This window comes from Schistosoma mansoni, chromosome W (genome assembly GCF_000237925.1).
Source record: "Schistosoma mansoni strain Puerto Rico chromosome W, complete genome".
In the NCBI taxonomy this organism is placed as follows: domain Eukaryota; kingdom Metazoa; phylum Platyhelminthes; class Trematoda; order Strigeidida; family Schistosomatidae; genus Schistosoma; species Schistosoma mansoni.
Window position 1 is genome coordinate 23,049,071 of NC_031502.1, and position 63,035 is coordinate 23,112,105.

At 37.5% G+C, this 63,035-nt stretch overlaps 3 protein-coding genes across 9 annotated transcripts; 1 reads left to right on the forward strand and 2 right to left on the reverse strand.

Moving 5' to 3' along the window:
• Positions 1–9,614: 9,614 nt before the first annotated feature.
• Smp_056360.1 (putative p30 dbc protein) lies at positions 9,615–13,400 on the reverse strand (the record flags this gene model as incomplete). 7 transcript variants are annotated; one of them, XM_018789012.1, is made up of 12 exons in its annotated part: positions 9,784–9,849; positions 9,886–10,178; positions 10,214–10,323; positions 10,357–10,559; positions 10,871–11,105; positions 11,290–11,644; positions 11,792–11,939; positions 11,975–12,063; positions 12,103–12,332; positions 12,373–12,734; positions 12,775–13,262; positions 13,337–13,361. In XM_018789012.1, 12 exons carry the CDS (start codon positions 13,359–13,361, stop codon positions 9,784–9,786), a joined length of 2,604 nt encoding a protein of 867 aa, XP_018654501.1. The 7 variants fall into 7 exon arrangements, with proteins under 7 accessions (XP_018654500.1, XP_018654503.1, XP_018654498.1 ...); XM_018789013.1 differs by having other exon boundaries at positions 11,975–12,332; XM_018789014.1 differs by having other exon boundaries at positions 9,615–10,178; positions 11,975–12,332.
• Positions 13,401–31,778: 18,378 nt separating this feature from the next.
• Positions 31,779–33,759, forward strand: Smp_056350 (mitotic spindle assembly checkpoint protein mad2-related; the record flags this gene model as incomplete). The annotated part of the gene is made up of 5 exons (XM_018789019.1): positions 31,779–31,845; positions 31,886–32,032; positions 32,073–32,187; positions 32,237–32,343; positions 33,593–33,759. 5 exons carry the CDS (start codon positions 31,779–31,781, stop codon positions 33,757–33,759), a joined length of 603 nt encoding a protein of 200 aa, XP_018654504.1.
• A 6,825-nt stretch (positions 33,760–40,584) lies between these two features.
• Positions 40,585–46,170, reverse strand: Smp_152340 (hypothetical protein; the record flags this gene model as incomplete). Its single annotated transcript, XM_018789021.1, has 4 exons — positions 45,977–46,170; positions 45,466–45,934; positions 43,056–43,702; positions 40,585–40,777 (listed from the first exon to the last, which is right to left on the reverse strand). Exons 2-4 carry the CDS (start codon positions 45,466–45,468, stop codon positions 40,585–40,587), a joined length of 843 nt encoding a protein of 280 aa, XP_018654505.1. The 5' UTR covers positions 45,469–45,934; positions 45,977–46,170.
• Between the last annotated feature and the right edge of the window lie 16,865 nt (positions 46,171–63,035).

The following is a 63,035-nucleotide window of genomic DNA, read 5'->3' on the forward strand; positions in this document are numbered from 1 at the left end:
TACCTGTATCTCAGAGTTGATGTTCACTCGGGGACTCGAACCCAGTACCTTTCGCTTCAAACGCCATCGCGTTTTCTACTTAGCTACTGAGTCCTGATAGCCACTTACTTGTGCAATCGGGTGAAGTTTAAATTCACTTAGTATTGTTTGTTTGAATCTTTTCATTGATGTTTAGGACTGCAACTGGTTATTGCACAAGCAAGTGGCTATCAGGACTCAGTAGCTGAGTGGATAACGCGATAGCGTTTGAAGCAAAAGATACTGAGTTCGAGTCTCAGAGTGAACATCAATTCTGAGATGAAGGTACATCCAGATGACGAGTCCCAAATAGGACGAAACACGCATCAAACTGGATTCCACTGCTAGCCACTATCCATCTTTGATTACTAAACTACAAAAATTAACACTGTTACTATCATTATTTTAATAGTTTAGATGACCAAATTTAAAACAAATTAATGTTGATTTAAATATGGTTAGGAAGAATCTGTAAATCCACTTGAACTCTTATAGATCCTTTCTTTTCTATGCATTATACTTATTTAAATAAGAACAATAAATCTATGGAAAAAAAAACCTAAATCCAATTTAACAGAGTCTAATCAACTGGAAACAATTTAAACCTACAAAGTGTAAGAATGAACCTCTTGTTTAAAGAATTAAAACACTTCAACATTAAAAGTCCATTTTAACAAGTGATCAAAATACAACAATAGTGAAATCTATTTTATTCTTATTTACGAACTTATATATACATATATGAAAAGTTATATATAGTAATGAAGTTCAACTATGATTGGTCACTGAGTATGGTAAAACATGCACATAGCCTTACTTACTTACTTACGTCTGTTACCCCTCGTGGAGGAGCATAGACCTCTCATCAACACTCTCTATCTACTTAACCTACTGATTATTAAACATATAATTTCCTTATCTCTCATTGATTTATATTCTGAATTGAATGTGAATGTTTTGAACAAAGTATCACAATATTTCAACACTAGGTATACTTAGTGTTTATATGGTTCTCAACCGGGAGACTCACTTGTTGACTTAGAATATGTCGATGACATAGTTTTATTTGATGAAGACGCTGACAAAATGCAGAGTCTTCTGACCACTATAAGCAACTATGCAGGCATGTTTGGGATGCGATTCTCTCCCTCTAAGTGCAAAATGTTACTTCAAGATTGGGTTGCATCGGCACCTGAACTAATGATAGGGAGTGAAGTAGTTGAGCGTGTAGACCACTTCACTTATCTTGGGAGTCTCATCAGCCCTTGTGGTCTGGTGTGTGACGAAACCTCAGCACGGATACAGAAGGCTTGTCTAGCTTTCGCCAACTTGTGTCATTTAGGGTGTAGGCGAAATATCCGTCTAGCAACAAAAGGACGGGTTTACTGTGCAGCAGTTCGGTCCGTCCTACTTTATGGCAGTGAAACATGGCCGGTAAGAGTAGAGGATATTCGTAGGCTACTAGTTTTCGATCATAGGTGTCTTCGAAGCATTGTTCATATATCTTGGGACCACCGAGTAAGTAATGCAGTTGTTAGGAAAGGGGCACTAGGTAAGGATGGCAAATCCATTGATGAAGTAGTGAAACTTCATCAGTTGAGATGGCTGGTACACGTGTTACGTATGCCCAAACACCGACTTCCCCGACGTGCAAGGTTTTATGGTGTAGGAGTAAGTTGAAAGGAAGCTAGGGGCGGCCAGACCAAAACGTGGCACAAATCCATGAAGTCACTAACAAGTGGACTAAGCCATTTTGGTAGGTGTAGACTTCCTGTTTGGGATCCGCGAGATGATAGCAACCGATGGTTAGAGACCTTGAATGACATGGCTCAAAATCGTTTGCAATGGTGAAGGTGCATCCAAAACGTGGCATAAATCCATGAAGTCACTGACAATTGGACTGAGCCATGTTGGTAGGTGTAGACTACCTGGTTGGGATGGGCGAAATGATAGCAATCGATGGTTAGAGACCTTGAATGGCATGGCTCAAAATCGTTTGCAATGACGAAGGTGCATCCACTCCTTGTGTTCTACCAAATTCTAATCTTCTGAATTCTTCGTGTCTCTATCTTTTTTCTCTTTCCAAATTTATTTCACTGGATTGTACTCCTTCAATAACATCTTCAAACCCTAATCTTTCCGATTACTGCTTATACTCTTACTACTTCTACCACTACGGGATTTGAATCGACAACTGCATCTCTGTGTTAATGTGGTATGGTAACTCGAACTGATGTACGTACGTACGAAGTTCTACGTTGTGAATGACTGACTGGGTTTTGAATCCTGGATCTGATATAAAGTGACTGGTCTAATTATCGTGGTATACCTCAGAGAGAAAGAGATAGAGAAATATTTTAAACCATTCATTATATTAAAAAGAATAGTAAATATTTGTAAGATATGATTATAATAGTTGGTTATTTTGTATATTATGTTAATTTCATTCCTTTTTTTTCATTTACCTGTATAATAACGCGCGTCCTGGATTCCACTGCTAGCCACTATCCATCTTTGCTTACAATAACTATAGTTTGCGTAACTCTCATATCGTTTTCATTCTAAAGTTAAATTCCTTAGACAGATCAATATAGATTGTTTTCATACATAAGTTTTGTAATGATCATTATCATATTTTGTTCCATTGATTCACAACCTTTTCAATTTTTTATTGTAGTTTCTGAGAGATCATGAATAAGAATGAATTCATATTTGGTAGTTAAAAGTAATCTACATGAAGTTCAAGATCCTGATTTGTTACTGGTTGATACTTGTCATCAGTAATGTATATATATATATATATATATATATATATATATATATATATATATACCATCTAGAGATTTGATTTTAAGCAACGAAACTAAGCTAATGTCACCATTAAGGACTTTACAAGTGAGCTATTCACATCACAAATCGGTATATATTCTAGGATTTTCAAACTAACTTGATAGTTATTATCATGTTTAGCCCATCATACTGATTGAACTATATCAATAAAGTTTGGAGCCCAAATGAAGCATTGATTCCGTCAAGACTGAAGCCAGATAATAATTGCTGATAGCTGTCAATCAGTATAAAATACAGGTTTGGGGCTTTCTTCTGATCGTCTTCAAATAACGTAATAGCTTCAAAAGAAATCTATTGGTTGGTAGTTGAGTCATTACAAATCTGAAGCTTATAGGGTTTAAACGCTTGAATATAGATTAAAGAACTTTCATATTAAAACCCATTTTACTTAGACAAGCTTCTTTCACAATAATATAATGTTGAAGCTGTTCAAATAACTAGTTAAGCAGTATATGTTCTTAACAAGAACCATAAACCAAGATAAGAATTACGATATGACAGTATAATTTGATTTCTAGATATGACATAACAGGTTCCAAGCCTTACAAGATCTACTCAAAGAAGAAGAAACTGCTATGGCCAACAACTGGGAAGGGATCAAAGAAGCACTAACTGCAACGTGTCAGGAGGTTCTGGGCCGCAAGACGGATCATGGTTAGGATTGGATCTCCATCGAAACCTAGGGCAAGATTCAAGAAAGACACCAATTATCAACAGTCGAACAAGAGCAGAGAAATTCAAGGCGCAAACTGAATGCACAGAAACAAACAAGCAAGTGAAGAACGACATTAGAGCCGACAAGCAGAAATAACAGCAAGATCTAGCAATGACAGAAAAAAGCTAAAAGAGAAGGAAACATGAGACAACTATATGACACAACGAAGAAAATGACAGGGAAATATGGTAAACCAGAGGTACCCGTCAATAACAACAAAGATAAGCCAATCGCTGAGATCCAAAAACAGAGGATTAGATGGGTAGAACATTTTGAGGGACTCTTGAATGGATCAGCCTCACCGAACCCACTGGATATGGAAGCAGCACATACAGACCTTCATAAAGACGTCACTCTACCAACGACCGAAGAAATCAGAATGGTCATCGGACGAATCAAGAGTGAGGAAGCAGAAGGATCTAAAACATACCAGTCGAAGCACTGAAGTCAGACACAGAAGCAACTGCGAACAGGCTTCACGTCCTATTCAGAAAGATTTGGAAAGGAGGACAACTCATCAATATACCAAAGAAAGGAGATCTGAGCAAATGTGGAAACTACAGAGGCCTCATACAACAATCGGTACCAGAAAAAGTTTTCAACAGTGTTGTTGAACTAGGTAAAAGAGTGAGTAGAAACCCGAATTCGAGATCAACAGACTGGATTCCGTAAGGATCAGTTATGTACAGATCAAATCGCGACACTACGGGTCATCGTTGAACAATCAATTGAATGCGACTCGTCACCACACATCCAATTCCTTGATTATGAGATGGCGTTTGACAGCGTGAATAGGCGAACATTATGGAAACTTCATCAACACTATGGAGTGAGTACCCGATAAGATCGTCAACATCATCAGGAATTCATAAGATGGACTACACTGAAAACCGGTTCGGGGTGACAGTTGACAGATACATTCCGAGTGAGGACCAGAGTCAGACAAGGCTGCTTACTCTCCTCCTTTCTCTTTCTTCTCGTAGTTGACTGGATTATGAAGGCCTCCACATCTGATAGGAAGCACGGAATAAGATGGACAGCTCGGAATCTACTAGACGATCTGGACTTCACAGATGATCTGGCTCTTCCATTCCATACACATCAACAGATACAGATCAAGACAACTAGTATAGCAGCAGCATCTGCACCAGTAGACCTCAATATATCCAAGGCAAAAACCAAGATCCTCAAATATAATACGGAGAACACCAACCCAATCATACTTGATCGAGAAACTCTGGGACAGGTGGAATCTTCCACGTACCTGGACAGCACCATCGATGAACAGGGAGGATCCGATGCAGACGTGAAGGCAAGAAGTAGTAAAGCAAGGGTCGCATTCCTACAGCTGAACATATGGAACTCAAAACAACTCAGCCAATATCAAAGTCACAATCTTCAATACAAACAGCAAGACAGTTCTACTGTTTGGAGCTGAAACTTCGAGAACTACTGCAACCATCATAAAAAATTGCAAGTATTTATAAACAATTGTATACGAAAGATACTAAATGTCCGTTGACCGAATACCATCAGCAACAGCCTACTGCGGGAGAGAACAAACCAGCTTCCAGCTGAAGAGGAAATTAGGGAAGGACGCCGGAAGTGGATATGAAATAACTTGTGGAAATCACCAAACTGCATCATGAGGCAAGCGCTAACTTGAAATCCCGAAGGAAAACAGTAAGGAGTAAGACCAAAGAACACACTTCGTCGAGTATTGGAAGCAGACATGAAAATGATGAACAGGATTGCCCAGGCCAGAGTTCGGTGGAGAATGCTGGTGGGTGGCCTATGCTCCTCGACGAGGTGTGTTATAATTTCTCTTATTACGATCCAGCTGCTCCTATTGCTCAGTATATAGTGCCGTGCTTCGCTAATCGTTCACCTCGATAACCGTTACAATACCAGTCTTAACGGTGCATAATGTCAGAAGGCAAAGAGAAGCGGCAACTACAGTTTTATTAACAAATGAAGCAGGCCACAAAGCCACAAGCACATGAGCAAGTATCAGAGAGCGAGCGCAAGCAATTACATAGGCAATTTATAGTCAAATTGAATAAGGGCACAGCAAAAGCTGATAATTGGATTTGCGTGCGTACACATATATGGGGAGGAGGATGAGTCATCGAATAATACTTAAGCAATCAAAATTTTGGCTAGAGTGTCATGTGCTCTAGTGGTCATAACAATACAAAGAAATATGCAAATTGTTATTATCCAAATGACGATGTCTGTTAAGTAAATTAATAAAAAGGCTTAGCCAAAATTATCCATAATCGAAATTGATTGTACGATAGTTGCTATAATTGGTCTCGGACACTATTTCACTCGACAAGTCCCCAAATCAAAACACGGTTGAACAGGAACGTAATCACATTCCAAATAAAAAGGTTGGATGAAAGTAGGATATACAATAAGGAAAATGTTGGTATATCTATGGCTTTTGCATGAGAAGATTCTAGTCTTCTCCAAGTATCCACTAGCCCTGTTTTTTTAAGAAATACAGTCAGCGTACCCCAACATAATCCTGCACGGAACGTGCTTTAATACAATCTATATCCCGCTAACAAGGGGTAAAGGGCGTAAGTAAGTAATACCAATATCAGAACCTTAAGATACACAACAGTGCCGATGTAAACATTAAACCACTGACGAATATTTTTCAGTCTCTTAATAATGCCATATTTTAATGGTACTAAGACTATTCTGGAAACTAATAATTAGGTTTTTCAAGCATAAAAACTGTAATATAAAAGTAATTTGAATTTCCAAGAACTGTGCTGAATAGCATTCCTTTCACTTTTTTTTAGACATGTACATTCTTTGATCGTGGAAGAAAAAGCAATACGGCCATTATATCTGTATCGCCAATTTTAGGCAAACATCATCGATCCTCCAAACCCACAACCATTTCGTGTATTCTGCTGATTACATTTACCAATCCTTCAGTTCGATCGGCATTAATTCAGCAAACAGAGTTTTTGTATAAATATTAGGTGTCAGTTCTCTCTACACTATAATCTGAATTGTACTATAACTAATATGAGATTAAGTACAATTAAATGTAGATGAATAAATGCTCTTCTGATTGTTTACATCAACTGTTAACATTCCATACAACAACGAGAAATTGCTTACTTGTATTAGTTTAAATACTAATAGACAAGTATAAGCAAGTCAATTCAGAAAATCTAAATAATAATTAGGTCAATTGACTCACTAATCAGGTACTTGGATATGAGTCATATTCTCAGTGTGTAGATTTAATGATACAACCCAATTGCCTAAACCAAAGTAGGTGTGGAGCGGGGTTTAAACCTGGAACTTAGTGGCTTAAAGTCAAACACCTTAAACACTAATTTCACTGTTCCCCTTATAACAATTTAGCTGATAATAAGTGAAACAATATTTTAGAGGCTCAAAACTTGACTTTATCCACTGGTTACTTATCACTGAAGAAGTCGAGATTAAACTAAAGGTTCCTAATGCTTATTGATTGCTTCCCAATATTATTTGATTTGGACATTTACATGATAGTAACAGCACCGAATGACATAATATTATTGATGTTGTATTTCCCAGGGAAAATATGCCGAATCCAGGTACATTGATATAGTATGATCTCAAAATGAAAATACACAAGCTATTCAACGAATTGTCATTTCGTTTTGCACTATACGTTAGTTAAGCACTAATACGGAAACCTGCACTTAGTTCTCATTGAGGGTAACGGTCAAGACGTCCCGATATTTAAACAGCTGGTTTGGTGATAGTTGTTACTTCTCGCTTCTTATTAAAGAAGCCGGAAATAAAGACCCGTCTAAACTATCTTTGACGCTACATTCCACGTTAATCTTAGATGTAAATAGTGGTGTTTACAAGCATTCCAGTATTAGATTTTTAAGGGTAGATAGTTGGATAGTCCAAGTGCAAAATCAGTCTTGATCCTGAGGCTGAATCATTTACCGCCTGTTGTGTAAGCCGTAAAATAAAACTGACTGGGAAAAATTGGAACCCCTTTAAATTGACTGTATAAAGACCATTCCTGACCTTCACAAAATAACTCACCAATTATTTTATACAATACACTTATTCTGTCCATAGATTTTGAAAGAAAATACTGGTTAAGTGACAAGTGAATTTTCAAATGAATATTGTTTTCAGTAAGTAAATAACAGACAGTCACGTCCATTTGGATTTTACTTGTAATGGCTTTGTAAACAGCTCAGATGAGAACGTGTTTTATATGTACCACATAGTGGAAATATAAGTAAGTCCGTGTTGTGTAAAGAAATTGTAGAAATAAATAAAAAAAGTTCTTTTTCACGAAGAAACAAGAAAATATTCTAACTAGTCCACACTTCGTTACTGCAGATTGATGGGTAATGAATTAATCTCCCGTAGATTAAACTGTGACCTCCTTAATGTTTAGTCAGTCGTTCCCACTTTGTTTTAAAGACTGCTAATCTGGGTAAAATGTAGAAGTTCTAAAAAGCATGATTAAGTTGTTTTTCTTCTAATATGGTCTACATGAGCTAACGAAATCATCAGCGATCTTCACTGAGATCCTCAAAGTGAAATTTGATTTCCACGTCACTGCAAAAATTAACCATTAAGACGAATTAGTCTTTAACCATTATTATCGGAAGTTGACTATATAGCCAATACATCATTTTCATTTAAATTACAGGTGATTGTATCATAAAGAACGACCGAACTGTGACCATAAACTGCTTTAAACAAACTTCCATTAGGTACTGAGTTTGAAAATTACTAAATATTTTATATTCCACAAATTTACTCTACCTTCTTGAATCATATTGTTTGCTCTTAATGGTATCTAGTATTACTGATATTGTTTATTTTACTACTGTGGTATACTTCGAGAGATTAACCTCGCTGGGTTGAGTTACTGTGGCAATTGATCCACACATGACATTAACATCAAATGCGAATGTGGGTGGGACGTATCTATACTGACTAACAAATAATGGATACACTGATTACAAGTAACATGACCACACAAGACATTTAAACGAGATTGAAGCTACCTTACGGGGAATTTGGTCACTTTCTGGAAGCCCAGTAGTTACAGAGATGATAGCTGAATAATAAACTATGGGTTTCATCGTCCGCTACCCACAAATTTCAACGCAACTGTATCCCAAAGGCTGTATAAGCGGGCATTAAGTCACCTCACCATTGGCTGCTTAATAACGTAGTCCACTCATATGGGGATTCCTGGGTCCCTTCGTGTTTTAATCCCAATGTCCCGATAACCAGTCCCAACCTGAGCACACATGATATCTTTAAGTCATGTCTGCACTGGCAGTTAAGGAGCTGCCCTACTGAGGGACATACAACCAGTTAGCGGAACCCAAGGAGCAGCTAACAAACCATGCGAGCCTTTCCCTATGATCTGATATATTTACCCCTGCCGACTAAAGAAACAGTGCTCACCGGCATGGAAAACCTGAGTTTTCAGAAAGAATATATTTCCTAGGCGCCACATTAGCAGCCAGTTACAACTGAGCATACAAACCTTCGGAGTGAGTTGTAGATTTAACGCCACAGCTGGTCGGCTAGAAAAAATTGACATCGTACCGACATTGTTCATACCCTATTTTGAAGTACTATTAACGAGATGCACCCAGGATTTTACACCAGGAACCGACAATGCACAGCAAACATCATGCATGCTACATACACCAACAATAAGTGTTCCATAGCTTAACACTGCTAATAATTCAACTGACATCCGCACGTAACCGTACCCCATAAATGCGCAGCGCATACTATTGCAATTTGACTGGGATTTGAAGTTGCGCAAAGCGCCCACAAACAGGACCTCAATGTAAGTAACTTCCTCTGATTTCGTGTGATGTAACTCGATATTTGCACCGACACGTCCAACTTTGATCCACAGACCTTGCTATGTATAACTTATCTGAAGTTAAACTGCTACTACAACTACTATTCGGTAATGCCCACTTTTAAAACGCTAGATTATTCCGTCGAATTGCTACAGAATGATAAGACAGAAAACACATCTGTACACGCGCTTTTAAAATAACACAAAAAGCATTTGGGGAGCGTACGCAGTATATTTGGAGTGTATGGCAAAGTTAAGGTTAGTTAAAATGACGTACATATGAGAGGTAAGTAACAACGCTTCACAGTAAATGCAGTGTCATATATCAGACAGCGTCAACAACTTCCCACTCTTTTTCCTCGGACTTTTCACAATCTTCGACCTTATCATCCTGAAAAGATCTATTAAGAAAACAAACACAAGTTACTTTTTCCTTGAGTTTATTGGCCTCCTCTTCAGCTTTGGCTTTTTCTGCATCAGCAGCAGCCTTCTCAGCCTCCCGCTTTGCTTTTTCCTTGTCAAACTGTTTGTTAATGTCGAAAAGGGCTTTGTCCATTTGATCTCTTGCTGAACGCAATAAGTGGTTGTATGTGTTTGCCTGACTTTTGTACTCATGAAGTTGCTTTTGTTCGGACTTAAGACGTGATGCTAAATCACGATTTTCTGCTCTCAACTCGTCCTCAGTATCCTTAAACGAATTTACTTTGACCCGTGTTTTTTCTAGAAGACAAATAATACAAACATTGCTAACCTACCTAGCTCATCCTTTATCTGGAAGAACTGAAATTCAAGTTTTTGTTTGACTGCCTCAGCTAACTCTACTCGTTTCAACATTTGTTCCGTATTGCCGCCACCAAGAACAATCCTTAAACGAGGTCATAAAACATACAGAACTTACCTTGCAGGAGCTTGTGGAACTGTCATATCGAAAAGAGCTCGGTTACCGAGCGCAAGCATCCTTGTTACTTCGACGTCTTCCTTGACATTCAGGTTCATGGAAACAACGTCTTTTTCATCACCCTCGACAATATCGCTATCAGTCAAGTTATGATACGACACGTGGTCACGTCGAGTAGCTACCCTCGCCACAAGTTTACGCATCTGTAAATCAAGAAGATGAAGCTCTTGAGTAATTCTGACAATAATGTACTTAACACCTCACTGTAAACTTAAGCATTTTAATGTATTATTCCTTTAAAGGGAATGTGGTTTGGTGGACTTATTTACTTGGAAGTATACACTGCAGTGTCAACTGCCTAAAAATACTCATGATGGTCGACACTATAAGACTGATATCGGTAGGACCCATATGAAGCTGCATAACCTGTTACACGTCAAGCCGTACTTAACACACTAGTATTAATTTAAATGAACTTAGAAAAATTTTTTGTGATGAGGGACTGCTAACTAACCTGGGTGCGGGAGTATCGAAGACCAAGAAGGTGGAGTATTTCACACAAATCATGTTCTCGAATGTACCCAGCTCGGCTCATGTCAAAGTAAGTAAACGCAAATAACAGAGCTGGGTTCACAGTACGCCTGAGGCGACGAACTTTAATCTCGTCCTGTTCATCGCAATGACCATTTTGACTGTCGTTCCTGCGTCGCTTAGAATCGGGCTCGTCGGAATCAAAGCCGTTTTCAAGTCTGGAAAATAAAACTACGGATTATTTGTGGAAAGATATCGAAGAAAAACATGAAGTACATAAAATATCTATGCCTATCCAATCATGACGCGCCAGCTATTGGACAACGACAATCTGGAAGGGCAGATCAACTAATTAATAATTGTGACCTAAATACATCTACGTTACGCAGAATATCGTCGTACTTTCCATCTTGTTCGGGTTTAATTTCTTTCTCAGGTGCATCGTGAATAGCCTTGAATATTGTGAAGGCTGCATCTCGTTGGAGCATTTCATGGAACTGTTCAGCGAACAGGGACACTTCAAAATTGTGCTCTTTTTGATCTTCAGTATGATAGTCGAGTAGAGAGAACAAAGAAACACGATGACAATCGAAACGACCCCCCTTAGCTGACTTGTTCGGATGGATAACGATGGCTGGCTTATCACCAAGACGGTAGAGGCGTTCCAGACGCCGGCGATCTTTTTCAGATAGGTCCTTTGAATCATCCTTTGGCTGCGTCGCAGACGGCGAAGAGATCTTATTCGGAGTCTGTTCGGCTGAATACAAGCAGAAAGAAGGGCGATATGAGTTTCATAACCAATTGTTTGGTTAATTATCAGAATATAAAATATCCACAGCCGTTCTTGTGGTCCTATTAACTCTTAATTATTGAGAACGAAAGCAGAAAACAGACCCTCACTTACCTTTAATCTCCTCATCAATCTTAATGTCTTCTGGGGCGTCGGCTTTTTTCTCCTCGTCCAGAGCACTTTGTAAACGGGCCACTAAATTAACCTTAAGGCCTTTGGTATCTAACTTTCTGGCGGCCAATTCGTTTCGTAGGTCGCTAACCTAGGAGGATTAAGACGAAAGTAATAATATCTTACCTTGAGAGTATTTACATCTAGTTTAGAGTAGTGAGTTGGCTCTATGTCTGAGCGCGCGATCGACTCCTCGGGTTCTTCTACACTAACATCTGCAACGCTCATGTCACCATCTTGCTGCTCAACCATACTCTCGTCTTCTACCTTCTCTACAGTTAATTGTTTTTGCAGTATGGAGTTGTAATACTCCTTGGTCTTAGCCCACTGTTCTTCCGAAGGAATCAAATGAGCGGCATTAGGTATAAAGAACACCACGACTTCAGGGCGTTCTGATGTTATTTCTCTTTCTTCTTCAGCCTCTGTAAAAGCTGGAGCTTTTGTGTCAGGCATACGATAATATTTGAGCTCCATGAATCTGACCCTGTAAAGTAAGCATAAATGGGTTATTTAATTCGAGTAACCATTCAGTGCAAGAAGATAAGTCTAGTCCAGTCAAGCCTTTGAACGTCCGGATAGCTGTCTTGATGAGAGTCATTGGGTTCCCCTGGGGATCAGGTCCGTCTAAGCTTGGTGACCAAGGTCCACCAAGAGCCATAGTTTCACTCTTTGCACGACCGCCAACCAGAAAGTGTATACTCTTGTCAGGCAGGACTTTACCAGCTCCATTGGCATCGTCCGCCATACGACAAGTATTTTTATATAACTCACCAAGTTGTGGGCAAGCCATCAGCATAACACGGGCTGAGTAGGAATAATCTGCATCAGGTGGGTTCAGAAGAGCTGAGTCTAGGGGTGTGGGGGGATCGACGTCCCGGTGGAAAACCTGACAAGCACGTCACAACATAATAATAGGTGGAACTTACATGGTAATCTGTGCCACTTCCTAGTTGAAATGGTTCGTGCATAGGAAAAGATTCTACCCATAATGATGTGCACTCGTAAAAGTCTCCTGATATGTTGAGATGAGGGTATCGATGTCGAAGATCAGGTAAGGACGATGAAGACACATTGAACAACCCTTTGGGGATCTTCACTTCGTAACGTGAAAATGACGACTGGCGTTTCCCGAAAGCTCTGTGGTCTTTACGTTGGCTAGGTGGTGTATCATGGTAACGTTTCTCCGGACTTCGCCCTTTTGGCTGACCACGCTTACCACCACGGAAATCATCTCGTCGATCTGATCGTCTGTTGTAGTTATCTTCTCGGTATCCACCGTAAAACGGCTTAGCAACCGGGGCAGCGTTATAAGGTCTGCGATCATTTGGGGTAGGCCCACCCATATAGAAGCCTACACCAACAACCCCAGAACCCATGTAACCACTGCCGCCACCGCCTGCTCCACCATAAGGTGCTGAAAACATTTTACAAGTTAGTACGAATCAAAAAATACAGGAAAATAAGACAAAAACACAGAACAACAATTACCATTTCGGCCCCAACGATTCGCCATTTTTGCCACAACGGAACTGACGCGTCTGAAGTATGAAGGTTAAAACACAGACAATACAGGACTTCAATATCCAATCAGGATTTCGAAATTTTTGGATTGAGGGTAGAAGTCCAAGGAAATGTGTCAGAAAATTTCTGTTTTACCTTTTACACATCAATTTTTTTGCTGAATGAGTCGAATTTGGGATATAGAAAAACTGTATGCCATTGCTGTTTCAGAAAAATGGTTAACGTCAGAAGTGTTTGATAATGAAATTCATTTGATTGGTTTTTTATCCCTTAGGGTTAATATACTAAACCGCAGGGAAGGTGGGGTCATCCTGTACACAAAAAGTACCTTAACCATACAAACTGTTGAGACGGTGGCACATGATTCAGAGACATGTGAACTGGTGTGTTACCGGCTGAGATGTAGACAGCAAGATATTGAATTATTTGTAGTGTATCGCAGTCCAGAATGAGTAGTTGATGACTTCCTCCTAAGCAAACTTAAGTCCTAGTGTAATAGGGGGTAAGAGAATTATAGTAGGCGACTTTGATGAACCGTATATAAACTGGGTGAACTTAGACGTAGATTCATCAACGATATCATTTGACTGTGATTTGTTGGAAACCACAATCGCCCTAGCTTTATTCCAGCACATTAGAGATCTCGTCAGATATGACTTACAAAACTCCTTGTCTTTCTTAGACTTTGTCTTCACACGCGGTGATGGTGTCGGTCAAATGACTTCCCTCCCACCTCTAGAAAGGAGTGATCATGCAGTTGTAGCTGTAATTAATTCCCCAAAATCAATAGCTTTGTAAGTGTTCGACATTGGATGCCGACCACATTAGTTTAAGTGGACTCGTTTGGCTGAAGTGGCTCGGTCATACATCCGCACCAGATCACGCTACCACACAGCATGGGAAACATATCCTACGATCATTAGTCAGTTTAGATCAACCGCTTCTCGATATACTGATATAAATACATATATATCTTCCAACCCCTTCGCTTCTGACTTCTGATTTTAACTGGGTGAGGCACGATTCGATTATAGGTGTTACTGGTTAATAGTTGTCAAACTACAATAGTGGTGGTATCTTCACAGTCATCTTATTCACGTTCACGGCTAAGGTGGCCTGTCATACAGTTCCGCCGACCTTTCCTAGCATATGAGTGGCAGACATGAAGGCGATAAACACTGCAGCATTAGCTGGAAACTGAATAATTGACTCAGGGGCATCAGTAGATGCATGGACTCATTTAAGGCAGTTATACAATCAGATGAATCCATCATATGTACCCTAGACAGTTCCAAAGAAGAAGCACGGCCATCCTTGGATTGGCCGGAATATTTGACATTTATTAGAACAAAAGGAATGTTGGAACGTTGCCATCAGCCTTGGCACAGGAAGCATGATGGAACGCCACAGGTCAGCAAGAAATAAGTGTGCAATTAAAATCCGGGAAGCTCAGAGAAAATATGCAATGCAGTTGGCACAATCTGCAGTCAAGCAGCCTAAGAGACTATTCTCGTATATAGATTACAGAACAGGGGATAGTCAAAAAGATCATAATGACATTCATGGGAGCCAACAACTTGTTAAATCACGAACAACGTGGTTTCAGAAAAGGTTTATCTTGCACAAAAAACCTCCTTATAACAAGGGAGCAATCAATGAAGGCTCTAGACAACGGAAAATCAGTGGATGTTGTCTACATAGACTTCAGTAAAGAATTTGATGGGATGCTAACATATAAACCGCTCTTGAAGCTGCAAAATTTTGACACTGATGGACCCCTACTAAAACGGCTTGAAGATTTCGTGGTAGGTTGTAGACAGGAAATAAGAATAAATTTTAAGTGCTCTGCCTGGAAACCAAAACTTAGTGGAGCACCTCAAGACTGTCCTAAGTCCTGTACTTCTTACACTATGTGTAAATGAATTCCCAAGTATAGTTGAGTCCCCAATGTACTACACGCTGATGAAGTAAAACTCTGGCATGAAATAACAGGTGACGCAGATACATGCGCACTTCAGGAAAATTAGAATATTGTGATTGGCTGGTCTAAAGAATGGCTGATGTCTATCAACGCAGCAAAGTGTCTACATGCACTTTGGGGATACAAATGTAAATAGGTACAGTATAGGAGAAGTGCCAGTACCCATGGTCCGGTCTTACAAAAATCTTGGAGTGACAGTGATTCATGATCTTAAGACCATGGCCCACTGCTGGGAGATTGTAGCTAATAGGTTTAGAACCCTATGGACTCTAAGACGGACACTCACCAAGTTAGATACTACCATGTTCACAACAGTATACACAACCTTAGTGAGAACTAAGCTTGAGAACTGCTTTCAGGCTTCAAGCCCCCGCTTTAAAGGTGACTCAGATATCCCGGAAATGGTACAGAAGGCAACTAACGGTGCAATTCCAGAGCTCGGGGTTCAGCACACAAAGAGCGGTTTGAAAAGCTAGACTTCATAACCCTGTCCTATCTTTGTGAACGTTAACTGGTGTCTATCAACTTTTGTTTGTTTCAAGTTTTCAAATGACTTTATCGACTGCCTAACTTCAAGATGCCATCCAGAACACCTGAATAAATACAAATGTGTTTATGTCAACAACATCTTCACGACTCCAGACTGCACATCATCCGGGCTATTTGTTCTCGCCGATGAATTCACTGAATTCTCTATTACTCCCTTCAGTGGTTCACTTTCAATTGTATGTAATGATTTCAATTCATGTGACTGTAGCTTCCTTGCATCACTAGGTCACCTGAGTGTAGCAGATTTTCCTACTCGTTTGGATGCTCATTTAGACTTAGTTTTCGTTAATGATGTGGGTACATATGTGACTCGCAAACATGCTCCATTATCTAGCTTGGATCACTGTATAATTCGTGTTCCACGTAAAGTATATGGAAAACATGGAAAGAGTACACATCTACACCAGACCAAAAAAGTCATATACAGGAATTACTCAAAAGAAAATATACAAATCTGAAAAACGTGTTTCGTTCGACTAACGAGGAATTATTTGCAGATGACTCACTGGAAAACATTGATGTTATCACCTGTTATCTTAAATTCGGTTTGAATATTTGCTGTCCCACTGAAAACTTTTTAAGTTTTGATCGACTTACATCTCCACAACTAAAACGACTACGGTGGGCAAAAGATAGAATGTACAAGGAGAAAAACAGTATTGAAGTTCGTAATCTAAATGGTCAAATAAACCTAGAGAATAGACGTCTCGACTTCATGTTTATTCAGAAACTCCTATCTTGTAAAAACTGTCCAAGTATGTGGAAACTCTTTAAAGAACTTACAGGAGACAGGCAGATTAGAAGCGACAACCAGCTGAATGTTTGTGACTTAAATAAGTCTTTTGTACGTCAGTCATCTGACGTCATGCTCCCTATATCCACAGGTTTGAAGAATAACTGTGCTCCTAGTTTCACTAAAAATGATGTCCGAAAATGTCTTCAGTCACATAATTCATCCCAACGTTTAGGACCTGATAGCATCCCAAACCTCCTTTTTCAAAAATGTGCTGACGTTTTATGTTATCCATTGACGAATATTTTTAACAGATCCCTCTCAACTATTCTCATACTAAAAATGTGAGGAAAGATAAAGATAATCCCTGTACCTAGGGAAGTACCTAGTGATACAAATGTGAAATTGAGACCCCCTAGCAATAACTTCACCTTTCCTCACAATAGTGGAAAATTTATTGATACTCCCACTTCAACCTGCAATATAAGAGCACATTGATCTGTATCAGTCTTCTTACAAATCCAAAAGAAGTACCTCAGATGCCGTTGCTGTTCTGCATCACAACATAGTGTTCAACTTGGAAAAGGGTAAGAAGTATATTCGAAGTGCTTTTCTGAACTAAATTTCTGCTTTTGATTATACTCCGAAGCACCTCTTACCGTCACAAGGAGCTGTTCTTTCACCTCTCCTCTTGTCTTTTCTTCTGTATAATCAGCCATCTTCCACAGAAAACACTTTTGTGAAACATGAAGACTACCTCACTGTATGTATGCCAATTTCTACGTCTTTACATCCCATAGAAATGAGTGAGTTTTTGTCTTGTATTGAATGGCGGTCTGTTGTTAATGGTCTCGTATTTAATCCATCTAAATTTCAAGCTGTTAACTTTAGCCTGAGACATGGACAGTACCTATACACTATTTTGGGATCCCATAATGCTTGTGCCATTGGAGACTCCTTGATAAACATAGTTTCGAAGGTCAATTATCTTGGTGTTACTTTTTCCTCCGATCTCTCTTGGTCTTCTCATGTTTTATTGTTGTCGAAAAACGTTTACCGTTTGACTTACTACATAAAGAGACTGCATACTTTTGGGATTACTCTCCATTTACTCAAACAATTTGTAAACTCCTGCATATTACCTATTATTCTTAACCGGGCTTTTGAGAAGATACTTTGCTATACTGCTGAGAGTGCTGAAGGCAGTTTGCAAGGTATGTGGCAAATCTTTTGAGGTCATTATTAATATGCTTGTGGATAGACATTTTAAGTCTTGCAAACTCCTGGCAGGTGATATCTTATCAGATACTAACCACCCACTTCATTCATATCTTTCTCCTTGTATATCTTCTGGTATAACGAGGCGTAAATTCATTAAAATCCATGCACACAAGCAAATCTATGTAAGTTCTGTAATACCTTACCTAGCAGATATATTCTGTGACGAACAGATTGTAAAAGTTAACCTAGTAAATAACCTGTATTCCTAGACATGTCTCAAATTTGATAATTTGTACAGACTTGGATTTTTTAACCTTTTTTTCACTTCTTTTTTTGTTTTTTTGGTAATAAAATAGCTTGTTGAAATACTTCATGCTGAGAATTCTATATTCTACCGGAATATAATAATGAATAAAGCCACTAATAATAATAATTAAGAGGTGATCTGATTTTAATATATAGAACACTAAGAAATGATCTTGGACCTAATATATCCTCTCTTTTTCTTCCCTCTAGGTTTGAGCATCTCAGAAGACATAGAAGGCGAGTAGAAAGGTCAGCAACAAACAAAACACCTGTGGCATACAGGTTTTCATACCGAGTCATCAATTCTTGAAACCTGTTACCCGAAGCAGTGGTGTCAGCACCTTCAAGTGATTCATTCAAAAGAAGACTAGACACTCACAAAAGCATACTATAAAAGGAATAACATTGGCCATATGTCTTCTATCATTACTACACAAATCTGAATCTGAAACAGCATTTACTCAGTAGTGGTCTCAACGTGCTGACTTAAAAATATGGAAATCTATAGTCCATTGGGATATAAGTGGGTCTTATCCCATGTGCTCCAAAGGGCTATTTGGAGGAACCAAAGGAGGTAGATCATGTCCAGAATCACTTTTTAGCATCCTGTACACCATGCTTAGGACGCCTAATCTATAGTAGGATTAGGATAGATGTGTAACCTCGTGAGCGATATATGGTGAGGTAGCCCGAGGACCCCTGATATCTTCACGGTGGGTGCAGATGGCCTTCAAGAAGGTCTTAGTCTCCACAGGCGTTTTTGTAGAATTGTGGTCTAATTCATTGTTAGTACTATTCTAATAATAGACCTAATCTTAAAATTGCAGATTTGTCATGTTGTAACTGCCTAATCTATAAGATCTTACTTGGAAGTCACATCACTGTCTACACTGATTCATCGTATCGTAACAATTACCAATATATAATGGAGAACACATTCAAGATGGAGATAGAACAACATATTTGATATGAATAAAAGGGATAAGACAACACACAAGAATAGCCAAGCCTGCAATACTGATCCATGCCATACGGTCAGTTTAGTTCTTTCCTCCCGCCTCCTCCACCGTTCGACTTTTCTTCGAGTTAAATGGTGAATATCCATTTTCCCAGTTGTCTCGTGTTCAACTTTGAGGATTGTGTGGTTCGGGCCTAATGCCACTACAATTTCACAATTTGGCTTGACTGGAGTTGTGTAAAGTTTACTGGACGCACTTTTACCTAATTTTTATGAAATTCTTTCCTAACTTCTATAGTAATCTGAAATCGATGGTTGCTCCTGTAGATTTTGCGCCACGCTCTTCTATGGCTTATAACGTATTATGAGTTTGGGGTGGTGTAAGAAGTATTCCTCTGATAGTTTTTATATTTGTTGCTGACTGACTGTCCTATACGCATAGCATTTGACCATGTCTGGTACGAGCTTGGTAAGAAGTCAAGATCAACTTGTATGTCATCATCCTTCTCTACTTGTCGACATACTTCAATTGACTTAGGTGGTACTGGGAGATTCCGTGACACTTAAGAAGGAATTGATGTATCAGATAAATGACGATGGATCTAGATTGAGTAGTAGAGTTTCATTACATCAGCTGTACCATGACTACTGTTGAATCTTCATTGTTTTTTTTGCTTTAATTAATCGGCACCGATGCATATTTTTGTTTGCAACTCTCCAGCACAAACTGTGGCACTACAAAATCATGTTTTCCTGAAGTGGTTCCTTCTACTTCATTTGACAATTAAGGGTCGACTACCCTATCTTTTGAAGATGCCGCTGAGATCGATGCTCTTACATCAATCACCCAGAAATTAGAGCACACTGAAATATATTCCATGCAGATTATAGCACAGGAAAATTTGGACATGATGACTGCGTAATCACTTTTCTTGATAATAACTGGATTACTTGCGTCTGTTAATCCTCATGGTGAGGCATACGACACCCACCAGCATTCTCCATTGAATTCTGGCCTGGAAAATCCTTTCCGGTCGCTATTCATCATTTTCATAACTGCTTCCAATACTCGACGAAGTGTGTTCCTTGGTCTTCATCTTTACTGTTTTCCTTCAGGATTTCAAGTTCGCGCATGCCTTGTGATGCAGTTTGGTGATTTACACAAGGTATGTCATAGCATGACGAAATACACATGAATTATATGAGCAAAACTTGTCACAGGACAAAAATCTACCAAAATTTTGCTCATCTTCGTGATTTGCTTCACAACTCAATGAATTGTTATCTACATAATCTTGAGTACCCATTGGATTGGAATGACGTAGTGGAACTCATGATGTCTTGACGAATCACTTTATGAAGTTTTTCTTCTTTACTACATTCCACATCTGTGCACTTTACATGGTCTAGTAGTATCTGCTTGGGAGTTGCATAAGGAAGTGAAACCAACTTATCTGAAAATGTCAAGGTTTTTAACAATCTGTATGCTTTTTTCCAGTGAATGTAGGGAAGTAAGTCACAATATCAACATCGTCAACATCTTCGTTGATCATAGTTCAAGTCTCGAAACTTTCCATGTAACCCACAAAGGCGCCAACATTTGAATGTATGTTCAACTGTTCTATCGTGGGCTCTATCGCGACGTCAAGGCGATGGTTTGAAGTGTTTGAATTATGGTACAAACTAGGGATCCCCGAAATAAGGCTATTTGGACAAAAGAGAACTAGTTGAGCACAAACGAACGTATTGTATTTGAAATTCGAAACTACGTAGTCATCAAGTACAAAAGAATCCTTAGTTAATGGAAACAACATAGTTTTCCAAGTTTTACATGTCTGATCTCAATTTTAACTGCCGTTGGGTTAACAACCAAAAAATGAAGGATCAAAAAATTTTGATGTACCTATATGTACGATGTTTAGACGAAAAACACCGAAAACAGAGACGCGTTTGTGTCAAGCATTCGCAACATGTCATGTTTCGGTACGTAGTAAAATGCATCCCATACAATAACTAGCATGAATAGACGTTATTCGCCGCGAAACCTCCACCCAAATGTCGTACATGTATTCCTATCTAATCATCCTCGACTTCTGGTCTAACTGAACTCACCATCACTCTGTTAGAAGGGATTTAGACAGCAGCATATTCAAAATCTGAGTATCCGATATCTCGCTAGCAGTATTACGAATTGCTCGTGACGTAATCAAGCAGCATACCTTTGACAAGAGACAAAAATGAGAACTGATCACGTCCGAATTCAAAGCTAGAAGTGGTGTAATGCATCAGAATATGATCAAAGCTGAGGTAAATAGTAGTGGAAGACTGAAATTATAAACTAGATAAAATAACTACCTTTCGCAGCTGAATATTTGGATGCTAGCACATCTCAGCTTTGTGTTCTCTATGGGATTATCGATAACGCAGGTAACATGCAAGGTCTATTATCCACAAAATAATAAATGCACATTAGCATAACCTTTTTACCAAACAGCTAGTATTGGGTCGGTCAGTAAATATTTTCATCTAGAAACTGAAATTAGATTGGAAAATACTTCGTGAAAGAACACTAGTCAACCGAACTAATGTAGGGGATGGTACTATGTCAAGCTAATATAAGTTTATGGAAAGACCAGTTTGTTCATTTTTTTCAAGCCATATTATGTTGTCGTCAATTATTCGCTTATTAACTCTGACCGTTTTTTTTATATTAACGTGTGTCAATTGCTCACCCTATTCATCATGTGTCTGTAACTTATGTTTGTCTGAATATAAATATTGAGTCATACTTGACCAAAACGAGTTAGCTTACTCGACTTCTCCTCTACTCGTCACTCTGTTTCGTTTCCCTTCACTTCACTTCACCTCCTTTTCTTTGCTGTCTGTTCAGATCAATGAATGTATGAAACGTACGTATTCCAAATTCATTCTCGTATCTGGCTTATTCTATTCCGTTATTCTCTAATGAGAGTTAAGTCGATAAAAATGTACGAGGGTTGGAGGAATGTATATTTCGGTAATAATCCGAATACCATTTAAATGGAGTCAAATTTAAGGTCACCAAATTACAACCATCACTGTCGAAGACTTGAAACTGGTGCTAAATCAGTAAAATACCACCATTTTTACAAGTTTTTATACAACTATGTCATTAAACGGGGACGTCTTCCATTTTGTTTGTAACTGTTTGAGTCACTTAATTCATTATCTCAGGAAGAAAATTATGTGTCTGAGAAAAGCTCGTGGCGGATCAAAACTGCCAAAACAAAAACAGTGAAAAAGTTACTGCAAGAAGTGAAGATACAACTAATAACATGGAAAATATAGGTGCAAAAATAAAAATAGCGGTTGTTCCTTATGTTTTCAGCTGGTAGTGTGCTCGTTTTCCGGTCGCGAAATCTGCAACTGTAATAAGCAGTAGTTCTGTAGTGAATGAGAACACAAGTGGGGACAATCGAATGTATGTGAGCAGAAAATTACAGAATCTCTTAGTAAAATCCGAGAACCATATAGTAGATACTTCATTCGCACAGTGTCAATCAATCGTCACAGACTTTATCGTCCTTTCATTTCCACGCCAATCATTCTCTGTCTTCGTTCTCTTTTCTTCGGCTTCTTAACATTCTGCCACCAGGTATTTCACTTTCAACTGTTGATACATATTACTTATATCTTTCGACATCACACACCACAGTCCCAAATACTACATATATATATAATCTAGGATAATGTATATCGCGGAAAACCGATTAGTAGGGTAATCAACAGAATCCCTAAAAATATACGGGAATTATATTACAGACCTGTTTATGTGGCTACTGATTAGGAGGGAACAAGATGTGCGTGGGCAGCAATGCATCTGTGGACGATAATCAGCGCAATGCAAGCAGGGAAAGACGAAAAAGCCAAGATCAAATTTGAAAAATAAAATTCCAATCAATAAAAGTGGTTGTACGAGCTCACTGAACTTGTGAGAAATACGAAGAATAATAACCACTACTTACAAAATAAGTCGATGATAACCAGAGAATAATTTACTAGTCAACTTCACAACAGGGTTAACAACTCACAGAGATTTCATGAAATAATTATTTTCAAGTCCTTATAACCTTTTATTAAAAATATGAAGAATAAAATAGTATGTTTAAAATATTCGAAAAAGCGAAAAGTTTGCTTTTGCGGATTTTCAAAGGTTTCCGTTACTGTGGGTTTGTCTGCATCCCTTACTTTAAATAGGTAGGTAGTTGGCTGGTCCGTGTTGATATTTGCAGTACGTATATTAATCACCGTCGATCTTCTCTAAGATTTTCATTAGTAAAGTGAACAAAATTTATCTCAGCACCGAGTTTCCGTCACAAACCGTTTACATTTTTATAACGGGTATTGTGAAAAATATCATGAAGGGGAAAATTCATCGGAGTAGAAGGTCTTGTGTTCTGCTGTGTAATATCTTACATTTAGCCTCGCCAGATGTTCGCCTTTGCCTATTAAGTAGATCAGAATTCCAACCTGTGTACATACGGTCATGGCTAGTAATCTCTTTGTAGTGCCTTTAGGTGTATTTAGTTCATCCATCCTCATTTGGTTGATTGTAGGAGACAATAATTTGATCTTGTAACTTCCTAGTCCTGCTTCGTATCATGGCTCTAGAGACCGACTATTATGGAGCCATATGGATGAGTTCCTCTAAATTATGCATTACGATTTTAGAACCTTTGAACCTCTTTCTAACCTTGACAATTTTCGGAGCATGTAAAAGAGGTGTATCCACTTTAATTCTTTGGTTTTTTATAATATACTTCACTCTGTACTGACTGTCTACTGATTGACCAATATTTCTCTGGGTCACTCAAAGGTCGTCCATAAATTATAGTCTCACCATTACTATGTTTAGTTAAAGTTAGAATTTTATTAATATCGTCCTCGTAGAACTGTTTTCATCTCACTGTTAGTGTTAAGGTAACGCATTTTGAGTTCTTTGAACTTGTATACACTATGATTATTTGGTCGATAGTCACCAGGTTCTCGTATCATGATAAGCTAATTTTTCAGTAATTAACAATTAAATATTTCGTCCCTATTGCAGAGTGTGGCGCATATATATCTGGTTCCCCCTTGTACTAATATTTGTGTGTTCAAACAAATAAATAAAAAGAATATTGCGGAATATCCATGGATTATGCACTTAACTTGCGTTTAGGTCAGTCACGACGCAGATCCTGCTTAAAAAGTATGCTATCCAAAATCGCCATGGCACGTCTCCACGACACGATGAAATTACCAAGTTAAATAGCAAAATGGGGAACAGTGATTGTGGTAACAACAATGTATAAGGAAATACAACATCTAAGGGTCGTGTTCAAGAATGCAGGATGAAAAGGTGTTTATAAAAGGTTACTCGAGCTTAAGATCTTCAGGCAGATAATGGGTGATTGCACCTGCACCATTGCAATCGATCTCGAGTTATGTTGCCAAGTCTTCACTTCACTTATTCGTACATGCGCATTTGAGATGTGTGGCAATCTCCAATTTTTTGTGAGGTTCCATACTATGTCCATTTCCTTGTGTGGGATATAAAGTCAAAACAATCGAAAGCCTAATAATTAGTGTAAAGCCTAAAGTCTTTTAATAAATCTTACGTCACAGTTTGATGATGCTTTAAAGTCATGTGCTACAGTGAATACCGTGACTCTAAATCCACTAATCATAACCAACAGTATGTCGTACGTTGCTTTGTAATAATCGTCGTAGCCGTCGACCGAACCTCCTTATGTGTATTGAAACCAACCTCCATTTTTGTCATCTGAGTCTATTAATTATTGTACAGAAAATAGTATACCAGTATATAGATATAAGCCAGGAAATTAGGGAAAGGTTTTTGCAATTATCAGATACTAAAGTTTTCGCTGGTATTTGTTGACTGAAAGGTTGCTAATGACGAATTCGCCTTTTACTCGGTAACATTCCAAAGTATCCAACTAGTCTTTAAAATCCTAACCAGACCTAGAACGGATCACAGGGTTTCATTTCAATACGGCTCTGTGAATTCACAGTGCGTTATTGTAAATAAAAAGTTTTGGTTTGTACAACCCGTCCTAGCGGTGGCAGACAATCATTTTTGTGGTAGTAAACGATATCAATCTAGGATAAAAGACTCAGTTGGTAACGGTACTGCAAACAAAGAATATCTGCGTAGGTTTAGTATCTTTTGACTTATCAAAACTTTGTGAGTGAGGTTATGAAGGTTGTGTAAATGAATAGCGTGTGACAATCTTAGGCTTCCTACCAGTCATCTTCAAGCCTTTGACATCAAATAAAGGACAACCCGATGTCGTCACCTAGCTAAGCAGTTACGTTGAAAACTAGATTGATAGAACTTGATAGACTCTGAATGTTACATAAAATGAGATCTACTACTACTCAGGGAGCAGTTAGTGTCACTAGTATCGTTGACATGACAGTTTAGCGGCTATCTCTCAGGTCTTCAAATGCCTTTGTGCGACCGAGGCTACGAGGAGTCTGTTCGCTCTTGAAATGCTCTTAAATACCCGCGCCTATATACCCACTTCCTGAAAAGTCCTGCTCTCTGCTTCCTTTCGGCATGGGTGTCGTTTATGGGATTGAGAGGACAAAAACATATCCGGGTTGTTGAATGTGGAGGAATCACCTAGGGAAGTTGGAAAACCCTGATTTTAAACCAGTGGTGCACATAGGCTCCAAGATCCTAAGGGGTCAAATGGTATATTAGTATATCCTAGATCACAGGCTACCATGGGATCGCACCTAACGTTGCCCCACTGCCTTGTGGATTAGACCTCCAGGCAAAAATCTCGGGGAGTGACTCTAAGGAAACCATCTAGTTAGATTTAGGGACCCGGAAAGTATCCTAGCCCACACAACTATGAAACTGGTTATCAATGAAAGAAACAATTTTGCTCACTTTCGCTACCTATACGAATGGTTATTGTAAGTACTTAATTACATCCAGACTCAACCCGTATTTAATCAAGGACATTTTCTACCATCATTTAAACGATCTTTCCAAGAAAACGCGTTCGACATGTGGTGGTAACCAGAGATTTAAATGAGGAGGTCGGGGATCTAGACACTGAGGGGAGTCGTTTAGGTGTCCGATGGAAACTCAATAGTTACAGGTCAGATAAAAGTGACCGTCTCCTGCAGCTTTGGACTGAATACAATGTTTCTGGACAGCAGCAACTTTCGGCACAACCATCGTCGATAAAGTACCTGGGGCCCTTCTTCTGCAACTCAGGCTTCGGCTCGGATTGATCAAATCACAGTTAGCTACCGCTGGTTCGATTGTATGCAAAGCTGTCACACAAGCTGTGTTTCTACAGTCTCCTTAAAAACTTTAGACACGTGTAACAATCTATAGGGTTGATGAAACTCCAGTTAGTAACATCTAAAGACTTATTGAGTGATGGGCTGAGTTCTTTGAGGAAATGTTCATGTGGTCTGATGCTCCAGCAACATCAATCAGACTGTTTTGTCCTCTATAGCCTGTGACGACTAATCCACCTAATAAAGCAGAAGTCCTCACGGAAACCCAACTCGAAAAGCGCTACAAATCACCAGGCCCAAATGACTTATCCCCAGCGAACTTCTGGTTAGGGAATCGACCGAGTTTTTTGCAAACGTCTGGTAATTAGAGTGTTCCAGCATCCTGGGATGAAGCAATAGTCATTCTTATATTTAAAAAGGGTTTACGTCACGTATGCGACAATTATTGGGGGATAAGTCTACTATTGCATCTGACCTATTGGCTCCTGTCTTTTCAGATTGTTCAAAACTCATAAAAGATTGATTCGCCAGAAGCAGGCGGGTCTTTTCTCTGGTTGTTACAACGCCGCCATAATTACTGCATGCCAACAATCGTTGTGTTTCTTGTTGTTAGGGCCGGTCGTAATTCAATGGAGAAAAATATTTCCTGAGATTGTTGAAAAAGAGTATGACTAAGAAGTTTATTAACATCTTAAACGCTCTAAGTAAAAGCATCCCAAGCAGAGTGGAGATACAAAGTCAGCGCTCTCTATCGTTTCATGTATGGAGGGTAGTTAGACGGGGTTGCCCAATCTCGTCATCCCTCTTCAAATTCGTCGGCGATGACTTTATGAAAACAGCTCCGATGAAAGTAGGTAGTGATGGTGTGGATCTGCTACCCAGATAAAGATTTTTCGACTTTGAGTAAGCATATGATATCTTACTGTGTGGTAATACTCAATTTATGCAATCCTCACTTAATCATTGTCCGTCGGTATGACATGTGCATTGCACCTTCTAAATTCAAATTACTTTTACAACACTGGGAGAAGCTCGTGTCTGCACTCCTGGTAGTCAGCAGTTAAGAGTAGTTGAATGATTCATTTACCTGGGTGGCTGCTTGAGTGCTTGTGCTAACATGACTGGTAATAATTGATGTTGGGCAGTCTGTAAAAAAGGTCGGGTTTGCAACGCGTCGGTGAGAGTAATTTTGCTCCATGCTTGTGAAAGCTGCCCTCTCGGAATTGAGAATGTTGGGCAACTCTTTGTGTTCGACCATCGTTATCTCTAAGGGATTGCTGATATCCAACGTTAAAATTATTCTGGTGATGCAGACGTTCGGTATTGTGTATTCAAACACAGTGGCAATGACTCCATTAATGTCACTATCTTGAAACACTAACTCTAGTGGCTTGGAAATGTGCTACACATATCGTCTCAGTGGCTTCCACATCTCACCTTATTTGCCGAGTCTTGGACCTGTTGGAAGAAGCGGAAAGGTGATCAGTTTATGACTTGGTGTAAGTGTATGGAAGGAAGCTGAACCGGACTGGGATCTGTTGTTTCTTCACGACTCTGGTTCGGGTCCAAGGGATAGCGCAACTCAGTGGCTTGAGACATTATCAGACATGACTCAGAACAAAACCCAACGGCAATCACCCTTTAGTTTCGTTTTAAAAGTGAGGGGAACTTCGTAACTGAAAGAATCCTTTTCGGTTGTATTTTTGTTAGCAAAACTGCTCTCATTATTTGCTACTCTCGTTCACTTATTTCTATTTACCTATTGTTTTTGATTATACTCGTCTTCCTTCCCCTATCTCTTCATAATCTCATTGTGTAGTGCATGTTTATTTTGATGCCCATTTGTACCAATATTTATATGCTTAAATAATAATAATGATAATGAGATCTCTCAGCTTGCTTATAGGGTGTAAAGACAACCGATAGTTCACATAGAGTTAGTGATCAAAGTAGAGTATTTGATCCGTATTCATTTTTTCATTGACGCACTATAAGCATACGAGGTTACTATGTTCACGATCAACTGACGTAACTCAAAATCAAACTCATTGATTCATATATATATATATATTCATTTTGCTTTCGTCCTAAATAAATAATTCAAGGATAGTAAACCGTATAATAGTAGTCAATAGGTCAAATGGAAGCGTATGGTAAAAGGAATATAAATATATATAAGCTAGTGACATAATAGTTACACAATAAGAATATGTATAGTAAGAGGTCATAAATAGTTCCCAGAAGTTACCTATAGTGTAATCTTCTTTAGGATATAACAGATTTACTGTGAGAATTGTTAAATTCTAGACTGTTATAACTTGTTGCCTGGATGTTCTGTTAATGTATAACGTGATAATACCGCCAATTAGAAAGCAGTGGTTTATCTACCGGACCAATGACTCATAAAACCCGTGTGAGCAGCCAGAGTATTTATCGGTCCTGCTTTCCGCTTAATCCAGCCAGTTAAGTCCAGAACACCAATCTCAGCCTCTGTGGTATAAATCATTTATTTCAAGCATACTGGGTTTATATACCAAACAGATAGACCACATCGTACTATAAAACAGGAAAACAACATTTGTACAAGATTCAGCCAAATGTGGCTGCAAATGAGGGAGATAATAAATGATAGACAGGGCATAATTCAAGAATGGTGACTCGTATAACAATAGTTCATAGGTCAAAATAAAGCTTATAATAAGAGAGACATGAATATGAATAGTTCAGTTATTTAACAATTATACGATCAAAAATATATACATAGTTGTTATATCCCCCGGTGAATTACGAATGGTAACTTTTAGGTCTATTTATGGATCAATGTAATATGCCTATTTCCTATTGTACAATTATTACGTAACTGAACTATTCATATTCGTATTTCTCCTATCATTAGCTTTATTTTGACCTTGACTTATTATCATACGATTCTTGAGTTATAATCAGTTTATTGATTACTTTGGTTTGTATAAAAACCCAGTGTGTTTGTAAATAATGATTGATACCACTGAGGCTGTTATCGGTGTTTTGGACTTAACTGGTTGGGCTAGGCAGATCGCAGGATCGGTTAGCACTGTAGACTGCTCGTACGGTTTCGTGTGTCACTGTTCCAGTCGATAATTCGCTGCTCCCTGTTTGGTGGTCTTATCGCGTCACACATCAACTAGGCATCCACTCGGCCACAAGTATAACAATTGGCGACGGGGACAAAAAAAAGTGAAAAATGACGCTCCCTTCTGACCGATTACAGTTGCTATTTGACCGACATTTGGAGTTCATGGTCAAACTACGCACACAGTTTCTGGATCACCAATGCTTTGCATATGCGTCGGAAGTGGATGGATTAATCACTGAATTTCACGCAGAGTTGGAAAATGATCGCAGCCTCCATGAATCCTCGACCAGCCGCAACTCAAACGAAACAGCAGTCTCTCAAGAGACGCCCGGTTGTCCATCACTATCCATTTCAGAAACGTGCCCGGTAGTGGATTCAAACCCCACTATCCCTGAATTAGCAGGTCCGAACAGTGACGCTTCCAGCTCTCATCAACATGACGCCATGTCAAATGCTCATGAAATTGCTGCAGTACCCGCCCACGAAGAAACGGGAAACAAAGCGAGCAGTATAGTGGATGCAGTGGTGCCAAATGAAACTAGTCATAATGTGAAAAATGTTTCTAATGAATCTAATGATCAAGATTCTCTAATTTTTCATATGTTCCTATTGAACTCTCTTATAAAAATGGGAGAAAAATGTCAGATGCATTAAATGATAATCAAGAATCCAATACGTTTTTCATAGACACTGATTATGATTCATTATCTGCCGATGAGGTTCCGAAAAAATTCAAGCAAACTGTTTCACAGGAATCAAACGCTGGTGACCTCAAATCAATTGTCGTCGATCCTCATGATCCAGTCAGTTCTAATGGTTTCTCTGTTAAATATGACAAACATGTTCTATATAATGTCACATTAATAGTAACTTGGCTATATGAGGATCCAACAGTCTTTCGTGGGGGAGGAGGAATTGGTTCATAAATAGGTCCCAAAGTTACTATTCACCATACTTATCGGGACATAACATCTTTCTATTTGTCCAATTTTTTCTTGGTCACATATTAAGTTCTTCTAGGTGAAAGTTTTTTTATCATATGGTTAACCATTCATAATAACTAATTTGGAGTAAGTTTATTGCAATATTCCATACATTATTTATTTAAACATAAATATTGGTACAAAGGGTCACCAGATATATATGTGCCATACAAGTCTTATTTGATTTGTGTGAGGGCTGTGATACTGCCTGGGTGCCCAAACTGAAGCAGGTGGTTTTTTTAGGGGGACACACCCGAAGCCTTTGATTTAAAGATCTGATTCATACGCCATTTGTTCTGTCAGGATACTGGATCCCATGTTCACCATTGGTTTGGAATCAGGGTTTTCCAACTCCCCTAGGTGAACTCGCCTTGTCCACCAACCCGGTTAAAGCCCCAGACACTCGCTTTCCGTCTTCTCAATTTCGTAAACAACAGTAATGCCACGAAAAGGTAGGTAGTGAGTAGGACTTTCCTGACAGAGGCTATATACGCGTGGTCATGTGAGAGCGAACTCTCCCCATTCTCGGCCGTACCCGGGCATTTGGGGGGCAGTATGTGTTTACCAATTCGTAGTTACTAACCTGTATTCTTTCAAAATAATTTGTACATCATTTAGACAATACATATAAGAATATAAACCCGACCGTTGCTGCTACCTTGACGTGGTGGTTGGGCTTGTCTGTCGTGATTAACCAATCGAGCTATACTGCCTGGAAAAATCGTTTCTCGAGGTCCTACCATGCCAGGCAGGTCGGTTGAAGAGCGGTAAGACTAAAAGCAGCAAACCCAAAGTCCGAAGGCGAAGTTGTACTGCTGACTGTACAAAGGTGTGACAGCAGTAAGGTGTTTCCTTCAGACAACCAGAATGACAGCGATGCTGCCTTCCCACAAGGAGGGGTGGGGTTAGAAAAGGTCGACCCTAAAAATGCACACCTCGCCTTATTCCACGGATATCCGTCTCCGGCGGTAAGGTCCTTTAAAGAACGGAGCTAACACAAAAACTACCCACAAAAAGGTCGTGTGTGACCGACCCCAAGCAATTGTCCCTTGGGCAATGCGGTCACGCTCTCAGGTCATTAAGACCACTTCTAACCCAATTTCCTTTTCAGGTACCTCTAGAATAACCCTTCCATGATGTGGGCAACCGGGAAGTGATAACTGCCCTCATACCTCTAACAACACTCAAGATAAGAATATAAATGTTAAAATGTATTTTTTTTTCTTTTATTTTTAGTCCATTATCACATACATCATAATCAATGCCAACTGAAACTGCTAGTGCTATATCATTGAAAGGTTCTGCTGAATTATTAACAGATTATTTTTGTATGTTTTATTAACAAAATTTCTAACTCATTCTTATTAGTTTATGCTTTAAATAGTATATTATATCAACGTGGTATCTATCCATCAGCATCATTTAAACAAAATATTAAATATGATTTAAGTGTACTTGTTACCACGGATGAAAATCTTATTAAATATTTAAATGTTATATTAAATCAAGTTAAAAGTAATGTTATTATAAATAACTTAATTAACTTAATTAAAAGATTGGTTAGAAGATGGTAGTGTACATCGACTTGCATTAATTATTAAATCAGTTAAAACTGAAGAAGTATTAGAAAGATGGCAATTTGATATGACAACTGAAAAAACAGATTCTAGGTAAGTTTAAATTATGTTTTCCTATCTCTTTCTTTCTCACTCTATTTAGTAATTCAGTTGGAACAAAATCTTTAGCACAAATACAAAGTGAAATTCAAGGTGTTATACGTCAAATTGTTGCTTCAAATACATTTTTACCAGTATTAAATAGTTCATGTAAGTATGTTTTTTTATTTTATTTCATTTGAATATATAAATATTGGTACAAAGGGTCACCAGATATATATGTGCCATACAAGTCTTATTTGATTTGTGTGAGGGCTGTGATACTGCCTGGGTGCCCAAACTGAAGCAGGTGGTTTTTTTAGGGGGACACACCCGAAGCCTTTGATCTAATGATCTGATCCACAAGGCAGAGGAGCATCGTGAGGAGATGCAGTCCCATGGTAGCTGGTGACCAACGATTGATTCATACGCCATTTGTTCTGTCAGGATACTGGAGCCCATGTGCACCATTGGTTTGAGATGGGGGTTTTCCAACTTCCCTCGATGGATCCTCCGTATTCGCCAGCACAGATAAAGCATCATTCATTCGCTTTTCATCCTCTTAAGTTCGTAAACAAGAGTAATGCCACGAGAAAGTAGGTAGTGAGTAGGACTTCCCTGACAGAGGTTATATACGCGTGGCCATATGAGAGCATTTGGAGAGGGAGAGCGGACTTTCCCCACTCTCGGCCGTACCAGGGCATTTGGGGTCAGTCTTCAGTGCTGTTAGAGGTATGAGGGCAGTTATCACTTTCCTGTTGCCCACACCGTGGAAGGGTTCTTCTTCTAGAGGTACCTGAAAAGGAAATTGGGTTAGAAGTGGTCTTAATGACCTGAGAGCGTGACCGCATTGCCCAAGGGACAATTGCTTGGGGTCGGTCACACACGACCTTTTTGTGGGTAGTTTTTGTGTTAGCTCCGTTCTTTAAAGGACCTTACCGCCGGAGACGGATATCCGTGGAATAAGGCGAGGTGTGCATTTTTAGGGTCGACCTTTTCTAACCCCACCCCTCCTTGTGGGAAGGCAGCATCGCTGTCATTCTGGTTGTCTGAAGGAAACACCTTACTGCTGTCACACCTTTGTACAGTCAGCAGTACAACTCCGCCTTCGGACTTTGGGTTTGCTGCTGTTAGTCTTACCGTGGGCAAGTATGTTTATACTTTTGTGTTTAAATCTATTTGATGTGATTAATTAATTATCAATATAATTAGTTTATATATTAATTGGATAGTATTGAGAATTAATATTCTGCTTATTTTCTAACTGTATAAATTTATGGATATATATTAAACATTACTGCTCTGATTTTTCAATAGTAAAGGATAAATAAGAGATCCTAGAGAAATTGTAATTACCCATGAATCATCAATATTGATGAACTTATCTATTTAATTATTAATATATATATTTAATTAACAGGTACTTTTGAACTACTAGTCTATGCTGATCGAAATGCAAATGTTCCTACTTCTTGGGAGGAGACTGGTCCACAATTTATTGTTAACTCTACAGAAATCAAATTACGTTCAATCTCTACAACATTACATAGAGTAGATCATACAGTTTCATATAAGCGTTCAATTTGACATTTATGTTTCGTTTTGTTGTTGTTTTAACTGGAGAAATTTGAGATTATTATTATTTTCATAAAAATAAATATACATTTTCGAGAGAAGTTTGTTAGACTTTTTTTCATTGTAAAATAATGTAATGTATGGTAAAACGTTCAGGGGTTGGGATTCATTCATGTCTCTTTCCTCCTACCTCGACTTTCAACACTCTCCCAGGTCTACTGAGACTTCGCTCCAAACTACACATTGGAGACTTCAACGTACGCACCTTATGTCAACCCGGCCAGCAGGCCTCCTTGGCTAAAACCCTAGAATCTCGTACCACCGATGTATACTGTGTCTCCGAAACACGCATACAGGATCCTAGTGTGGTCACTCACTTAACCTCACCTCGCCAAAATGGAGAGCCGACGAGATACACCCTCTGACGACCCGACGGCCAGTTCTCGTGGACTAGCGGGTGTAGGCATAGTACTAAGTATGAGGGCAGAACAGGCACTTTTAGAGTGTATCCCTGTTAAAAGTCACCTATGTGCTGCTTGGCTCCATAAGAACTCGGAAGAATAAGGGTACACGTTGCCTTTTATTTGTTCGCGCCTACGCTCCCACTGACTGCAGCCCGGATGAAGTGAAGGGTGATTCTGACAGAAAGCTCTCTAAACTTCTTCAAAAAGCTAAACGCTCAGACATAGTACTCGTAGCGGGTGACTTTAATGCCCAGGTAGGCAGAAGAAATGGAAAAGACAGCGGCTGTAGGCAACTCTTCAGACTAATAAAAGAAACCGGGATTAAGAAGTCAAATGTAAGCGAGACAATGTCGGAAAAAGACGAAATCCTTATCCGCTCTCGTCCCAGACGTTTAGGACGATGGGCCGAACACTTTAGCTGGCCTTCAGCTACTCTACAGTTACCCACCATCCCCAGACAGTCTGAATGGAACATTGAAGTAGGTCCCCCAACTCTAGCGGAAGTTCAAAAGGCTATAGCTAGTCTGAAGAGCAGATGGGTTGGCTTTAGTAATCTTTAAATATGGTGGTCCGGTTCCAGCGATTAGGTTGACCAATATTTGAGCTAAAATCTGGGAGTTGGACGTAATCCCATCTGACTGGTCACAATCTCTGGTTGTCGCAATATATAAGGAGTCAAAATCATCCTGTGATAACCATAGAGGGATTAGTTTGGCAAATATACCATCTAAAATACTTGCCTCAATAATTATCAGGCGCCTAACTAAGACTCGTGAACTGCAAACACGAGAAAATCAGTCTGGCTTCAGACCTGGTCGTGGCTGTATCGACCACATATTCACTATTCGTCAGGTTTTAGAACACAGACATGCTTATCGGCGTCAGACAATGATAGTTTCTCTTGACTTAAAAACAGCATTTGACTCTGTATACCGAGTTCTGTGGCAATCTGTCGTTGAAAGGTTTACCTCAGAAGTACACAAACCGTGTGAGGACTCTTTACTCGAACACTACTAGTCGAGTGAGAGCTTATGGCGCCTTACCATATCAGAAAGAGCAGTTGAAGGGTGGTAAGACTAAAAGCATCAATTTTTAGGCTAGAGGACAAAGTTTTACTGCTGATTGTACTGGGGTGTGAGTCCAGTAAGGTATTTCTGTCCGACAATTAGAATATACGGCGACGCTGCCTCCCCACAATGGAAGGAAGGGGTTACAGAAGGTGGATCCTAGGGAAAATACACCTCACGTTGTCCCATGAATTTCTGTCGCTAGAAGTAAAGCCTTCATAGTGTAGAGCTTACACACTAAGAAGTATTTATAAAAGAGCTACGTGTGAGCGGCCTCGAGTAGCTTTCTCTTGATCTATATAGCTACACCCCTAGGTCACTAAGATCACCCTTTAACCTAGTTCCTTTTTTAGTTTCCTTAGTAAGAAGTATCCTTCCTCAGTATGGGTAGAGTGGAGCTGACAGTCTTAACACCTCACGTCTACAAACATAGTTGAGAATCGTCGAAAAATCATGGAAGTACAGTTAGCGAGTCTTCTATCATCAATCATGTAGGATCTGGCACACATATGTGCATCGGTTCAAGTTACTTATAGTATGAACAAATAAATGATATGGAATTAAGTATATAGTAATATATTTAAAATTTAGAGGAAGACATGGAATGCATACGTCTATAACACTGTAATCTACTCTACGGTTAGCATAAAATATTTGCTTATCGTATTTAGTCTTCATATAACATTCATTCAACTGAATAAAATGAAAACAAACCATATTTTTTATGATACATATTTTCAGAAGGGGTTTTTGTGGAGATTTTAGTAATTTTATGTAGTTGAAATCATGAGTCAATTGAAGCTAGACCACCATGGAAAACCTGGAAGCATTGAACAGCCGTTTCATCCTATTGCGGGACTCCTCAGTAGTGCGCATCCACGATCCTGCCTCGCGAGATTCGAACCAAGGACCTAAAATATCCACAAACCCCCTTCTGATAATAATCATATGCTCACTAGTGACTGGCTTCAAGAGATATTTCCTGGAGTTCTAATGAGAAGCAGTGACCAGTGGAGTTCAACCAGGTCTGTTGTGAGATATCAACCCACTGAAGACAATGGTGAACGGTTGCTCCATTTCGTGGATTGGTTAAAGTTAGACATTATTAACACCGTTGGATCCCGGCCGACTCAGTGGTCTAGTGATTAAGCGCTCGCGCGTGAGACTGATACATATTTATTTATATTTGAATTCATTATGTATGATGATTACCTTTAGTTTAATATGAATAATAAATTAATCATAGATATTACATAGCTAGGATGCAGCTGAACGATTTAGACTTTGCAGATGATCTGGCTCTTCTATCACACACGCAATAAAAAATGCAGGAGAAGACGACCAGTGTAGCAGAAGTAGGTCTCAATATAAACAAAGAGAAAAGCAAGACTCTCCGATACAATCCATCATGCACCAATGGAATTACACTTAACGGAGAAGCTTCGGAGGATGTGAAAACCTTTACATATCTGACCAGCATCATCGATGAACACGGTGGATCTGATGCAGATGTGAGGGCGAGGATCGGCAAAGCATGAGCAGTATATTTACAACTGAAGAACATCTGGAACTTAAAACAATTGTCAACCAACACCAAGATCAGAATTTTCAATACAAATGTCAAAACAGTTCAACTGTATGGGGGTGGAAACGTGGAGAACTACGAAAATCATCATCCAGAAGATACAAGTGTTTATTAACAGTTGTCTACGCAAGATACTTCGGATCCGTTGGCCAGACACTATCAGCAACATTCTACTGTGAGAAAGAAAAGACCAGATTTCAAAGGAGGAAGAAGCGCTACAAGTGATGGGACAAACATTGAGGAAATCCCCCAACTGCGTCACAAGACAAGCCCTCACATGGAATCCTGAAGGCCTAACGAGAAGAGGAAGACCAAAGAACACATTACTCCGAGAAATAGAGACAGACACGAGAAGAATGAACAACAGCTGGATAGAACCAGAAAGGAAGGCTCAGGACAGAGTGAGTTGAAGAATACTGGTCGGCGGCCTATACTCCAATGGGAGTAACAGACGTAAGTAAGTAAGTAAGTAAGTAAGATATTACATAGATTTCTGTAAATGATCACAATAATTTTTTTAAAATTTTTTTCAATATTTTTGTTAATTATGTAAATCATAAATAAATGTGTACATCAAAAAGGTATCCACTTTTATTTAATCATTTTTAATTTAGGATTACTGATATGTTTTCCTTGAATAGTTAATCTATTACCATGTAAATTTTCAATATCATTTTCACTACCTAATGATGCAACTTCATCTAATAGTTTAAATATATTAGAAATAGATCCTTTTCCTGTGATTATAGATTCCATATCATCTTTATCAATAATATTATAATGATGTTGATGATGATGATCTGGATCATGATCATTATTATGATTATTATCCAAAGAAGTTTTATTTACATCATTATTTATCTCATTATTAGATTCAATATTATTATTTAAAGATTCTTTCATTATTAAATTATGATTATTATTATTATCATTATTATATTGATTTTTAATTAATTGATCTAATTTAAATTGTAGTCTATTACTTAATTCAATTAATAATTGTTTATCTATTGTTAATTGATAAATTTGTTTAATTGCTTTAATTAATTGATTATTATTGATTTTATTCAATTGATTATCATTACCATTATTGATTTTATTGAATTGATTATCATCATCATTATTGATTTTATTGAATGGATTATCATCATTATCATTATTGATTTTGTTGAATTGATTATCATTATTGATTTTATTGAATTGATTATCATTATTATTATTGATTGATGATAATTGAATAAATTGTTTAGCTTGTTTTGACATTATGTTAATAATTTGTTTTAATTTAATACTTTCATTTTTTAATTGATTATAATTATTAATTAAATAATTTAATTGATCATTATTATTATGATTATGATTAAATTGTATATCATTTAAATGTATATTAGGTTTAATTAAAGCATGTTTTAAATCTTCATTAAGTTGTTTTATATGATTTTGTGATATATGATAAATAGATTGAATATTATGATATTTAATTTTTTCTTCTTTCAATAAATAAGTAGTATGTTTAGTTTTTTGTTTTTCTTCATTTAATGATTCTGTTAATTTTTTATTTTGAATTTGAAGAGAATTGACTTGTTCCTCATGTCTCATATTCATAGACATGAGTTCTTCTTCATATTGTTGTAATTTTAATCTAAATAAAAGATTATTTTTTTTGAGTTAAAGGAAAATATACGAGATTGATACTATGATGATGAAAACTGAAACGATGAATAGTTAGCTGAAAAAAAGATTGGTCTTTTAAAGACTTCAAGGAGTATAAAGGGGCATCAGATATATATTACTACTTATTTACTTACGCCCTGTTACTCCCAATGAAGTATAGGCCGCCGACCAGCATTCTCCAACATACTCTGTCATGGGCGTTCCTTTCTAGTTCTATCCAATGTTTGTTTATTCTTCTCATGTCTGTCTCTATTTTTTGGCGTAATGTGTTCTTTGGTTACCAGATACATATGCACTACACAAATCTTATTTATGTGTGAGGGCTGTGATACTACCCTGGTGCCCAAACTGAAGTAAGTGTTTTTCTTACGGGGGCCACACCCGGAGCCTTGGACCTAAAGGTCTGATACACAAGGCAGTGGAGCATCGTAAGGAGATGCAGTCCCATGGTAGCTGGTGACCAACGATTGATTCATGCGCTATTTGTTCCCTCAAGATCCTAGATTCCATGTGCACCATTGGTTTGTAATCAAGGTTTTCCAACTCCCCTAGGTGGACTGTCTGTATCCACCAACCCGGTTAAAGCGCCGTGCATTCGCTTTTCATCCTCTCAATTTTGTAAACAACACCCCCCGCCACGAGAAAGCAGTGTGTAGTACTTCTCTGGCAGAGGCTATATACGCGTGGCCATGTGAGAGCATTTGGAGAGGGAGAGCGGACTCTATCCACACTGGGTCAAATATTAAACTAATGCATTTTTAAAGAGGATGAAACTAGTGTATCATAGTCTGTATGGCTGCGGCTGGAGTATTTATTTGATACAGTTGTATAACTTACTGAAATGCTTTAGGTTTAACATGAACACATTTTTATAGGTTAAATCACCAACTGATCTTAATTAAACAACTACTGAAGAATAGGAAGTATTAGACAAGTGTTTCATCCCATTATGAGATCCTTCAATAGTGAGAATTCACAACTTGCAGGGGGGTCTAGTTCAAGACCATTGGATCTCAAAGTGAGCATTTAATCTTTGAGATACCGAGTAAATGGTTTATATTTCTAACTTCATACTCACTCCATAATTCTTTAATACTAACAATAACTGATCTATAGTGGAAAGAATTCCAACGGTGATGTGTGTCCATGCAAACAATACACGAATTTCGCATGTACGAAAGATGTCTTTTAATATAGTTCAGTGATATTTAAGAGTACTAAAGTCAGTCACAGAAAAATTAGTATAGGTTTGTTGAATTAAGCTGCATACCTACAAATGACCATATTGAGAGAGAAAATATAGCAAAATGACAACTGAATAAGTTATAGTAATTGTAGTAAAAACTAGACATAAATCTATTTCGCATAGAAAGAGTGAAATTGAAGAGTATGAGTAAGTGATAATATTACAAACCAGAATTTAAAGTAAGCCAAACAATAAATGCATCTATGACATTGAAATTCAATTCTTAAACCATCCCTATTAAGGTTGTAGATGATTAATGCCGAGGAATCTCATACTAGAATGAAACAAATATCCGTAATGTCAAGCATATTTATACACATATAAGTTGCTATGTTTTTGTCACTATGATATCATGCCCCCAAATGCCCTGGTACGGCAACGAGTGGACAGAGTCCGCTCTCCCTCTTCAAATGCTCTCACATGGCCACGCGTATATAACCTCTGTCAGGGAAGTCCTACTCACTGCCTTCTCTTGGTGGGGGTGTTGTTTACAAAATTGAGAGGACTAAAAGAAAATGTCCGGCGCTTTAACCGGGTTGGTGGACACGGTGCGTCCACCTAGGTGAGTTGAAAACCCTGATTCCAAACCAATGGTGCACATGAATTCCAGTATCATGAGGGGACAAATGGCGTATGAACCAATCGTTGGTCACCAGCTACCATGGGACTTAATCTCCTCACGATGCTCCACTGCCTTGTGGATCAGACCTTTAGGTCAAAGGCTCACGGTGTGGCCCCCCTTAAGAAAACTACCTGCTTCAGTTTGGGCACCTCGGCAGTATCACAGCCTTCACACACAAATCAAATGAGATTTGTGTAGCGCATATGTATCTGGTGCTTCCTTGTAGCAATATTTGTGCGTTTAAATAAATAAATAACTATGATATCATGAAGTGGGTCTACTGGGACATGTATGCATTTGTTAAAGATTCCAAGTTTCTCTATATTACGATAAACATTTTTGAAAATTTTATTTAGATTATTTATTTTCAGTCTGTTGATATACAAATAAAAAATTTTTTAGTCCTCATCATAAAATAAATAAAATCTGTAAAGCAAATAGTCAGGATGCATTATTCATTAAACAAAACAAATATCATGAGGTGAAACCAAGATAAAACTAAAGAAAACATTCACTAAGAACCCTGAAACATGACTATAAACTATCATAAAGTGTTCAAAATGTTGAATACTACCTTGATTGTCTTTTTTTTCTTTGGGAGATAAAGATATTAGAATATATATAGGAATATACTGAGGTCCAACTGTGTTTAGTGGTGGAAAACATCTTCAAGTTTATAAACTTCAATTACATCTAGACTGAACCCTTAATTTTTATCATGATGAACATGTAGTGTCTAGTTCTATGTCACACTGATATGGGTTATTCTAGATTATGGACAGATCTATTAATTTATTCCTCATGAGTCACATTTTGACCTTGTCAATTATTTGCCTATAACCTTGACTATTTGTATTTGAGCTTGTGTATCGCTTATCCTATTCATCACATGTCTTTAATTTATTTTTTTCTGGCTATAAATACCAAGTCACGCTTTATTAACACGAGTTGGTATGCTTAACTTCTACGGTTCGCTTTCCTGCTCCTTGTTTTAATATTTCTCTGATTTAACGAGAACATGAAATAAACTCACCCAACCTAATACGTATTTGGCTTCTCATAACCGTCACCGCCCAAAAGGGGTAAGTCTAGATATAACATATAGAGTTAAACGGATGGCTTATATTCATTCGTTCCTCCGAATGGCAGTCATATCACAGGTCACTAAAAATATTTTTTCATAATAAGATTGTTGGCAAATTTTATCCTCCTACTCTTCGTTGAAAAAATGAGCAACCAAAAGACATAGTTCCAATAGGTTGAAAGTTACAATCACTTTATTCTGATAAGATACTTTTCCAAAACGGATCAATTACCCTGATATTCTCAATTGATTAACTGTTAGTTAAAATAAATTCAACTCCTGGAATTTTACCAATAAATTTTCCACAATGAGTAGGTCCTATTATTAAGCTATCAACGGATTATATATATACATATATATATATATATATATATATATATATATATATATAATTGATTTGCCACCTTTGCCTAGTACTCTAAGTTCGACCTCAACACCGCTCACATGGTCGTCTAACGATAAGCTTTGAAATCTACGATTAAAGACTTGCAGTCACTCTGACCTTAGTTGTTAACAAGACATGGTGGTCTTCCGAGATAATGCTCTGATAAAACAAAAAAAATGGTTACAAGTCGGCTCTAGAGACAACACACCTCATTTTACTTTTCAAATTCCCATTGCGAGTAATAAGGTATCGTAAAGTATGGAGCTAAGGCCTTCTATAACTGGCACTAACCAGTCATGTCGACATTGTGGTGATACTATCAGGTAGTCAAAAATACTTATTGTTATATCCCCCGGTGAATTACGAATGGTAACTTTTAGGTCTATTTATGGATCAATGTAATATGCCTATTTCCTATTGTACAATTATTACGTAACTGAACTATTCATATTCGTATTTCTCTTATCATTAGCTTTATTTTGACCTTGACTTATTATCATACGATTCTTGAGTTATAATCAGTTTATTGATTACTTTGGTTTGTATAAAAACCCAGTGTGTTTGTAAATAATGATTGATACCACTGAGGCTGTTATCGGTGTTTTGGACTTAACTAGTTGGGCTAGGCAGATCGCAGGATCGGTTAGCACTGTAGACTGCTCGTACGGTTTCGTGTGTCACTATTCCAGTCGATAATTCGCTGCTCCCTGTTTGGTGGTCTTATCGCCTCACACATCAACTAGGCATCCACTCGGCCACAAGTATAACACTTATTCAACCAGCATTTCTTTTCAGGTCCTTAATAAGGAGCATCCTTGCACACTAAGGGCAACCAGAAAGTGATAACCACCCTCATACCTACAACAACATAAGAGATAACTTTTTCCTAGTATTTCATTAAACAATTGATGTCTGATATTGTTACAGAAGCTTTAAATCGTCAATCAAGTAGTCACTTTGACTAAAAACAAATAAAATTTCAGCTGATGAAAATTGATTGGGTAAAATATTACTCATTAGAGAACTTGAAAACTAAATGATTACGTATAACTTTACGCTAATGAAGAACGGAATTTTCCCGTAGAGTACTGTTTGTTACATAAAAAGTGGATATATATATAATTATGATTATCCTAAAATGTCGTGTGTACTTTATGCAAATGCAGTGCTTATAAACTTACTTCAATTTATCAATTTCTTCAGTAAGCTCAGCCTTTTGTGATGTTGCTAGTTCTTCGTTTTGAACTTTAGTTGATTCAAGTAAATCTTGTTTCAGTTTAGATTCATTTAGCCGTGTGTGCAAATCTCGAATTTTAAGCCTTTGTGATTCAACTGTTTTGTTTAGTTCGTTTAGTTTACAGTTTAAATTGCATATTTCTTCCTCTTTACATGATAATTCTTGCATATAATCATGTTTAGTTTTATTAGCTAGTTCAACAGACTCGTTTGCAAGATGGATACGTAATTCTAGGTCAAAGATTTTTTGTGCAGTATCAGCTCTGAGCCTTTCTTTCTCTTTCACTGCGTCATCGATCGCAGTTTGTAGTTCAACAGCAGCATGAAGTCTTTCCTTCTCAAGTTCTGACTGAAGACGATTAATATTATTTTGCAATTTGATGCGTTCTTCAGTTTCAGTTTTTCTTAATACCTCAATTATTGCATTGTGTTTTTCAAGTAGCTTTTGTTCTCGTTTGACAGTTTCATGGAGAGATTCTTCAATATCCTCTCTTAATTTTGCCTCTGATGATTTGACCTGAGCAAGCTCTGATTGTGTACGATCTAAGGAAACTTTGATTTCGCTAATTAGAATATCTCTCGAGTGAATATTCTGGAGAAAAAACAAACAACAGTTAAGCGTTGAATATAAGAACTCTACGCTACTTAATGACTCGTGAAAATTTATTGTATGGAAAGTGTAATTCGATATGGAAAGGAAAGTATGTAAAATACGAAATGATATATGATGCTTTTGTATATGTTTGGATGATTAGAACGGCAATAAAGTAAACGTTTAATAATGTTTGATAATCGTTGTACTAGATCAGATATTAACTGAAGTTAATAATCTGAATTATTAGGTTCATACTCTGGTTTGGTTGTAACGCGCCTGCCACGTGACTATGTCTTGAATACATCGCAAAGTCATGAGTGGGCACTGTTGAAGAGTTCTACACTAAAAAGAAACGGTTGATAACTAGGTTTTCGGGTAGGACTATAATTTATGGACGAACCAATCAGATTTACGATAACAGGTCTTGGATCTCGGCGTGAAACTCTTCATCCATTTGGCTAAATATTGCTTTGGAATTTTAGCTGATGTCAGTTCGTGATGAAAACTCTAATCCTAACCAACAACTATAAATCATAATTCTAATTTCTCACACTGTTTTACAACCCTTATGTAGTTCTAGTTAGGTGGACATTCTCAAGGTCATCTTGGCGTCGCTTTGCGTCTACAATCATTATCTAGCAAATATTTATTGTTGTAAAGCACTGTTTAGTCTAATGTATTCCTGATATTTTAATCGGTACTGACTGGGACGTCTCAAATATATCATGACTTTGTCACTAGGATTCTGCCTAATGGCCGATGGTTTTGAAATCATTAAATTTGAGCTTGGTAATGACATTTACATCACTTAATCTGCCAAAAAGAGAGCTTTTAAATTAAAAAAACCGTTTATCCTCACTGGGAATAAGGTGCTAAACCCACGTTAAAAATTTTAAAATTTTCTACTGGTCAATCTAACAGACCCTTTATTCACTTAAACATCTGTCATGACTGTTGTTTGCTTGGTTTAGATTGATGGCAATTATTAGGAAAGCAAACAACCCTACGAAAATACAAAGAATCTAGTTATTTGTACTAGTCAATTCATCCTCATTTCACATGAAAATGATAGTGGACAGTCTTTCTTAATGACAATATGAAGTAAAAAATATATTTATCTCAGTGTTGTTTTTATAGGTAAAAAGAGCCGTACGCCTGTTTAATTATAGTCAACATAAAAATAAATAAAGTCACGTCTATTAGTTTTGGGAAGAAGCATGTATGGAATGTTTTGAATAAAATGTAAGGAGCCTTTGTTCGTAGAACACTAATAACAGCTCAGTACGTTGTTGGTAATCAGATCTAGTACACTCAATATCATTTTTGGGTTTTCATCTTTTGTAACATACACATTGTTCTCTGCAGCAAGCACAGCCAGTTGTGCTTGATCTTTGCACCTATCCACCATTAATACCCTCAGTTTGTGATTCTCAAACACAAAAAACGTAAATGTAAAGCCCATATAATTCTGGAAGAAAACAGGGCGCTAAAAGGGACAAAGAATACTTAAAAATGAGGGTGTAAGCCGTCATAAATAGCTGAGCACAGTAAGAATGTGCACGAATTGGGTTGTATCTCGTTAAAGAACAGAAAATTCTGGCAAAATAACCAAAAAACAAGCTGATGATGAGAGAGGTCTTGTCGAAGATCACAGGACCAGCAAACAAAGAAAACATTAAACCGTGTAATTTACCAGAATTGTTATGCAATGTATACTTAATGACATTTAAACTAGTTCTAGATTTATGAAAAGGACCTACCATAACTAATTCGTCGTAAAGTTAGTTATAGAAACATCATGTTATCGATTGAGTTTTTGCAAAACGAGAAGAGGAGCCTTGCCTATAGGCTTACAGTCGACATTAAACCAGAAAAGTTTGTTATGAACTAAAAAATTAAATAAATAATTATTAGCGTGTCTCTATTCCTAAGCGAAGGTCAGATATGTCGCTGATGTTGATTATTACATTTTTGTTTCAAGTTTCATATATTACTGAACTCATGGCTAGGAAATCCTTACATTAGTTAAAGATAAGACACGTTCACTCAGTTTGTTAATCGCCAAATCTCGCTCCTTGATCAATCGAAAGTTAAAAATGAAGTCATGTTTCAGCTTTTCGAAATGTGATGTTTTAAGATCAAGATTCTTTTGAAGTAGATCGGATTTGGTTTTAAGTTCATTAATTTCATTGTGTAATAGTTGTTTTACTTCAATATCCTTCGCTAAAACTTATTTCAGATGTTAGTGTAGCAGAATATAATGATAAATACCTTCATCCAGTTTACTGCTAGCAAGACTTCCAGATGGGGCAACCATTGTGTATATAGTGACAAATTTAGGCGAGTAAATGGCTAAGCAATATCATGCATCATTAGACCAGTATTTTGATCTTTCAAACGTATTCACACTGTTGACCCTGACAATGTTTACATCACTTGGTTTGCCGCTTTACACACTTAGTTGATGCCGAAGAGTGTTCAATACCCAATATAATCGTCACGAGCTTGTTGCTCTTGTGGAGATAGGCGTGACAAACTTATTTTGCGAATAGTTTTCGATATTATTCACACTTATTTTGTTAATTTTTACAGTTTGTACATTTACTTCCCAGGAGTCTGTTAAGAGGAAACTTGACTAAGGATAACATCTTATAATGATTTACCCATTTTCTTCTTTTCCTATTATCGTTAATATACCTAGGTCCTTGTCTGGAGGTATTGGTGATCCACTGCTGCTAGACACGGAAGCCTGTTAAGCGAAAGCTTCTTCTATTCCGTCCACAACCATGTGAACCATTTGCTTATCAAAGTTAGGAACATGACCTTGAACTCTCTCTTCTGTTTTGAATCACTCATGGCATGATACAGCCTGTTAACTGCTCGCAAATACACTGTTGCACACACGTCTCTCGTTCTCGATTGCCTATGGTTATGATAAATGAACTACAGAATATCTATTATCTACATTTATGGACTACAGCCACATTTCCGTTATATACTACATTTGGTTATATCTCAGGAAATACAACAACCCTATTGGAATTATTAATTACCCATAATTGTGGACTATGGTACCATATGCAACTAGAAAACGCCCAAGCCTGCCGACTTTATTAACGTCACATAACTTTTCTCTGAGTTTATAAATTATAATTGACATATTATAACGTTAACTTTTGGACGTAATAAATTTATTGTCATTTCTGAGTTCATTTAATTGTTGGTCCACCACACTCTCGCTCCCCTTTGTTTCAGTGTGGTTTCGGGTATTTGACAATGTCCAGTGGGTACTAGTCTTGTCTTCGACTGCACGAATTCTAGCCAGATATTTGTGCATTTGTATTTCTTGTAGTTTGAGAAAGTGTGTTTGTCTAAGGATAGTAGGGTTTCTGGATACCAGCAGCTATCACATTACAAGGCAGTGGGTCAGTTGTGGGAAATAATAAAGAAATAAGAGTAGACAACTATTTCATGAGTAAAAAATTTGGTAAATTAAATTATTGGTAATTTGTAAAACGACTGAATTGAAAGAATAAGAGGGGAGATTGACATAATGTTAAGAGAGATAGAAAACGGTAACTGCTTCGCGGTGATGATAACCGAAGTATTTTACGAGAGACGTATCAGACGTGACTGGTCCAAGAGGGAGATAGTAATTCGTGGGTAGGTACGTGTTTATCAAGTCTCCTCTTGAAGCCATCCACTGAAGAGGCTGTTGTCACTTCTCATGGAAAAGAATTCCAGGTAGGGACAACTTTTAGCGGTAAAAGTTGAGAACTTACTTGTTTTTTTATTTTTTGGTGTTCAATTTCTCAGGGGTCACCTCTAAGGAGCGTGGTGGCGATATTCTTATAAGATGCTCGTGTCAGGATGGCTTGGCATACATAAAATACTGTTGTTGGACAACTTAATTGTCTGTAACTCAACAAAAATAACCTCAGGTATTGGGGTCTGTTCTCGTGAGATTTATGTTTCAGACATGTAATTGAAACAGTTGCTCGTATCTTTACTTCATCCAGGAGATTTATATCCCTTTTGAAGAGAGGAGGTGGAACGACATTATGAGCTTCGTGGTGAGGCGATGCCTACGTTTCAATAAGTGTCAGTAAAAACTCAGGGATGACTGCGCAAAGCTCGCCGTAGTCGCATCCTTCATCTAGTTCAAGCTGGTATCTAAGCTCCATGTGTTTACTTGCCTGATATCGTTTTCTGATCAGACAACTGAGAGCGGTTTCCCGTGATGAAGTAAGTTTTTCGGGATGAGCGAGGTAGAATGTTCATTCCTTGATAGATCACACATTGGTGTGCTGATGACTTCTGCGCACTGTTCCAGGTTTATAGGTCAGATGTTGTCTCATGCTGGTGGCCTTCCTGGACTCAGGGATCTCAGTTTTCAGTACACTAATCTGAGAGTAAAATGGATGTCTCCGGGACCCTCAAATGGGACTAGAGTTGAAAGGTATTTGGCGATTGCAGGCTTCTGGTTTGATTTGCCTTGGAAGTTGGCATTTTTACGTTGACGAAATCTCTACCATTTGGCCATTTGGGGTACTAAAACTCTGGTTTGTGCTCCTTCTCTCGGTGATGAATCTGCAGATATATTTGGGTTCAGCTTGCAATTTGTCTTGTCGCTTGGCTTGAAAACACCTATCGCTGCTTACTTTGGTGATGCATTTATTTCTCAACATCAAGTAAAACAAAAGATCATAATCTTTTAATGTGGCTTTGCACTTGTACCGGGTTCTCCATCTGACTTGTGGCAAGTGATACATGTCTCACTTTACCGAGGATCTTCGCTTTTTAGGTGTGTACTTACCCCGAGGGATATTGTGTTGCATCTCATTCTGAATGACATCTGTCACTTCTTCTCAGTGGTCATTCAATGTTAGCCTACATCAATCTCGTGACCACTGGGAGTGCTGAAGATGCTTCCTCCTAGTCATAGAGTCCGCTGTAGTGTAACTAAGGTAGGGAACATTCTCGTATCCCTGAGGTATTTGATTTGAACTAAATCATGCGACAGTGGTTGCGCTCTGTATTGCTCCAGCCTGTACCAATAAAACATTTCTTCAACAATATTAAATTTGTTTTATGTTGTCGTCAAAATGGCCACATAACGCTAATACCACGAAGGGGTAATAGATTTTAGTTGTTAACCGCTAGGCGTAGCATGGATATACGCCAGGAGGTCGTACTATTCACATCCAATTTGAGTAGACTGTGACCATCCAAAGAGATCAAATGAGTTGGTGACCTACAAACTGAAAAGTATCGGTTCGATGTATCACTTATGTTAATCATTAGGATTCAGGACCTGATGTAGTTAATAGGTGTGAAATTTCTGACTAGGCTTTCATTCATTTTATTCATGTCTCCTCAACGAGCAAGTAATTGAGAGACTTCATATCTTGGCCTATTTATAATGAATATCATTGTTCGATAGACTCCTGGCCCTATGTTCACAACTTCTACGTGATTTGACGAGATCGCATTATGTGACGGTGTTAGATCAATTCAAACAAAAGCTAAAGGTTTATTCAATATTAATATGAGAATACAGACTGTTGAGTTGATGATGAAGGTGAAATGTATACAGGTATTGTTTCGCTCTAAAATGTGAATTTTCATATTGGCTTGTAAATAGGCTTATATGAATTTTTAAATGTTGAATTACTTTGCAAAATGGCCAGTATCATTGTTGTACTGACTAACAGCACCGATCACCAGATTCCATAATGAACACTGTGCCCGTGAACATATGGAAATGGCATGCTATGATAAAGGGGTACGTGATTTCTTAACGTAGTGAGTTGACTACAGGTAGCATTTTCAGCATATAGACTGTCTTAGAACGCGAATATTGAGCGTTGGGATACCATTCACGATAACCACAGGGGCCTATCTTGACGTCCAGAACCATATTCCACATGACGCAACTATTAGTCAGATACGTACGCGTGAACCGAAGAAACCAAAGTAGACTAATTTTGTGATGGTGTTGCCACTATTTTAACGTATAAATATGAAATACACAGATAAACAGAAAGTCCGTGTAACAGAACGGATGTCCCGAAAGTTCCTTCAAAGTGTTTTATCAGACAGTAATGTTATTTATTTATCGTTTCATTCTGACTTGCATTTTAAATTTTACTGAAGACTGTTGCGATCCCATTTCATATTTCTCAATCTTTGCCTAAGCTCTTGTTGTATGACTTCAATTAGGACCTGTGTTTATTGTTCACCTTCATTGTTTGATGATGTATGGACATGGAAAACAATGTCTTGTTTTAGCACACCCAAAGTTATGACGTGTGTTGCGGATTGATATTATTCTTTGAATGTCTAATGGAAACGTTTAGTATTTCTATGGGAACCTGGGGATAGAAATTTGATCTCATTTTGTTAATAACACTTTTGTTCTTTCTCAGGTACCTAAGGTATTATTTATTGTCAATTCTTTTATCGTATAGTATGTTATTTTACAATACAACAACCTTCAGCTGTTTGGTATTGACGGGATTTGGGGAGTATTATGTATTTTTTGACACAATTTGTTCCTAGCACTCAAACTATGTAAGTTACGCGCAAAGTATATATTTTGATCTAGTTGCTGGATATGGGTGACTCAAAGAAATTTTGTATACTATACAGATGAACATAGTTTGGTGTAGTCCAATAAACCTTGATTTGTTAGATCGTCTTCTGAGTTCGAGCTGAGACATCAAACTAGTTGATTAGTTTAAATTCTGCAAACCGTTTTTCCGATGATCACTCCTGGACGGAAGAAACAGAATCAGCACATTAATACAGAAGCCACTGACCAACAAGCACTGATGGCGAGAGCGATAATTTAAAGTCATCTAATTTTGCTTGTTTCAGGCTCTTTATAGTTGGGGACAGGTCAAGTAATCGGTGGTACTAAGGTTGTTATCCTACTCTCGTAACTCAAACTCATATCTCCAGTTTTACATCGCCTTCGCTATTCTACTTGGATAGCCTATAACATGCTAACGGAGTCTTCTGCAGTATGATCTAGCGGTTGAAATTTAAGGAAAAAGGGTGAGAATAACGAAGCGAAATAGTGGATACCAGAAGATGATTATTAGCTCTTTTAAGCAGTTAACTCCACTCTGGTGCGCATTTAATTATATTGAACAGTCCTCTTGAATGACAGATACAAAGGGTGGTTACGTTAATCACGCACAGAACTTACAGCAACTGTTAACAACAGCCTTAGTGAGTCGGATTGTAAATGGACAAGTGGTTAATGAATTCTGAGAACAGACTGAACAATATTGCTAGTCTTCTGACAGGTTTGTAGTAAACGATATCTTCAACCCTGAAAAGGAGTTACGCAAAAACAGATAAGCTTAGAGAGACGTTCGGCAAAATAAAGATCTCCGGTAAACCAAATATCTCCGGGGCAGGAACCAGGATCAGTCCAGACACTCCGAAACTCGGTTACGCTGTAAAATCGATGATATTAGATTCTTCTAGTAAGCAACTGTCCCTCAGAACAACCTCTCCATATGCAACTGTGGTCCCTGGAGATTTTGTTGTAAGCAACTGAACTTCCGTCAGCAGAGGCAAAAAAAAGGTCTATGTTGAAAATTCTCGACAGCCTGGATCTTAAAAGTAAGTCAGTCAATGCCCCGATCTTACGACCAGACCTTAAGGTTGCCCAGACGGTCGGCTAAACGAGGGAATCTAGACTGCAATCCAATGGTCAAACAGAACGAAATGCAGATTCAACGTATCAAAAACCTCTCAACTTGTGGGGCTGAAATAACTGGTTGAGTTTGTAGGATTTAAACTGGAAGCTAAAACGTCTGAAGTTGAAACATTATCAGCCATACAGCATATCGACGGACTAACTCGAAACATCTAAATCATCCAAGACTCTTCCGCGTACCGGCTAGTAGTACTTCCAACGTGAGGGATGTACTTGAAGTGACTAAACTCCACTAGTCATGAAAATTGTCTGTTCTGCTTCTCGTTCGCTTTTTCACTCCGTTTTTTAGTACCTCAAAGATATACCGCCAAAAACACATATGTAGAAAGTACCATTTCTTCTTATGCCTTTATTAGTACCTCCGATATTTCAGGATTTATAGTTGTTTACTGGAAGGCTGATAACTTTATTGCCTGGGAACACCATCAAGAAGCATGAAATAATACTTTAAAGGTGGTGTTTTTAACTGGCTGATTATGCATTTGCCACGTTACCCTTTCTATAAACAGCTCACAACTTAAATTGAACTCATTTTTGACGACCAGTAGCTTATCGCAAAGCAGCCTGTACCAAGAGCTCCAACTTTCGCACTGAGTATTAGAGCCTTATTAACATTATTCATATTTTTATGTATATATTCCCTTGTTTCTGTGACCAGCGTGTCTTACAACATAACAACCATAGTAACTTAATGCAGAGAATCCCACAGCATTTGTTACGAACTGATCTTGCTTGCAAACTGGATTACTTAGTGTAACATTATGTTATTCAAGAACAAATTATTACTATTAAAAGTTGTGGGGTCTTAAATGTACAATGGTTTGCGCGACCACCTATTATCTGTAAACTTATTTTCACCTCGACAAAGTGATTTTAGTAGGGCTGATAATTCATTGCCAATCTGGTGGCAGTCATCATCGATCTCAAGAGGGGGCGAATGGGATTTACTTCGATTCCTTGTATCTTTAGACAGGGTCAGTCATACGTGTTTCATCAATAACCTCGGGCTGTGAGGTGCTATGTTACTACTGATAGGCTGGTTCAAGGCATGTCAAAATAATCTAAATAATGACTTTTTCAGGAGTATGTAATGCTCGAGTGGGTTCCAATGGTTCGGTACTAGATCATTTGTTTCTAACCTATATGAACGATATTCATCAGCAAGTGTCGTCTGAATTATTACTTTTCCCCGACGATGTTAACCAAAATAATGTCACAAGTTCAGTAGGATCTGAGTCGACCGTAAAGTCTGGTGGATAACAGAGGACTCACATCGGACACTTCAAAGTCTGATGTAGGCCATCTGACTCATATAACTTAGCTAATTCCTCTCCAGACTCTGTCTCAAGTTGTAACAGATCATATTGGTATAATGTGATATAAAATCCTAATTCAACTGTAACAAAATGCCTTTCGAAAAAACTGTGTACTGTTAATGTTGAGGCGCGTCTTCCGTAAATTCCATAGTAGAACATCCCGATTCGGACTAAGGAAATACGATTTTCTTCCTTCACTCCAAAAGGATAAGAGTACCCTATCAAGTATCCAAAAATGAGCTACAAGATCATTCTAGGGACCTAAAATTTAATCCTTATGATGAGCACCTCAAATCGCTAGATCTTTATACATCACAGTGCAGACGGTTTTGAGATAACCCTCATATGACATTCTTCTAATGGCATTTCAAATACCGCTGGGCATGGCTTAAATTACTTACTCGGGCGAAACTCTAACACATCTTATGGGAAACACCCAGAATTTGAACAGAACACATGGCAAACTATATCCTAAGCATACCTAATCTTTATAAATAGTCGAGTTCTAGAATTTTCTGTCGGCTGAGCTAGTCTAAGTGGCTTCCCAGGACTCCATCCAGAGAAAACTTGACATATTTTTAAGAACCAAAGATATTATCTCTCCATAATTTACTAGATTTTTCTCTTGTGTCGTTAAGTAAACCTAGGTTATTACCTGGAGGCATTGGTGATCCACTACCACTAGATACGGAAGCGTTTTAAGCGAAAGGTTCTTCTATTACGTCCAGAACCGTTTGAACTGAAGATGTCACAGGTATTCGGAGTTTGACAACGCTTTAACCAGTAACACCTATTATAAATCGTACCCACCAAATGAAATCAAAAGACAGAAGCGAGGAGGTTCGAAGATATATTTGATAGGTTATCAATATATCGTGGATCGACTGAACGAATCTGGCTAGCGATTGCAGGGGATGTTGAACACGGCGTTTCCATTAGTGATCTGGTGTGGATGCATGACCGAGGGCCTTCGGCTAGGTGAGTCCAATTAAAACTGATGTGGTCAGCATCCAATGTCGAACACTTACAGAGCTATTGATTTTGGGGATCTATTTACCGTTACAGAACCATATAGACTTACCAAAACTTTTATTTTTGTCATATGCCCAGGTACTTAGTTTCAAGCTCTCTGACTCACTGTTACTCAATATAGAAGTCATTCAAGCATAGTCTTTCATTTAATCTACGACGGTTCGTTGCAAAGATATTGAATACCGAAAGACCTTCACTTTATGTGACTGTTTGGAAGTCATGAACGTAAAACTAAAACGTGAGGATTAAGAATTGGGTGACTTATATTGCTATTGTAGTTCAAAAATTTTGGATAACTGCACTTAATAAATACCCACATTTTGTGTATATTGTACCACTAGGGTCAGTATGTAAGTTTCATATCTCTATTTTATACTTTTGGTTATTAAGGTGTCTATGTTTCGATTACAAAGCATCTCCGTTTGCGTGCTTTGGGACCAGAAGAAGCTTATAAGTATAAAAAAATGTATGTAGGTAAGTTACGCTGTTAGAATTTCTAATGTCTAGTTAAACGAGCTGAGGATGTTGAACTAACTGAGGACAATGCACACCTGTACAACTGACTAGCGATCACACAGTGTTTCATGTTCAGTTTAGCTTTAGTACTAGAATGAAAGGTTTCGTGGTGCTAAACTGTGTTTTTGGCTTACAGTTCGTCTTGTACAACAATACTTTTCATGATAGTATATAATAAAACATTATTACAAATAATTATGTCTCATTATCTTACATTTTAGAAAATAGTCGTAATTGCTAAACCTTGTCCCAAGATATCTCATTATAGGCATGGAGTCTTGCAGCCAAGTTTAAGGTCGGCAGCTTGTAAATATTACTTTTCATGTAACCGTCATACCGAAGTTATTGAATACTTGAAACTGTCATGTCAATTGTAAAGTCTTTCAGGAATGGCTAGAGTTTTGTACGTTTTTGTTACTCCGTGGGCCTGTCGTGGTTCAAGTGATCAGTTATACATAGGTACCTAATATCATGAACTTCATGGACTGATATCATATTTTTAGTCGGTCGTCCTTGACTACCCGATGTTATTGTATTTTGGCCAACATAGCACATCAGAATAGAGAATTGGTATGGACTGTGCAAAAAATGTCATAACTGCCTCACCAACTGACTTTCGATCTTTACCTTAAATTATACTTTCACTCCATAGTTACTTGTCGGTTGTATTCTATGCAGACGAGACTTCAAAGACATATATGATCAAATAATTGCAATTTGTACATCCTTTCTTACTTCGACAGTCCATGTTTTAGAGCTGCAAAGTGGTGCAAACAAACGTGCTAAGTACATTCATCTTGTTAGTTCCAAATGTAAATACCATAGATTACCGTAAGGTCTGTCTAACAGAAGTAGCTGTAAGATATTCCATTATTAAAAGGCAAATTCTGTTTACTAATGACTACTGGAAATAAGGATTTTTCGTTAAGCGTGTTACATTTCCTGTTCGTTAAACAACAATTACAGAGCGTAAGACTGTTCTCATCATATATATGAAGGAGGGAAATCGGAATCAGATTATTTTAGTTGATGGACGGTTAGATGTACCTTTAGGACATCTATGGCATATTGGGTGATGGTAGCACTTCGGTTTTATGTAAGCTACGCTGCTTATACTAATCGTTATGTTGGTAAGTATTTTGTCCATGAATGTTACTGTGTGATACGCTTGGGGTTTAGTGTTGTTAATGTTCATAAGTTTATAAATCTAAAATTGTATGCGACTCTGGTAGATCGCTGACTCATTTGTGAGCAGTCGTTGATGCGTATATATTCCAGGAGCATTAAATACCCCAAGCTGTCAATTTCGGCTAACCGTAAATTTTGATTCCGAAAGTATGCCATATACAATTATGCATAGATTTTAAATTACTTTCGTCCACTTGCTAGTATCAGTGTGGAATTGAAGGTGAGTGATAAGTTTTTATATATTAGGATGTGGTTTGTGAACCACCGACGTGGAGAGTTTATAGGAAGTCACAAATTAGTTGCATTACAAGTAGACTGAAATTTCGTGACTGCACATTTTATTATTCACTCTATAGAAATAAGTATTTATTGAAGCTCATGACAACAAGTAGAAGTACTCAGGACATTACCGTTCCGAAACCAGGATTTGAATGCAGACGCTTTTGGCAAGAATGTAACAGGATTAAGTGGTTGTTCGCTGCAAGCTTATGATAATTATTCTTTAACCAACAGATAATTAGTTCAATGATCAGTTGATCTGTTCCTGTAGAGCGAATCACATTGTTTATGAAGAGTTAGTTGAACTATTTATCTAATTCCGGAATGGTATTTATATCCAAACGGAGCACACAGTTAAAGTAACAAGCAAATCTATGTCTTCGCAGCTGATCTATACAGACAAAAAGGCAGTTTGAACAAGACGCCTCATACTTTACTATATTTTGCTCATATTCTGGGAAGTTACTTTTTAAAATTACGATGGTAATTATTAGACCTTATCGGAAAGTAACCAAACCTATATGTTGTTTGGCTTTTCCAGTGACTTACTACCTCATTCATCCGTACTGCTACAAAAACTCAAAACCTCATTACATTTAACTTAATGTTTCTTACTATTGAGTATACCAGAGGTAGTTTGAATCCACACTTAGTTGTCGAACGCCACTAAATATCTTCCCCTGTAACAATGTACGTGGGCAATTGTTAGACTAAAAAAACATTTAAATTCTGGACACTTAACACAAAATAGTTCCAAGGATTTCTAGAATCTTGATACCTAAGTCAGTAAGCTATCAATAAATATATTCAATCCATCCAATGTATTAATAAATTAAAAAAACAAGGGACTATGGGGCCTATGAATAGGCCAGAGGGTAAAATAGATAAAATTGTGACAATGAAAAGACAAGTGTTGACCACAACCAGTCATCCTCAGTTTCCAGCAAATAAGTTATTAGACATTCGTCACTAAATGTCACTATCACTTCTATCTGAAGTTTGCGCTGTTAATATCTAAAAGGAAAATGGAAACTTCACGATTAAGCAACTCAGCTCCTAGAACGCAATTCACCAAGACGCTAATAATTATTGTTAACTGATTCATTACTCTTACACATTGCAGCATATGTTGTTATGCAGCTGCAATAAGCTATCTTAAAATATACTTCTTTTTCAAGATTTTGCTTTCTAAATGCTAATATAAAGTCTTGCGTGTTCAATTTGACGCTAACTTATAAATCAACTTAATGACATGTATAGTTTAGCACTGTCTAAATTTCCATGATTATGTGAAAATAAGCTTATTTGTTTATGGGTATTAGAAAATCATCCACATGGGATTTGAGTTTCTGTAAATTTGTAACACATTGGTGCTACACATCATTCATTTCGGGAAATATCTTAAGTTTAGATTACTTTACCCAATAACTGGAAAGTCAAGCAGAGGTAGGAAGAATTCTTTGCTGATTCTCAAAGCTTTCTGTGGTTTATTCAGAAATTATGCAACAGGTCATATCGTTTTTGGATAGCTAGAGATACCAGTTAAGTTCTTTTGTTGATATTTCTGTTAGTGTCTAGCATTGAACTGTATGTTACTTATTTCATTCTACATAGGATAAATTGGTTGGACTCACCTTAGTACCAATATTGTTGTTACTATATGTCGAGGTATCCATTTAAATGCCAAAAGGTTATCTAATAGGATAAAGAGTTACGATTGCGACCACTTAATCAACAGGTATTGGGGATTGGAAGTGTTTTCATTTTTCTGTAGATTTTAAGTATAAAACAATCAGGGTAAGACCGCAAGGAGTATGAGGATATTCATTCAGGAAATTTATTCTGATGAAAGCTGGTCAACACATTTCTAATAATCGAAAACTATGCAATATAAACACTAGAAACTTCGTTTAAATACTGTGTTATACGAAGATAAATATGATATACAGCTGTTTTCCCTTATCATGTTTAGTGAAATTACTTTTATTCACCTTGTCACCATACTTTGTAACACAGGATTTATCCTTCGAGTGTTTCTAATGGATTTCTGTGAGCTAATATTTAATGTCAAGTTAAAGATCTTCAGGAAAACAAGAATGAACGATTTTGAGAAAAGGGATATTGAGTCAGTGTAACCATTATTATAAATTACTGTGGAGATTAGTGAATTCCATAGTTTATAGCACGGACTGATTCTGTTTAAATAATTATTGAAAATCAAGAAGCAGTAAGTAGGCGTTTCGCCCCAGTATGAAACTTATCAGCAGTGCTTATTCAACTTTACACCGGGGATCGAATATAAGACCAGGATTCAGAGTAAGCCTTTAACCTGTGGACCACGGGGCAGGTTTTCATAAATTTACGTGATAACTGTTTAGTGTATATATGATAAATCTCCACTCACATTACCGAAGTTTGTATTCGTTAAGAGCCAACCTAACACTTGGTAAGCGTAAGGTGGTAGTTGCAGGTAGTCTATGGGAATCTGTGGATCTAGATTTCGTATGATTCACCACTCGTCAGAAAAGTACACATCTTTTGAAATGATCAACTCAACCTAAAAAATAAGAGGTTCGAGTACCGTTCAAATTATAAATGGATTATCGCGACGTATTTGATCGTAATTAATTGTTCAGTTGTGACAAATCTTTTTTGAATAGTGAATATCAAGTTACCAATGAGTTGTTGAATTATTCGACTTGGTACTGTTCGAACTCAGCAATAATAATAGCACAAGTGGGGACAACCAAATGTATGTGGATATGATATCACAGTTATTTCATTAAATGTGAATGCCATACATTTAATACTCCATTTGCAAAATGTTCATCAATTGTCTCAAACTTTGTTGTTTCTTCATTCCCATACCAATTACTCTCTGTTTCTATTCGTTTCTATTCGATCTACTGAACTTTCTACTACCAGACATTCCACTTTCGATTGGTGTTATATAGTACTTATATCTGTCAACATCAGTAGCACACACCACAAATTACTGAAAGTATCACATAATTAAACAAAACAATCTTTAAGTTCACCTGGTATTGTTTGTTTGAATTTTCCCATTGATGTTTAGGACTGCTGTGCGTATTGCCTCGATATCGCCTTAATCCACAAGCATTGTAAGCAAAGATGTATAGTGGCTAGTAGTGGAATCCAGTTTGATGCGCGTTTCCTTCTATCTGGGACTCGTCAGATGGATGTACCTGTATCTCAGAGTTTAGGTTCACTCTGAGACTCGAACCCAGTACCCTCGCTTCAAACGCCATCGCGTTATCCACTCGGCCACTGAGTCCTGATAGCCACTTGCTTGTGCGATGGAGTGAATTTTAAATTCACTTAGTATTGTTTGTTTGAATCTTCCCATTGATGTTTAAGACCGCAGCTGGTCAGTCTGTAATTGGCATATGTGCATACTGTGCGTATTGAAGCGAAAGGTACTGGATTCAAGTCTCAGAGTGAACATCAACTCTGAGATACAGGTACATCCAGTTGACGATTCCCAAACAGGACGAAACGCGCGTCCTGGATTCCACTGCTAGCCACTATCCGTCTTCGCTTACGAAACAATCTTTGTTTACTATTCTAACCACATAATAATATAAATGTTAAACAGTTTCGAGAAAAGTATATTTAAAGTGTATTAAAAACTTAACAGCATTTTAATACGTTCCAGCTATGTTAATCAGCGGTTACGGATGTTTTGAAAGGAATAACAAAAAACTGGACTTTTTCTTAAGAAGATATAAAATTTATTAACTCTGTAACATTCTACTTATACATACGAATAGTTTAAGATCAGGTATAAATCGGGAAGATTTCTTCATGAAATTAAAATCATCCCAACAATGCAATTGTGATCACTGAATGTATACGTAGTCTGTAGAACAGAGTATTTGATCAAGAAAGTGAGGTTGTAGCTGTAAATAATTCCCCAAAATCAATAGCTTTGTAAGTGTTCGACATCGGATGCTGACCACATTAGTTTTAGTGGACTCGTTTAGCTGAAGGCGATCGGTCATGCATCCGTACCAGATCATGTTACAGCGCGGCGTGGGAAGCATCTCCTACGATCATTAGCCAGATTAGATCAGTCACTTCTCGATATATGGATAACCCATCAAATATATCTTCCAAGCTCCTCGCTTCTGACTTCTGATTTTAACTGGGTGGGTGCGATTCGATTATAGAAGGTGTTACTGGTAAAGAGTTGCCAAACTACGATACTGGTGGTATCTTCAAGGTCATCAAATATTAATCATTTACTTGATGCTAATAATAATCTAGTTCCCAGTATTTTCAATCTATTTACCAAGATGGTTGATCTTTAGCATCTAAGAATTTCCCAATAATACTAACAATTATATGTTGGAGATCTGTAACTTAGTTGTGTGATTTTGACGTTTCTTTATCAAAGTTGAATGCTTTGATCAAGACGCTTTAATTATCTTTCTAGACAATATTATTGGCACAAATTTCAAATAGAAGTAAACTATTCAAATTTCTTCAGTTGTGACTGATAGATTGTCTTATCGATTTTGATGCTAACTGATTGTGGTTAACCTTTTTCTTGTCATCATCCTTTTATTTATTTTAATTATCTCCCAGTTTGAAGGAGGTACTGCTTCCCAGGAGTTTCATTCTATTCTATTGGTTCAGATTAAGAGTATTTTGTAGAAATGAGATAAGTCACAGTGTAATGGTTATACAATTTTCTGGAACAGCAATGTAACAAATTAGCTCATATGATGGACATAGGTCTATAAAATCAGTTTTGAGTCACAATGTTTTTTGTGAGCACTTGATATTACCTGGATACTCCCAAAGGAGTCAGGTGGCATGGCTCCGTACTACTTACCTTTTGATTTAGTGACGAGTAGGTTAACTGCTAAACCTCCACTCCACAAACGACATATCTTACTCATGAGTATTGGTCTCATCATTTTTTTGAACTATTGTCCCTGTGATTATCTATTTTAAGTGTATTTCCATTTCAATTTCTCGAAGATTGCGGTTTCTTCCAAAAATTAGCTTATCCAAGAAAATAAGCTTATCCAGTTACACAATGTAAATCTTCTAACCTTTAATCATCATAGAAATATCGTGATATTGACCGAACCTCAATCTACAAAGTGCGAATTTTATCAACTTTAGACGGTTGAGATTCAAAATTGCCATATCAATTTTGTGTTGGATAATCATTCTACTAATTAGTAGTTTAAATATTTTGTTTGAAATGATTCTGGAAGTTAGTTTTCAGCTGTAGTTTCAAGTTATTGGCTTTGTTTTTTGTTTGTTTGTCATTTGAAGCTGTATCCATCATATATGTGTGATGGGAATTAGTTTTTAACAAATTCTTTCAGGAATTCTACAAATTTTATTGAATATAAGTATCTAGAAGTTTACAACATAACATGAGGTCATAGATACTTGTTATATCCCGTGGAGACGTATGAATGATAACTTTGAGAACTATTTATGGACCAACATGATATGTATATTTCCTGTTGTATAATTCTTAAATAACTTAACTATTCATATTCGTGTCCCTCTTATTATGAGCTTTATTTTGGCCTATAGACTATTATTATACGATTTACCATTCTTGAGTTATTCCCAGTCTATTGATTACTGTTCCTCCTATTCACAGCCACATTTGACCAAATCTTGTGCAAATGTTATTTTCTATTTTATGGTACGATGTAGCCAGTTTGTTTGTATATAAACCCAGTATGTTTGAGAATAATGATTCATACCGCAGAGGCTGTTATTGATGTTCTGGACTTAACTGGCTGAGCTAGGCAGAAAGCAGAATTGATGAGTGCTCGAGACTGCTCGTACGGGTTTCGTGTGTTATTGGTCCGATCAATAAATCGCTGTTCTCTCATTTGTGGGTACACGATATAACAGTTTTTTTACCAAAAATTATAATGGAGAAGTCCTGCCATGAATAATCTCACACTTAATCGATATTCAGTTTTTAGTGTACATTGATTCCGATTAGTTTCCTAAAAAAAGTTTACTTAAGTCGATAAGCAAGAAAAAACTAACGACAAGATGAGCTGTAATATTTGTGAAACTTAAGTTTTTTATATTTTAAATTAACTTTGAATCTTATTCAATATATATGTATTGGTTCTTTGTGCTATATTTGAAGCGATTACGAGTTCACCTAGTCTGCGAGCGGAACAGGACAAAGACTTGTGACCAAAGACCAATAAGCTAGCTATTCTGATGCATCCCAGCCCCACTAACTAGAGAGAGAAGTCGATATCCGAACGGAGAATAAATATATTCCGTAAGCAGCCAGAAGCACAAACGATCCAACAGGCATAAATTAAACGTATATATATACTAAAGATTCCCATTGTGAAAATTAGAACAACATATGTAAGCGAACAATTGTTTTCAATTAGATCGTCATCAGGCTTTACTCTAATATACATGAATATTTATATGAAAATGTTAGACCAATCAAGGCTATTCGAGTCAATAATAATCACAATGAAATAGAATACGTTACCAAGCATAATAATAGTTAAAAGTACAAGTTGATAGTGGGAAGACAGGTGTACTGATAGTAGTAAGAATAGTAAATTACAATAACAAAAGTCTTATCAATAATTAAACATTGAGAATTAAGAGGTCAAACGTGGGTAATTAGACTAGAATAGTAATCACAAAACATTGAAATCATTACGTAATAAGAAGTATGTAAGTAAATAGATAGTGAAGAATACAAACGGAAAGAGGTAGAAAATTACAAAAAAAAAGAACCAAAATAAAATTATTTTTTTTTACAAATAATAATAATGTCATTTATTAAGTTATCCAATATAAGAGAAACTTGGTTAGATGCCTCACTAGTAGAGCAAATAAGATCTGTTCTGTTGATACTTTAAGTCAGGAACTGGAATTTATCTATAACTCACTGACTGAGGTCGGCTACCCTGCTGCGTTCATCAAAAAGTACATGTATGATACAAGGAAGAAATCGGAGATTTTAACTGTTCGTAAGAAGCCTCTATACATGAAATTACCATTCAACGGGGATGTAGCTAGTGAAACTCTGAAAGATAGGTTAACAAAAGTAATTAGTAGAACTTTCTACGCAGCCTATCTTGCATTGATTAAGTTGCCTAGTAGTACGCCCAATGTAGCTATCTCCACAGGAGCAGCTGAACTTATAAATGCACATGGAGGAGGCCAACTCAGGTAACTTATCCTTTGTTTGAGTAGACATCACTGGTCGACTCGAGAAAGTCAA